Source organism: Panthera onca, chromosome A2, assembly GCF_046562875.1.
Source record: "Panthera onca isolate mPanOnc1 chromosome A2, mPanOnc1 haplotype 2, whole genome shotgun sequence".
Classification (NCBI taxonomy): domain Eukaryota; kingdom Metazoa; phylum Chordata; class Mammalia; order Carnivora; family Felidae; genus Panthera; species Panthera onca.
In genome coordinates, this window is record NC_138340.1 from 68482030 (window position 1) to 68554118 (window position 72089).

The window sequence follows — 72089 nt, forward strand, 5'->3', positions numbered from 1 at the left end:
TAATCAATTGAAATAGAAATCACCAAAGGAGGGGCACTCAGGTGGCTCAGTGGATTTCAAGTCAGACTCTTGATTTTAGCTCAGGTCATGATCCCAGGGTCGTGGGATTGAGCTCTACCTCAGGCTCCACACTAAGCATGGAGCCTGCTTGAGATTCTCTCTCTTCCTCTGCCCCTTCCCAGCTCATGCATGCTCTCTCTCACTCAAAATATAAAATAAAATAAAATAAAATAAAATAAAATAAAATAAAATAAAAATCACCAAAGGAAAGATGTCTGGGAAGTACACTAATATTAGGCAATCAAACACACTTTTGAATCACCAGTGGGTAAAAGAATTAAGAAGGAAATTAAATAGTATTTGAAATAAATGAAAAAAAAATGCAAATATGGTATGTCGTGAAAACAGTTCTTAGAAATAAATAGCTTTAAAAGTCGGTATAAGTTAATACGTAAGGTCACAAATCAGTATCCTAACTTTCTATTTCAAGAAAATAGAACAAGAAAAGCTATTAAACCCCAATTAAATAGTGGAAAGGAAATAAAAATTGGAAAAGAAATCAGAGAAATATATATATAATATGTAATATTATATATAGAACATATTACATATAGAATACATATATAGAACATATATAGAGAGCATATAATATTATATATAGAACATATAATATTTAGAATATAAAAGTGAAAAAATTTCAATAAAACATCACTTGTTGGAAAGATAAACAAAATTTGCAAACGTCTAGCTATGCTGACCAAGAGAAAGGAAAAGGGAATGCATAAATTTAAAAAAATCAGGAGTTGGGGCGCCTGGGTGGCTCAGTCGGTTAAGCGTCCAACTTCGGCTCAGGTCATGATCTCACGGTCCGTGAGTTCGAGCCCCGCGTCGGGCTCTGTGCTGACAGCTCAGAGCCTGGAGCCTGCTTCAGATTCTGTGTCTCCCTCTCTCTCTGACCACCCCCCCATTCATGCTCTGTCTCTCTCTGTCTCAAAAATAAATAAACATTAAAAATATTTAAAAAAAAATAAAAAATAAAAAATAAAAAAATCAGGAGTTAAAAACAGAATATCACAACTGACACTATAAAAATTAAAAGAATTGTAAATTATCCTGAATAATCTCATGCCAACCAATTAAACATTTAGAATAAAATGAATATGGGGCGCCTGGGTGGCTCAGTTGGTTAAGCGTCCGACTTCAGCTCAGGTCATGATCTCATGGTCCGTGAGTTCAAGCCCTGCGTTGGGCTCTGTGCTGACAGCTCAGAGCCTGGAGCCCATTTCGGATTCTGTGTCTCCCTCTCTCTCTGACCCTCCCCCATTCATGCTCTGTCTCTCTCTGTCTCAAAAATAAATAAACATTAAAAAAAATTTAGAATAAAATGAATAAATTACAATGATGACACAAGTTATCAAAATTGACTCACAAACAAAGGATAAAGATTTACCATATCAAGTAAAGATATTTCAATAACAATTAAGATTTTTCTCACAACAAAAGCCCAAGTCTAGATGCCTTCACCACTAAATTTTATCAAATGCTTAAAAACAGGTAATACCCATCTTTTGCAAATTGTGTCAGAAAATAGAGAAGGGAACACCTCCCAACTCATTCAGTAAACATAAACAAAGATTTTACAAGGAAACTACTGACCATTAATTCTAATGAAAATATATACAAAATCCTTAACAAAATATTAGCAAATAAATTCCAGCATTTTTTTTTTTTAAAGTACATTATCTTTTAGGGGAGCCTGGGTAGCTCAGTCGATTAAACGTCCAACTTCAACTCAGGTCACAATTTCACAGTTGATGAGTTCGAGCCCCGAGCCCTGTGTCCGGCTCTGTGCTGACAGCTCAGAGCCTGGAGCCTGCTTCAGATTCTTGGTCTCCCTCTCTCTCTGCCCCTCCCCTGCTTGTGCTTTGTCTCTATCTCTTTTTCTCTCTCTCACAAAATAAATCGTTAAAAACTTTTTTAAAAAGTACATTAACTTTTAATGTAAATCATTAACAAATGTGATCTATCCTAGGAATGCAGGATTGATTTCACACTTGAAAATAACTTACTCAAAAACACAATAGTAACACAGCAAAGGACAAACACGACTTGATCATCTTTATAGATGTAGAATAGCATTTGACTAAATGAAGCACTCATTCATTAAAAAAAAAAAAAAAGAGGGGGTATTCAGCAAACCAGCAATGGGAGAAAAATTCTCAACCTCCTAAAAAGCAGCTACAAGGACATTAGCCATTGAGAGATTTATATGCTTTCAAAGACCTCTCCCTAAGGTACAAAACATGCCAAATATGTCCATTTTCATTCATCAACAGCAACAACAAAACAAAACAAAACAAAAAGATATCCAGATTGGATAGGAAGTAGGAAAGTTGACTTCTTCACAAATGACATAATTCTGAATCCTAAATGCAGAAAACCTTTAGGAATTCACAACACTCACACACATGCACCACCGTTGGAACTTATAAATGAGTTGTTAGCAAAGTCTCAAAAATAATAATACCATAAAATACAATTGTATTATGTATACTACTAATATACAGAAAATAATAGTAAGAAAAATCCATTAAAATAACGTCAAAAAGAACAAAATATGTAAGAATAAAATTGTAAAAAATAGCCTCAGACTTGTACTATAGAGATGAAACACACTGCTCAGAGGAATTAAAGAAATAAATAAATGACAGATATTACATACGAATGTGTTAGATTACTCAGTATTTGTTCTCTAAAATTAACAATAGATGACTGTAATCACACACACACACACACACACACACACACACACACACATCCCAACAGTCTTTTTTGGTAGAAATTGACAAACATTCTAAAATGTATTTGAAAATGAAATGGTTTTAGAATAGCCAAGAATTTTGAAAAGAATAAAGTTGGAACCTTAAACTATATAATTCAAAATGTACTCTAAAACCAATCTATTTAAGTCAATGTGGTACTGGGGCAAGGATAGGCATAGAGATCAATGAGACAGAATTGAGTCCAGAAACAAATCTTCATTGTAATGGTTAATTGAATTTTAACAAAAGTGTGAAGAAAATCCAGTGGAGGAAGGAATAGTGTTTGCACAAACCATCCTGAGATAATTGGAAAGTCGTATAAGAAAGGAAGAAAGAAAGAAAAAAAGAAAGAAAAGAAAAAAAAATGAATATTGACCCTTACCTTACAAAATCAACTCAAATGGAACACAGACCTAGATGTGAAACCTAAATTTTAAGAAACTGTGGAAAAAATATAGAAAATCTTGGTGATCTCGAGCCACAAAGATTTCCTCAATATAACAATAAAATACAACCAGTAAAATAACAAATTAATAAATCTGACTACATTAAAAAGAACTTTTGTGCTCCAAACATAACATTAATAGAAAAAATTAAAAGAGGAAATTGTGAGAAAATGTTTGTGTATTATATACATGATTACTGAACATATCATGAACACATAAGAAACCCTTACAACTCAATTTTAAGACACACTGAACCATGGGTAAATATTTGAATAGGTATTTCACTAAGGAAGATACATGAATGACTAGCAAACATAAAAATATGCTCAACATCATTAGTTATTAGAAAAATGCAAATTAAAACCATAATAAGATACCATTACACACACACACACTCTACAGGATATATTTTATTATTTTATTTTATTTTATTTTATTTTATTTTATTTTATTTTATTTTTTAATGTTTATTTTTGAGAGAGCGAGAAAGAGACAGAGTGTGAGCGGGGAAGAGGGAGAGAGAGGGAGTCACAGAATCCAAAGCAGGCTCCAGGCTCCAGGCTCCAAGCTGCTGGCACAGAGCCTGACGCGGGGCTTGAACTCACGAATTATGAGATCATGACCTGAGCTGAAGCTGGACCCTTAACTGACTGCACCACCCAGGCACCCCTAGGTTAAATTTTAAAAGATAGACAATAATGAGTCTCAGTGAGGATGTAGAAAAATGTAAATCTTACACATTGCTGGTGGGAATGTTAAATGAAACAGACATTTTAGCAAACAGTTTAGCAATTTCTTATAAACTTAAATATAAACTTGCCATATTACTTAGCCATCCTACTCTAGGAATCTTTCAAAAAGAAATAAAAACGTATATCTACACAAAAACTTGTACATGAATCAAATGTTTGTAGCAGCATTGTCCGTAATATCCCCAAATTGGAAATAATTCAACTGTCCATTAATTGGTGAACTGGTAAATAAAAGTAGTCTATTTATAAAATGGAATACTTTTCATCAGCAAAAAGGAAGGAAGTAATGATACCCATTACGATATGGATGAACCTCAGAAACGTTATGGTAAGTGAAAGAAAACAGAGACTACATTTTGAGGATATTTTGCCATTTATATAAAATATGAAAAAAAGATCAATTTATAGAGCTAGATTGACTTCTAAACTTATGGCCTGGGCAGGTGTGGAGATTAACTGAAAATAAGCACGAAGGAACCACTGTGATGATGATAATGTTCCCAAACTGGATTTTAGTGATGGTTGCACAGCTCTATAAATTTACTAAAATGTCACTGAATGCATTTCAAATGGGTGCACTTTATGGTATATGATTTATACTTCAATAATGTTGTTTTTTCTATGTAAAAAATGGCAATTTTGAAATGTCAAGGGTGTACAAAGACCACAAGAAAGAATTGCCACATAAATAACCAAAACAGAACTTCTGCTCAATAGACTTTATTCTGTGTAGAAAGAAATGAAAGTCAATATAAAAAACACCACATAAAACTGTACAAGAGACTTGGACATTTTATAAAAGATGATATCTAATTGTCCAATAACAAACCATACAGACATATCCTGTATGTCATTACTGATCAGAAAAATGAAAATTAAGACCACATTACATTTATACCAGGATGGCTAAAGTTTTAGAGTCGAAACAAATAGTCTTGCTTTTGTGATCAAGCATTTAGAACTTTCATGCACTTAGTTGGTGGGAGTGTAAGTTGTTGCATCCACGTTGGAGATGGTTTGACATCCCTTTTAATGTGGTACATACTTAAGAGATGTGTGCCAAGAGACATCCCCAAAGATTAGCAGAGGGACATAAAAACTGGATACACCTCAGCTTTGCAGCGACATTATAATGGATATATAAGTCCTTGCATTTATACTATCTCCAGAACTCCAACGATTCACAGGCATCACAGCAAGAAGTCAATTCATAGAAACGTAATATCGAGCAAAAGAAGATGTGTATAAAATACGTATTGTATGATTCTACACTGAAAGTTTAACAGTTCAGGAAACCACCCTCAAGGCTCAGGATTACAAGTTTATGTGCTAGAATTATAAAGACGTACAAGTGGGTGATGAATAAAACTCAGAATAGTTGAGGGGTAGAAAGGCTATTCATTGTCAAAAGGATGAGAGGGCTTCAGACAAGTGAAAGTGTTTTAATCTTGGAAGGGGTGGTTACATTGGTGTTAGCTTTGTGTGAAATCATTCAGCTGTACATTGATTTTGTGCCCCTTTTGTGCCCTTTGTCTATATATGTGGTATTTCATGATGTTAAAAAAGATAAAACAACAATTTGGGATAGTCTAAAACTCACAGTGAAGTAGATATCTTTTGTAGAAAATAAATGATTTATTTTAGAAGAGGATATAATTATTCGTGGCCAGAGTGTCACCTGAACACTTTCTAGAAAACTGTAATCACCATCAAACCCATAAACTGTTAATCCAGCTTTCAGAGTTTTCCTAGTTGCAACATTTCTTTCGGGAAAAGTGGGTTATGAAAAAGAACAACAAATCTGCCCGGACAATCATCCCTATGATGCATTAATTTATGCTTTAACTTTTTCAAATGTTGTGATGTTCCTATTGGCAGAGGGATGGGGAATTTATATGGGGAGACAAAATTGCTCTGTTGCTAATATTTATCACGGTTTATTTTCAGTAATTCATGTCATGATGTTACCAATCAATACCTGCTAATCAGCAAAATAAGTTGGAATTTATCTTATCATTTTTTCATGCTTTAGGGAGCAACCCTCCATCTTACAGTTTTAAAAATGAGATTTTGTCCCCAGGTCTTTCTCCATCTCTGGACAAGGCTGGTATCCCCAATAAATATGAATTACTCACTCTAACAGAACGCTGTTCTCATTCTTCAGATAATCTACCAATATTTGGAGTTATTCATGCATATTCACGTTTATTTTATATCTCTCTTCCCTACAAAACTGGAAGCTCCAATAAAGACTATGTATGCATAGGTCACCCCTGCACTAGGCCCAGTGACTGCACTCAAGTGCCTGAGAATGTATGTTGAGTTAGTAATTTAATCTCAGTAAACTTTCTCCAACCATGCTTGGATAAAAATAGCCACAGTAAAATAGATAATCATTGGAAGTTTGTCTATTTGGCATTGACATTGAAAACAAAGAACTACCCTCCAACAGTCTCATGTTGCTTGAGATCTTACAAAACATTTTTGTCTCAGTTTGTGTAGAGTGTGACCTTTACTAGGGAGGTTGCTAAACCAACGGTGTGTAGTCGATATGAATGTGAGCAGATGGAAATTCATTCAGCCATTTTTAACAGCTCACATCTCAGTAGTGTAACCAGTTAGCTATGTTTTATTGGTCCACATAAAACCCTGGTTTGTTTTGAAGATGAAACACATGAAAAAGGAAAAGAGAGAGACACATTTTATCATCACCGTGTCCACATTTCCTAGGTGGAAATATAGACTGTGAGTCAGAAATCATTAATTGTACCCCAGCAGAATAACTAACCATACTGACTCGCAGACACGTCTGAATCACAAAAACTCATGGATGTCAAAATAAAATAAATAGAAGTCTTCTCAAATTTTCTCAAACATTAATAGAGAGACTACAATATCACCAGTGAAAAGAAACTGGTGTGTAGAGTTCTAGAAAAAGCATCCGAATGATTTCCCTAACAATGTAACCACAGGTAACTGATTGGCAACCGATTAAAATGGATAATTTTGAGACACAATTAAATATTTCTCATAACAACTCAACAACAACAAATCCAGTTAAAAAGTTGGCCAAAGGACTCAAATAGACATTTCTCCAAAGAAGAGATACATATGGCCAAAAAGCATATGAAGACACTCGACGTTACTAATCATTAGGGAAATGTAAATCAAAACCACAATGAAGTACCACTTTACTTCCACCGAGATAAATATGATCAAACAAACAAACGAATGGAAAATATCAGATGTTGGCAAGGATATGGAAAAATTGGAACCATTGTCCTTTGCTGGTGACAATGCAAAAATGGGGCAGCCACCTTGGAAAACACTATGACGTTCCCTCAAAAATTAAACACAACTACAATTATGATCCGATATATACATTTCTGACTACATACCCTAAAGAATTGAAAGCAGGGACTTGAACAGGTATTTGTATACCAATGTTCATAGCATCATTATTCAAAATAGCCAAAAGATGGAAACAATAAATGACCATCAAAAGATCAATAGATAAACAAAATATGGTTTGTGTGTGTGTATACATACATACATACATACATACGTTGGAATATTATTTAGCCTCAGTGAAATAAGCCAAACACAAAACAGCAAATACTTAATTCCACTTATTTGAGCTACCTAGTAGTTAAATTCATAGACAGGAAATAGAATATCGTTACTAGTTTCTGGGGAGAGTGTTATTGGTGAATCTTTATTTGATGTGTGCAGAGTTTTAGAAACATATGGAAATGGAAGATGGTAATGGTTGCACCACAATGTGAATGTATTTAGTGCCAATGAACCGCACACCTAATAGGGATAAAAAGGTAAATTTTGTGGATGTTTTTCCACATTAAAACTTCTGATAAGTATGTCTTTTGACCACATCTCACAGGCAATGTGGGCCCATTATGGCATTCCAACTTTGGCTTTTTACATTTCTTATTTCTGAACACCACATACCCATATTGATTTATTTCTTATGCTTGGATTAACATTCCTTAATTTGCTTCTTTCCAGGTACATGCATACCTTCTACTTGTGAATTTCCTTGAATTCAGTTATGGACATGTTACTCACACTGACCACTGGAAAGTGACTGTCGCCTTCAGGAGAAGTATTTGATTTCCAGTGTTTGACTCTCCAGTGCTATCCCTGTGCTATAGCCAATGTGGCAGCCATCACATGGAGAACAGGTGCTCTGCACATCACTCAAAACTTACAGTGAGTCCACATTCAAGAAAGAAACTTGTATAGGTTTAAGTACTTTCCAAAATATACGGCAGATTCAAACACATATCATGTCTACAAAAAGTAAAACATTTGATAGTATCATTTGTGAACAAAACTGGTAGGAAACGAATGACTTCTCTTATAGTCTGTTGGTGGCACTACAAATAAATAGATGCATACATGTTGGAGAATCAACTTGTATTGTGAAATTTACCATGCATATATGTCATCAGTGACTGATTCTGTGTCTCCATATAGAATATGGAGAATCAATCCCAGGTGGGCATAAAGATGGACATACAGGGTTCACCACAGCCTTGTTTTAACGTTGCCATATTGGAAATACATGTCTATCAGTGGGACAATTACAGAAAAAATCAATTTACATATAATGTATAACCTTATGCTGCAATTCAAGAAGTGTAAAATATCCTTTTGCGTGAAACTATGAGTGTAAGACATCGTGTTGATGAGTGTCATAATAATTTGAACTCAATGATACGATTTATGTAAAGCAAGTTCAGATTCTAATACTTAACAAGGATATATACGTCAACTCTTTGGAATGGGTCTACAGAGCTTCCCACCAAGTGCTAATGTCAGGGAAGGGCAGAGAAGTTAGAAGCGCTACAAAGAAAACCTTGGCTTTTCAATAACATTGAAAATTTCAATAACATTGGGTTTATGATGACAGGGACTGATTCACATAGTTCTCATGTATGCACAGAGTCATACTTGTGAGTTCGCTTTTTTGGTAATGGAAGATTAAGTAATTCAAATCAACAACACCTTCAGGAAAAAGCTTAAAAGATCAAAACAAAACAAAACAAAAAAACTGCTCTTGAAATCCTCAGAGAACTAAACGGAAGTGAAAAATCACACAGTTGAGATCCAGGAAAGATGGCGCGCCTCGGTGGCTGCATTGATTAAGCATCTGATTCTTGATTTTGGCTCAGGTCATGACCTCACTGTTCATGAGATCGAGCCCCACATCTGTTGTTAGCGCAGAGCCTGCTTGGGATTCTCTCCCTCCCTCTCTCTGCCCCTCCCCTGTTCACACTCTCTCTCAAAACAAATCAATAAACATTTTTTAAAAGCCCAGGAAACAAAACTACTTAGGTGATCTGGACATTTGGAATCATGTGTCCCATGATAAAATCATTCCTGGTCTTTACGTTTTTTGCTGTGAACATTCGTGTACAATATTTGCCATCCAGTCGGAACAGGCCAGGCACAGGAGGAGTAAGAACTTATAACTGAATAATAGCAAAAACTGAACCAAAACAAAACAAAACAAAAAAACTAGATAATAGACATAGAGCCACAAAAAATCCAGATACTGAAGCTTCTAGATCCAGTTTTTTAAATAACTAAGCTTGAAATGTGAAAGAAAATTAAAGAAAAAAAAAACTTAGAATTTTAGAAGAGAGAGTACTGGGGAAAAAAATCAAAAATAGGAAGTTAAAAGAACAAGTTAAGTAATCAAATGGCAGGGTTCAACAGCTTATTAGACACATACGTAAAGAAAATAGTACACTATCAATGAGTGCAAAGAAGAAAAATATATTAAATATGAGAATAGAAATGAAGAATAGAGGTAATGCTTTACATGAAATATGAGAGAAATACAAGATGTGAAACGTAAAATAGAAAATTAAAAACAGAGTTGATACAAGGAAAACATTTGTGGTAGAATCTCGGCAAGAAAAGAGAGAGGACTGCAGAGATGATATTTGATAATATAGTAGCTGAGGATTTCCCCAAATTTGTGAAAGACATCAGGTCAAGATAAAAGTCCCACTATGAAGCAAATAAAGAATGAACCAAAAAACCCACATCTGACATCATTATAATCATCATCATCATCATCATCATCGAGTTAAAACCCAAATATCATGGGAAAACTATTAACAGCATTCAGAGGTAGACGACAGACTACCGTCAAAGGACAGCCAACTTGCTCAGAGCCTGGAGCCTGCTTCGGATCCTGTGTCTCCCTCTCTCTCTGCCCCTCCCCTGCTCACTCTCTGTCTCACTCTGTCTCTTTCAAAAATAAATAAACTTTAAAAAAATAAAAAAAAAAAAACAAAAGACAGCTAACTTATGGCAAAAAAAACAAACACAACCAGACCAAAACAAAACAAACCCCCAAAAACAAACAACAACAACAACAACCCCAAAACCAAAAAACAGAAGCAGAAGACAGTGGTATGCCATCAACAGATGTGAATGGAAATTCTTGCAAACCTGGTATTCTATATCAGGTACAAATGTATTTGAAAAATTAGGTGGAGAAAAATTTTAAAAGTTAAAAACATTTTGTAATCTGAAAGGAATAAAAATACTGCTAAGTTATGACTGGAAATAGTGTGGTAAGGGAGTATTTAGTGGTTTACTTTAGCAGAAGAAAGATAACCTGTTTTAAAACCAAACAGTCGAGACCTCTAGTTGAGTTCATGTGTAAAAAAACAGTCCAGGATGATTGTAAAAGATAAAATTTAAAACAACAGGGCTTCTAAGAGGTAGTAAAAACAAAAAACTTCTTTGTCATTCAGGGTAAGAAAGGTATTTTAACATAAAGGTGTTAGTTATTCATGAAAATTGATTAAAATAAACTACATTGAAGTTAACAACTTTCATCTGACTAAAGATACCAGCATGAAAAGCTGCCTTCATAGTGAGAGAATACGTCTGCACCCAATAATGGTAAAAAACTGTTTCGAGAATACATAATTCCCATCAATCAGATTTTTTAAAAAAGACAATGCAAAAGAAACATGATATGACACAAGCAAGCACTTCACAAAAAGGAGATGTGCCGCAGGCAGCTAGCAAGATGGCTTCCATGATTCCTGCCTCCTGGTGTTCACACCTGGTGTGATCCCTTCTTCTTGAGTGACGGCTAAACCAAAGCATTTGTTCTAAGAGAACACAGCAAAAGTGATGAGAAATCGTTTCCAAGGCCAGGTTATAAAGGGACTATAGCTTCCATCATGGCTACTGATTCTCCCACTTTCCATTCTCTCTGAGGGAAGCCAACAACCAGGTGTTGCCAACTCAACTGCCCTAAAGAGAGGCACACCTGGTGACCGTGAGGCTTGCCAATAGCAGCATAAATAAGCTCAGAATTGGATCTGGGCCCAGATGGGCCTTTGGAAAACTATAACCCAGTGAACACATTGATTGTGGCCTCTGAGAGATCCAACAGATATATTGGCTAAGCTGCCTCCAGATTGCTGACCCAAAGAAACTGTGAGAAGATAGATACTTGTCATTTTATTTTATTTTTTTTAAACTTTTTTTTTTTTTAATTGACGTTTATTTATTTTTGAGACAGAGAGAGACAGAGCACGGGGGAGGGGCAGAGAGAGAGGGAGACACAGAATCGGAAGCAGGCTCCAGGCTCTGAGCCGTCAGCCCAGAGCCCGACGTGGGGCTTGAACTCACGGACCATGAGATCGTGACCTGAGCCGAAGTCGGCCGCTTAACCAACTGAGCCACCCAGGCGCCCTGATATTTGTCATTTTAAACCATTAAACTTTGGGTCATGTCTTATGTACCAAGAGATAATTCATACATATTCAAGTATCCAATAACTCTTTGAAAAGCAGCTAAGCATCATTGTTTATCAGGAATAACCAAAGTACGGTACCATTACACATCCATCAGAAGACCTAAAATTAGCCATAAACCTTCGGATACTATGACATACGGATAGAGGTTGGGAGCAACAGACATGATCACGCATGGCTGGCTGGAGTGTAAATTTATCTGATTGCTTTGGAAACCAGATTGAATATCTGCATTCTCTGTATTCCAGCAATTCCACCCTAGTTACATACCTCGAAGGACAGAAATGAGCATGAGCAGAAAGATATATCCATTATTGCCTATGTCAGTGTTGTCTTTATTCATAGTATTAAAAAGCCAGAAACGCTAACTACAGAGGAAGGTTAAAAGGAAAAATACATTACGGTTATATAAGTCCAATAAAATACAATAAACCACCAATAAGAAGATATACAGTTATATGCAAGGGCACCGATTAAACTGGTGGAAATAATTCACAGGAAAAATAAATGATTCATGCCAAAGCTGTTTGATAGGATAAAGTTTCAAAAGCAGGCAAATTTGTACCATATTCCTTAAAATCAACATAATGGAGGGGCACCCAGCTGGCTCAGTCAGTCAAGCGTCCGACTCTTGATTTCAGCTCAGGTCTTGATCGCAGGGTCATGAGTTCAGGCCCCCCCTTTGGGCGACACGTTGTGTGTGGAGCCTATTTAAAAAAATCAACATAATGGTTCCTTTGAAGCTTAGTTAATGAGTGTCAGATGCATACGGGGTCTTTCAAGGCCTTTGAAGTAAGGATTTTCCAATTTCTGTCTGAGCTACACAGTGTCCAACCCCCATCAGTTCCTTAATAGGCACATTTTTGCTCTGTGGAGTTTTATGTATGTAACTTATGCTTCCAATAAATGCATAATAAATAGTACTTAACAAGAGGGAACTTTTTTTTTCTCCTGCCTTTCTATTTCAAGGAGAGAAATTTGGTTCACGATGAAGTATATTTCTTTTTTTACTTAAAGTTTATTCATCCATATTGAGAGAGAGAATGGGGGAGGGGCAGAGAGGGAGCGAGAGAGAGCGAGAGCAAGAGAGAGAGAAAATCCCAAGCAGGCTCCCCACAGCCAGTGCAGAGCCCGATGCTGGACTCAATCCCACAACCTGCGAGATCATGACCTGAGCCAAAATCAAGAGTCGGATGTTTAACCTACTGAGCCACCCAGGAGCCCCAAGATGCCACTATTTCTATATATTGGTAAAACCTTTTAAAGTTATAAAATACCTAATTCTATAAGATACAGTAAAACACATAAACTACATATTACATTCATAAGTTACTTGTGGCAATAAAAATTGGTAAAGCTCTTTGTGTCAAAAAATGAAATACACTTTTTTTTTTTAACATTTTGATTTATTTTTGAGAGAGAGAGAGACAGAGCATGAACGAGGGAGGAGCAGAGAGAGAGGGAGACACAGAATCGGAAGCAGGCTCCAGGCTCTGAGCTGTCAGCACAGAGCCTCACGTGGGACGCGAACTCACAAACCATGAGATCATGACCTGAGCGGAAGTTGGATGCTTAACTGACTGAGCCACCCAGGTGCCCCCAAGTGAAATACATTTTAAGGCTTGTAATAAAGTTCATTTCCCTTCACAAAAATGCAGCTTTGAGAAATTTATCATGAGAAAATGTATAAGTAAAATAACAGCAAATTTGGAAACAACTAAATTTTAACTAATTAGTAAGTTGTTCAATTAGCTCCTTTCAAAAATGAAGATGCTCATAGAAGACTAAATGAAAGCCTGGAAGACGCTAAGCAAAATGAATGAGTCCAAATTTAAATGTACAGAATTATTGAGTTTAGTAAAATAGGAAAGAGAAAATTGTTGACAGTCAAAACAACAACAACAAAAAAACAGTGTTGAAATAGATGAGTGAATATGTTTTTGTGGCTTGATACTGTTTCTTCCTGAAATTTCAAATTAAAAGTTTAGATATTACATGTAGAGCGCACACCTAAAAGGTCTACCACGCGTTTTAAATGAACCAGCCGGCAGTTGGGAGCGTTACTGCGCAAGCCCCTTTCCTGATGGGTACATTGAGCTTTGTAAAGAAGGGGTAAGGATGGGGCCCCTGGGTGGCTCAGTGGGTTAAAGTGTTCAACTTTGGCTCCAGTCCAGTCATGATCTCACGGTTCATGAGTTTGAGCCCGGCCTCTGGCTCTCTGCTGACAGCTCCAAGCCTGGAGCCTGCTTCCGATTCTGTCTCCTTCTCTCTCTGCCCCTCCCCCACTTGTGCTCTGTCTCTTTCTATCAAAAATAAATAAATCTTAGGGGCGCCTGGGTGGCTCAGTCGGTTAAGCATCCGACTTCAGCTCAGATCACGATCTCACGGTCCGTGAGTTCGAGCCCCGAGTCGGCTCTGGGCTGATGATGGCCCAGAGCCTGGAGCCTGCTTCCAATTCTGTGTCTCCCTCTCTCTCTGACCCTCCCCCGTTCATGCTCTGCCTCTCTCTGTCTCAAAAATAAATAAACGTTAAAAAAAATATTTAAAAATAAATAAATAAATAAATCTTTAAAAAAAGAAAAATTTAAAAAAAGAAAAAAAAGGAGGGGTGAGGATAGTTTGGACTCAGATTCTGAGGGATCAACCAAAATTCACTTTCATTATTTCTAAGAAATGACTTACTCTTACTTTGCTCTCTGCTTTGATTCCTACATCTACGTGACTCCCGCCAAAGGTCAGATCCAGCTTCCAACTTTTCCCGCTGGTTCAGGGACACACACATACATGCGCTGGAGTACGAAGGAAAGTACACCCTCAGTTTGTTTTCAGCTGATTTTTTTTTTTTTTTTGCTTTTAATTTTTTTTAATGTTTTATTTATTCTTGAAAGAGAGAGAGAGAGAGCATGAGCGAGGAAGGGGCAGAGAGAGAGGGAGACACAGAATCTGAAGCAGGCTCCAGGCTCTGAGCTATCAGCACAGAGCCCGACGCGGGGCTCGAGCCCACCAACCGCGAGATCATGACCTGAGCCAAAGTTGGATACTTAACCAACTGAGCCACCGGCCGTCCCCCAGCAGATTTGTTTTTCAATGAAGGGCAAAGAGACCCATGACTTTGTTCCAGCGCTGCCACATTCTGGCCGTGTGACCTTGAGTATGAATGTCCCACTTTTCCCTTTATTCCTTGAAAAATGAACAGATCAGAATAGTTCATTTCTAAGGAGGCTCCACGCTTAAAATTTGTCTGTACTAGTATAAAACCTCACGGGCCAAATAAACTTCAGTTATATTAAGGTATTACCTTTATAATCCTCTGATTCTGTAAACTTTACTTAAGAGCAAGTGGAAACTTAGTTACAATTATTAGGAAACTTCCTAGAGACAGTAGTTATAATGGTAATCAGCCCCCAAATTTGAATTAACAGGATCATTACATAAAGTTAGCTGGTTTGCTAACATTTTGATGATTGACTGTCTTTCTCAGCTGACACTTACTTAATATTACCTTCATGAATTGTGTAAATTCACCCTCCACTTTAAGATATTTTAGTTTCATTCTGTAGTGGTGCAGGAATTTTTAAAAAAAAATTTTTACAGGTAACCTAGTAAAGCATGTTTTGATTTTAAGCTATAACTAACTGAATGAAGCATTATTACACTTCATGTGCATAGGGCTTCTCTAGAATGAACTTTTCTACCCTGCAGTTTTTAATTCCCTTTATATTTTATTCTCTGCTGCTTAGTTCATACTGAGATGACAATTCATATGTGCATTTATCTTTTTTTTTTTTCATTTCTGCAAAGGACATACAACATGACAACATGTTCCATGAAGTCATTTCTTTCCAGAAATACGCTGTAGTTATAAGACGTAGGCTGAACTTATTTGATGGAGTTTTATAATTAAAATGATAAAAAAGCACATTAGGCTCTAGAAGCATAACCTGTTATTTTAAAAGCTGTGATGTCTGAATGGTTGGATCCTTGTTGGATCACATTGGTATTTTTTTTAATTTTTTTTTTTTAATTTTTTTTAACGTTTGTTTATTTTTTGAGACAGAGAGAGACAGAGCATGAACGGGGGAGGGTCAGAGAGAGAGGGAGACACAGAATCTGAAACAGGCTCCAGGCTCTGAGCTGTCAGCACGGAGCCCGACGCGGGGCTCGAACTCACGGAACGTGAGATCGTGACCTGAGCCGAAGTTGGACACTTAACCAACTGAGCCACCCAGGCGCCCCTTAAATTATTTTTTTAATGTTTACTTATTTGAAAGAGAGAGAGAGATAGAGCATGAGTGGGGGAGGGACAGAGAGAGAGACACACAGAATCTGAAGCAGGCTCCAGGCTCCGAGCTGTCAGCACAGAGCCAAATGCAGGGCTCGAAACCCACAGACTGAGAGATCATGACCTGAGCCAAAGTCAGACGCTCAACAGAGTGAGCCACCCAGGCTCCTGGGGTACCCTTGCGGTTATTAAACATACATGCTTTAACATGTAAATAAATTTCCTGATTACCTAATTTCTTCTACAGTTTGTTCTAAGGGCTTCTGCATTTGTTGTCTTAGTTGGAGTGACTGGAAAAATCCAAGGAAAATAAAACAATTCAGAGATAAAAACACTGAGGCTGTGGGACCTGTAGGGGGCTGAGTAAACTTTACAGTCAGGACCTATGTTGAAGGCAAATGCTGTCTCTACAAGGAAATACATAACTACAGGAAATCACAGGGTCTGGAAAGCAGTCATTAATTTATTCTTTCCAGAAGTGGTATTTCATGGATTTATTCGTCTAGGAGTCTTATGTCTTTTGCCTGGAAGTTCTTTTGTTTACTTATCATTCATTGATTCATTCATAAAGATATCCTCCCTTAGGGTTCCAAGCCCTAGCTGAAAGGCTGGTTATACGCAGATAATGAAGATCCCATTTTATTTCTGATTTCGCTCCCAATGCAGAGAGGAAATAAGACAGGAAACCAACTCAACCCCGTGGCAGTTTTGCTGTAAGCACAGTGGGACGGGAAGTTTCCTCTTGCCTGATGGGTCTGTAGGAGGCTGGTGGCTCTGCACATCGTTCTTCTAAAACTGGCTGCAGTGACACAATTTGCAACCTATCCTTATGTCTAAAAGTGGTGGTGGCGAAAAGCAAGAAATTAGAAGACTATGTGTTTAAAAAGGCATGAGTAAACCATATCACTAAAATATGACCCCTGGTGTCTGACACTAGAAATATGTTTGGAGGAAAATTTTCAAAACTGTGGTTAAACATTTTTCTTTAGAAAAAAAAAAAACATTCTATTGTATCTTTCTTTGTTTTATTATTTTTTAAAATGTTTTTAATTTTTATTTTTGATTTTTTTTCTTAGAAGGAGAAGGAGAGAGCACAAACAGGAGAGGGGCAGAAGGAGAGAGAGAATCTTAAGCAAGTTCCGTGCTCAGCCTGGAGCCTGATTCGGGGCTCGATCACACGACCTTGGGATCACGATCTGAGCCAAGGACATTTAACCAACTGAGCCACCTAGATCTTTTTCTTAAAACAGTAACTATTAAATAAAATAAAGATTCCTTTAAAAGGATTTAAATTATAAATACAATTAGAAATTACTATACAAGTATTAAATCAAAGAAGTTTTCATTGCTCACCAGAATGATGAAAAGACAAAGAAAAAGAAACAAAAATAGCCCAGGTTCCCTCCATGACATTCCACTATTTTTTTTTTTTAAGTTTACTTATTTATTTTGAGAGGAAAAGAGACAAAAAGAATCCCAAGCAGGTTCCAAGGTGTCAGCACAGAGCCCATGTTTAACACACTGAGCCACACAGGTACCCCAATGACATTCCATTATTCGTATTTTTATATATGTTTATCTATTCTTTACATTTTACCTAATTGAGAACCTTACATACAGCTTCAAGTCCTCCTTTTTTTTTTTTTTAGCAATTATAAAATGGAATACTTCTGCTATAAAAATCTTGTGAAATCATGTTAAAAAACATTATTGTCCCTTTGTTAGACATTTAGTACATTGAACATTTTAGAAAACACAGAAAATCAAACACTAGGTTAAAAACAAACACAAAATCGAAATTATGCTAACCCAAATAATCAATTTGTTCCAACCACAAAACCTTCTTTTTTACCTCATAATTCAAGGAAACTTAAAATCACTCAATTACAATCACTGTCCATTTTCACCACCCACCACAATCCCTTTTTATGCACGAAATTATTATATTTTTCTCTTAACAACATTATGATCTCACCATACTGCTTTGTAATCTGAATCTTTTACTTAAAATAAGTGTCATGATTATTTTCTGATTTCTCTAGTCTTTAAAAACTTCATTTTTATTGCTACAGATGGGAAGAAATTTATATGCACATGTATAATTTTATGTGTACTATTCGTACTGTTCCTTACATTATCCATGTATTAAGAGGCTCTCTAGTATGGTTATAAACGTGATATAAAATTGTGGGATACACAATTTTGTGGTGCTTTGGATTTAAGAAACTTAACTCTGATGCTACAACCCGTGGGTCTTAGTCCTATCTCTGCCAACTACCACTATGACCCTGGGAAAACTACACACAAGACCCACCTGTCTGGTGTTAGAGTTTTTCCATTAGTGAGGTGGAAATGATGATTCTAGAATAGGCAGCTTTCACTCAACAGAAACCAGTCGAGGCATGTCGAACGTTGGAAACCTAACATTAAACATTTCTTACATGACAGAGTGCCTGGGTGGCTCAGTCGGTGAAGCGTCTGACTCCAGCTCAGGTCATGATCTCACAGTCTGAGGTCAAGCCCTGCATCGGGCTCTGTGCTGACAGCTCGGAGCCTGGAGCCTGCTTCGGATTCTGTGACTCCTTCTCTCTCTGCCCCTCCCCTACTCATGCTCTGTCTCTCTCTGTCTCAAAAATAAATAAAAACATTAAAAAAATTAAAAAAAAATTCTTACTCGATTATTAGAAGGCTTAAACATCAGTAAGTTCACGCTAAAGTAACCTGGAGATTAATTAGTAACCTCAGGAACCATCTATGTCCTCAGGACCCACATTAGCAGAACCCAGCAAAAAGCCAACAGGCACAGGAGTGGGGGAAATGTAGTTTGCAAAATTCCAGCACCAGCATCAGAGCACAGAATATGGAAAGATGGCCTCAAAACTGAGAGACTCGAGATAAATGAGAAGCACAAGTCGATCTCCTAGGGTTGGTGAGAGAACAAAATGAACTGATGCACAGACATTTGTGGCAAAGCCTGGCACAGAGTGAAAACTAAGCATTGCATCATTTTATTATTATTTATTATTACTTTTTTATTTAGTATTAATTTAATTATTAATTTAAATCCAGATCTCTCATTATTTTTTCCAGATTTTTTTTTCATCTCAACTCCAAAACTTTGTAGTGACTTCACCAAAGAAGAATTACACTTTAAAATCCTAGATGAGCAATCCCTATCAAAATAACACCCGCCTTCTTCCCAGATCTACAACTAACAATCCTAAAGTTTGTATGGAACCACAAAAGACCCCAGATAGCCAGAGCAATCCTGAAAAAAGAAAACCAAAGCTGGAGACATCACAATTCCAGACTTCAAGGTGTATTACAAAGCTCTAATCATCAAGACAGTATGGTATTGGCACAAACACAGACACATAGATCAATGGAACAGAATAGAGAACCCAGAAATGGACCCATAAACATATGGTCAACTAGTCTTTGACAAAGCAAGAAAGAATATCCAGTGGAAAAAAGACAATCTGTTCAGCAAATGGCGTTGGGAAAATTCGACAGCGACATGCAGAAGAATGAACCTGGACCACTTTCTTGCACCATACCCCAAAATAAAGTCAAAATGGATGAAAGACCTAAACATAAGATAGGAAGCCATCAAAATCCTAGAGGAAAAAACAGACAGCAACCTCTTTGACCTTGGAACAGCAACTTCTTACTAGACATGTCTCCAGAGGCAAAGGAAACAAAAACAAAAATGGACTATTGGGATCTCATCAAGATAGACAGCTCTGCATGGTTAAGGAAGCAATCAGAAAAACTAAAAGGCAACTGAAGGAATGGGAGAAGATACTTGCAAATGACATATAAGATAAAGGTTTAGTATCCAAAATCTATCAAGAACTTACCAAACTCAACACTCAAAAAACAAATAATCCCGTGAAGAAACGGACAAAAGACATGAATAGACAGTTTTCCAAAGAAGACATCCAGATGGCCAACAGACACATGAAATAATGCTCAACATCACTCAACCTTCAGGGAAATATGAATCAGAAACACAACGAGATACCACCTCACACCTGTCAGAATGGCTAAAATGAACATCTCAGGAAACAAACAACAGATGTTGGTTACAATGTGAAGAAAGAGGAATACTTTCCACAGCTGGTGGGAATGCAAACTGGTGCAGCCACTCTGGAAAACAGTATGGAGGTTCCTCAAAAACTTGAAATGGAACTACCCTATGACCCAGCAATTGCACTACTAGGTATCTATCCAAGGGATACAAGAGTGCTAATTCAAAGGGGCACGTGCACCCCCATGTTTATAGCAGCACTATCAACAATAGCCAAAGTATGGAAAGAGCCCAAATGTCCATCAACGGATGAATAGATAAAGAAGATGTGGTAGATGTATGTATAATGGAATATTACTTGGTGATCAGAATGATATCATGCCATTTGCAATGATGAGGATGGAACTAGAGTGTGTTATGCTAAGTGAAATAAATCAGTCAGAGAATGACAAATATCTTACGATTTCACTCAGATGTAGAACTTAAGATACAAAACAGATGAACCTGAGGGGAGGGAAGCAAAAATAAGATAAAAACAGAGAGGGAGACAAACCATAAGAGACTCTTAAATACAGAGAACAAACTGAGGGTTGCTGGAGGGGTGCTGGGTAGGGGGATGGGCTAAATGGGCGAGGGGCATTAAGAAGGGCACTTTTTGGGACAAGCACTGGGTGTTCCATGTAAGTGATGAATCGCTAAATTCTATTCTTGAAATAATTCTAAATAAATAAATAAATAAATAAATAAATAAATAAAAATATAAATAGAAGCCTAGTTGACATGTGCAGGAGCTCAGGCAGTGATTTTATTTTCGTTTTGATTACTTTTTTCTCCGTAAGAATATGCTGTCATTTAAAGGGTGTTTTGTTTTGTTTTGTTCTGTTTTTACCAAACCATCTTTTTCATCAACTTTTTCCACTCTCTCTGTGGGTCGCATGTTTTCTTCCTACAAGCGTGCTTATGACTCTGGAATACTATTTTAAAGACAATAAATGTGACTCCTATTTATATTGGCTGCAAAGTAGTAACTGTGTAGAACGAAATCTGCAGGTGAGCACAATAAGTTGATGACAGAGGCAGATATTGGGGCTCCACATGGATGTTGTACAGACCGAAGCAGCCCGGGTCCCTCACAGGTTACATGTTCTAAGCAGATTATGGCTTAATTTGATTTATTTTTTATAAAAATCACCCGGACATCTGTTTGCAGACTGACTGGATGAGGAAGCCAAGGGAAGAATCAGGGTGAAGATTGAGGAAGCTATTGAAGTCATCTAGGTGAGAAATGGCCATGGTCCAGACTCAGGTGTTGTCGATCCAGTCTTGATGGAAGACCAAGATTCGTGATATAGGTTTGAGACAGGAATGACGCATAATAAATAATAATGGTTTCAGAACAGAAAGGAAATTGTCTCATTGGTACCTCCATTTTATATAGTTTCATTGCATATTCACACGGAAGTCTCCAGTTTCTGCCCTGAGATCCTGGTTTTATTTACCATTCTAGCAAAACGCAGACAAATGAATAATCTGATTTTAGAAATAATGGTACGGAATATATGTTACTTCTTTTTGTTAATGTTTACTTATTTATTTTGAGAGGGAGGGACAGAGAGCGTGCGGGGAGGAGGAGACAGAAAGAGAGGGAAATGGAGAATCCCAAGTGGGTTCCATGCTGTCAGCACAGAGTCCGATGTAGTGCTTGACCCACATGCTGTGAGATCATGACCTGAGCCAAAATCAAGAGTCGGATGCTTAACCGACCTAGCCACCCAGGTGCCCTGTTACTTCTTATTTTTCCATATTACCAAGTATTTACAAGCCGTGTGACCGTGCTATTAGAATGTTAGCTACCTGATAGGTTAGATACCAGCTTGGTTGGTTATGACTTTACTTGGCTGAAATAAAAGAAGCATGAAGATGTAATACCAATTTTTTATTAAGTAAGACTAGCATGAATTAGAGATGAATTCTGAATCTTTCATTTAGATCCCACTGCAGCATATAATTTAGATACAAAAACACCAATCTAAACTCATTTCAGTGTATTTCGATATTGATAAATTTAAGAGGAAAAGCATGTCCCAGAGACAGTGACTAACCAGATACTTAGACCTTGAAATAGCGTGAGAAGAAATGCTTGTTTCAGGATAGCAAACAACACTTCCTTTTGGAGGTCTAGAATTGTTTGACATGTAAAATCCACCAGCAAACTAGGCAATAGAATCATTTAAAGAATCACATTGAGGGGTACTGAGGCTCAGTCGGTTGAGCGTCCCACTCTTGATTTTGGCTCAGGTCATTGTCCCAGGGTCATGGGATTAAGCCCCGTGTTGGGGCTTAATGGTGAGCATGGAGGCATCTCCGTCTCCAAAATAAAAAATAAATCAGGGGCGCCTGGGTGGCTTAGGTCATGATCTCACGGTCCATGGGTTCAAGCCCCGCGTCGGGTTCTGTGCTGACAGCTGAGAGCCTGGAGCCTGCTTCGGATTCTGTGTCTCCCTCTCTCTGTCCCTCCCCCGCTCACATGCTCTGTCTCTCTCTCTCTCTCTCTCCCTCTCTCAAAAATAAGTAAACATTAAAAAAAATTAATTAAAAGTTAAAAGAAAAGGAACAGCACCGAAAGCTACTGAGCCGATCATGCTTGGACGATAAATAACTGTTTTTAACTTGTGTGTGTTAGAAGCAAAACAGAAGTGTGCTAAGGTAGCTAGAAATCTAACTCTTCGGCATTTCCTAATAAGCCTGAATATTGGAAAAACAGTGTGATAGACAGCCGCTGGCCTATATAACGCTGTTGCTGCAGCTTGTAACCAGCAAACAGGGAGTAACGTTTAACTTGCCTGAAAAGGATCCACGGTCAGTCAGTGACCTGTCCTGACATCTTCGTAAACAAAAGCAGAAGGAGCAACCAGAGAAGTTTCTGCCCCATCTGAGTTCTGAGAAAAGAAAGAAGATGAAAGTATGCAGCCATCAGTAGCATGAACAGTTTATTTCAAGCGTCTGCCATTCTACGGGGCATTAAACATACTTCATTGTCAAGTGCGGGGGTGGGGGGAGAGGGACCACGGCCTCGGATGGACGCATGACATTCAAGATGAAGATATTATAATTTTCATATCACTAGGAATAATTGCTACAACGTCTTTAAGATTTCTACCTAAAGGAAAAGGCCAACACATTTCTGGACCTCGTGATGGAAACCAATGTGGCTTGGGTTCATAGATTTACTTCCAACAGCAGTAAACTAAGTGGTCTAGTCTTTCAAATGAGATTCCAAATGAGTTTAGAAACACTGTGCAGGGGCGCCTGGGTGGCTCAGTCGGTTGAGCGCCTGACTTCGGCTCAGGTCATGATCTCTAGGTCTGTGAGTTCAAGCCCGGCTTCAGGCTCTGTGCTGACAGCTCAGAGCCTGGAGCCTGCTTTGGATTCTGTGTCTCTCACTCTCACTCCCCCTTCTCCACTCTCACTCTCTCTCTCTCTCAAAAATAAATAAACATTATTATTTTTTTAAAGACAGACAAAAAAATGGAGAAAGTAGAAAAAGCATGAGAGACATAACATAACCAGTGGGAAAGTCTAAGCAGAAGGTGGTGGGCACAATTCACAGGTATGATGGTTACTACAAACCTTTCACTGAATGAAGGAAACAAACACTCCAATTACTGACCTGGAAGTAAAGGGGGAAGGGGACCAAAAGCACAAAAGGAAAGAAAACAAAACAAAACCTTCACACAGGACAGATGACCTCTGAAAGACTATAGACATTGACTACCACCTTCCTTTGTGACAGAACCAAAGAGGATGAGGACTTCAGGGGAAGGCCAGCGTCCTGCAGGGAACAGAAGGGACCTGAGTGCAAGACAGCAATAATGGAAAATACGTTAAAATGGCGTTAAGTGTAGACAAAGTGGTCAAAGGTTCAGGAATTTTCTGGTAACAGGCGAAGCGATAATTCATGTTTAGAATTTGATAAGTCAGGTATTGCTGTTGTATCCCTAGGGCAACTAATAAAATACTTTACATGTGTATAATCAGCAGTATGCCAGAAGTTAAACAGAATAATAAACAATATTCTGGGAATTAAAAAGAAAGTGATACATAACTATATATATAAATATGTATGTGAGAATTTAAAAAGTGAAAAAGAATATTAAAGTCAAAGATATCAATTTTTAAATGAAGTATAAATGGAATGTAAAAACTAAGATTGTCATGATAGATAAAAAAAATCTGGATGCTTCTTGCAAAATACGTTAAAATTTAAGGATGTACAGGATGACAGAGGTAAAAGAATGGAAATTCATATGCCAGAAAAACAAAAACCACTTTTCCCCCCAAAATTCTGGAAGCACTATACTAATACACTATAGTAATATCAAGCAAAAAGATGCTAAGTTAAAAAAAATACATCTATTATAGATAAAGATTAACATTATCATCATAATGAAGGTTCAGAACCCTAGGAAGACGTAACAATTTTAAATTCTGTGTGCACCTGATAACAAGCTTCACAGTATAAAGAAAAATAGACAAAATTAGGAACATTTTTTTAAAAGTGTCTAATTTAATTAGAAGATTTTCACATGTCTCTTTCAATATCAAATAGTTCAATTCAATCGGAATTTCACCCTTACTGAAGATTTTGTACAACTTGATTTAAAAACCAGACGAATTGAGATTAAGGAGAAAGAAAAAAAAAAAAAAAGAAAACAGTTCTTTAGCTCCACTTTCCACTCTACTCTCCAGGAGCCACACTATCCACTGTTTTAATCTTTTTGTTTGTTTTTGTTTTCCTTTTTACTAATTTTTCTATGAATCTATGGCTATGTTTTGTTTTGTTTTGACACACCCTAACAGATCTATACAGCAGCTCTTATTACAATTCTTTCATAGTCAGATTTGTCACCCTCTTCGAGAAATGCCTGATTCTGGCACAGGACAGAGAAAATGAAAGATAAGAAAGGAACCAAAAGTAAGAAAGAAAGTGCTGGAGAGAGAGAGAGAGAGAGAGAGAGAGAGAGAGAGAGAGAGAGAAGAGGGAGAGAGGGAGATATTGAAAGGAAAACAAAACAAAACAAAAACAAAAAACGAAGATTCACACTTGTCCAAAGGACAGAGGACGCACCTGAAAGAGTTCCTAATGGCAGAGGCTGGAAAAATTTTAGAAACAGAATAAATTACGAGACTACAGAATTTTAACACAAAGAATATATAGTAAATGTTTATAAGCCTACACTGATATAAAGAAATGATGGACTGATTTGTAAGTGGAAGAAAAGAGACAAATCTTCCTTATAGTAGAATTTCAGACAATAATTGTAGAAGGAATGGAAATAGGAAATTACCCTTAGTACACCGTAGCAATTACTGTTTCAGGCAAGATCCCTGGAAAAATGGCAAACTTCGCGGTGAAACTGGGAGAAACACAATAATAGCATAGACCCAGATTATCTTCTGTACATGTTTTTTGAATTACCGTGGAAGTTTTAGCATGTGTCCACAAATCCCATGACATCCCTCCCCTCAAGAAAGGGCTGGACAGCAGAATAGGGAAAGTGCAAAGTACAGTAAAACCCTGGATTGCGAGTAACTTGTTCTGCGAGTGTTCTGAAAGACGAGGAAACATTTCTAATAAATTTTAATTTGATAAACAAGTGATGTCTGGCAATACAAATAGTACATGATGCTGAATGTCACATGATCACAACTGAGCCAATGGTTCTTCAAATTCGCTTTTGTTTTTTTTTTTTTTTAAATTTTTTTTTTTTAACGTTTTATTTTATTTTTGAGACAGAGAGAGACAGAGCATGAACGGGGGAGGAGCAGAGAGAGAGGGAAACACAGAATCTGAAACAGGCTCCAGGCTCTGAGCTGTCAGCACAGAGCCCGACGCGGGGCTCGAACTCACAGACCGTGAGATCATGACCTGAGCTGAAGTCGGAAGCTTAACCGACCAAGCCACCCAGGCGCCCCCTTCAAATTCGCTTTTGTATATAAACGTTTTGGATTACAGGCATGTTTCTGGAACGAATTATGCTCACAAACCAAGGTTTCATGTACTAATTTTACAGTGAAAACTTGGAAGACACCACCCTAACCAAGTGATCAGGGTTCACATCTCCAGGAACAAATTGTGTTGCTGCATCTGTGTGTTATTTTCCCCCAATTTGATAACTCATTTCTACCATGAGACGACATCAGGTAAACCCTGATGGTACATTCTACAGAATATCCAACCCTGACTTTTCAGAAGTGTCAAGGTCATGAAAGTCAAGGAAAGACTTAGAGAGCACCCACAAATGGAGGGGACTGGGTTCTGAGGCAATACAACAAAAAGATGCAAAGCACTTTGAATGGATCCCAAACAGAAATATAAGACATCAGTGATAAAAAGCTGATGAAATCCAAGTGATGTGAATAGTTTTAGTTAAAGATACTGTTAACAGAGCAAATTGTGTAGGTTTGATAAATATAACATAGTTATTTAATATGTTAACATTAGCGGAAAGTGGGAGAAGAGCATATAAGGCCCTCTGCACCATAATTGCACATTTTCCCTAAATAAAATTATTTCAGAATTAAAAGTTTAAGAGCAAAAATAAAGCTAATTAAAGGGAACGTCATAAATAAGCATAGAATAGTTCCAACAGATGTCATGTGAAGGAATTGTCATTGAAGTTTCTGATTTACTTTTTCTCCCTCTCGCAGCCTACATTTGTAAATGGAAACCACTCCCCGTACCCCCCAAAACACTGAGCAGAATGTACTTCAAGGGGTGTATATTTAAGTCGCACACATGGAATTAAATATTGGGTAATTTATTTTACGTGCTAATTAGTAAAAATGATACAAATTGATTTATAATATTAAGTGCCTGATTGATGTGAAAGCATAAATGTGCTTGTATTTTCTAGATTATTAAAATCCAAATAAAATAGTATTTCTTAACATTCTCATTTGCAAATGCCAACATTTTATGTATGCATTTATGTTACACAGTGAAATAAACTATTCATCATTTTAAGTGCCTATTTGTGTTATTCATATTTTTATAGATTGTTCTTACTAGGTACTCAGAAAAAATATTTCTAATGTCTTATATTTAGATTAATCACTGTCTTGTCTAGTATTTTTTGCAGGTGAAAATTGAATTAAATATTTTTCTTACATAGATTGCTTTTTGGAGTAAACCTCAGATTACTTTCTTAAATATATTCAGAACAAACTCTTCATTTCTGTTATGATAATATAGGGAATTTTCACATAGGTCTTTTTAATTAATAAAAACCTACTGTCAAGAAGAAATATGTCTTTGGAGATTTATAGAAATAAATGAATTAACTTAGCCTTCAGAAAGAACCATTTAAAAATCCTCCTTTCCTTTTTTTTTTTATTTTTTTTTTAAGAGGTTAGAGAGGGAGGGAGGCAAAACATAAGAGACTCAAAAACTGAGAACAAACTGAGGGTTGATGGGGGTGGGAGGGAGGGGACGGTGGGTGATGGGCACTGAGGAGGGCACCTGTTGGGGTGAGCACTGGGTGTTGTATGGAAACCAATTTGACAATAAATTTCATATTTAAAAATAAATAAATAAATAAATAAATAAATAAATAAATAAATAAAAATCCTCCTTTCCTTTTGGGACACCAAGGTAGCTCGGTTGGTTAAGCGTCCAACTCTTGATGTTGGTCAATATGAGGTCAATATCTCAAGGCTTGTGGGATTGAGCCCCACATTGGGCTCCATGCTGACAGTGTGGAGCCTTCTTGGACTTCCTTGCCTCCCTCTCTCTTTGCCTCTCCCCAACTTGCATTCTCTCTCTCAAAATAAATAAACTTAAAAAAAAATAAAATACTACTTCTCTCTTAGGTCAAAAATCACTTAAAATTCTAAATACTATATAAATTAAGTACATACCACTCTAAACCATTTTTACACATTTTTAGTATCACGTTACTAAGAGCATTATAAGCACGGATGATGCTTATAACGATGCTAGTAATGTAATTATTCTGCAAAGTGTGTCTATGGATTGTAGGCACTTTTGCATATGTAGGATATCTCTCATATTAGGGGAAAAATTCTCAAAACTGTGAAAGGCCATTAAGTAGACATACTTCATTTTATTACATTTTCCTCTGCTGCATGTTCCAGATACTGCTGTTTTGTTTTGTTTTGTTTTGTTTACAAATTGAAGGTTTGTGGCCAACTGCATTGAGAAAGTCTATCGGTGCCGTTTTTCCAACAACATTTGCTCTCTTCACGTCTGTGTGTCGCATTTTAGTAATTCTCACAATATTTCAAATTGTTTCAATCTTCTTATATTTGTGATGGTGATCTGTGGTCTCCACGTTGATATTGTAGTTGCTTGGGGGTGCCACAGACCATGCTTACAGAAGATGGCGAACTTAATGGAGAAATGGTGTGTGTGTTCTTACTCCTCCACTGACTGGTCCTTCCCCATCTCCCTCCCCTTGGCTATCCCTATTTTCTGAGTCATGGGAGCATTGAAATTAAACCAGTTAATAACCCTACAATGGCCTTTTATGTACTCAAGTGAAAGGAGAGTCACAGGTCTCTTACTTTTAATCAAAAGCTAGAAATAACTAAGCTGAGGAAAGGCATGCCAAGAGCCAAGATGGGCTGCAAGTTAGCCCTCTTGCCTGAAACAGAAAACCAAGCCGTGAATGCAAAGGAACAGTTCTTGAAGGAAACTGGAAGGGCTACTGCGGTGAACACATGAATGATAAGAAAGCAAAACAGCCTCACTGGGGATATGGAGGAAATTTTAGAGGTCTGCTTAGAAGATCAAACCAGCCACAACTTTCCCTTAAGTCAAACCTTAATCCAGAGCGAGGCCCCGTCTCTTCAATTCAATGAAGGCTGAGAGGCGAGGAAGCTACAAAAGAAAAAATCTGAAGCTAACAGAGGTTGGTTCCTGAGCCTTAAGGAAACAAGCTGAGTCCACAACATAGAAATGCAAGGTGAAGCATCGAGTGCTGATGTAAAAGCTTCAGAGACACATACTGAGGCTCTAGCTAAGTAATTCATAAAGGTCACTGAACTCAATGTCAGATTTTCAATATAGTTGAAACAGCTTTTTATTCAAAGAGCGTGCCATCCGGGACTTTCATAGAGAGAAGTCAATGCTGCCTTTCAAAACTCCAGAGGACAGGTTGACTCTGCCATGACGGGCTACAGCAGCTCATGACTTGAAGCCAAAGCCAATGTATCATTTACCATTCTGAAAATCCTAGTGCCCTTAAAATTTGTCCTAAATTTACTCTGTCTGTGTTCTGTAAATGGGTGGCAGTACGTCTATTTACAACATGATTTTACTGAATATTTCAAGCCCACTGTTGAGACTTACTACTCAAATAAAAAACCAAAAAAAAAGATTCCTTTCAAAATACGACTACTGCTCACAAAATGCACTTGGTCGCCCAAGAGCTCTGGTGAAGATACACAAGATTCATGTTGTTTTTGTGCACGCTCATTTTTATATGCACTGGAAAACCAAAAAAAAAAAAAATTCATTTCACTTGCTTTACTGCAATATTTGCTTTATTGCAGTGGTCTGGGAACTGCAATATTCCCAAGGTATGTCTTTAGATTGATAGTGTGTTAAGACTATTTTAAAAATCAGTTAATGACATCAGTAATGTAATATCAAGAATCATTAAATCTTTTTAAATTAGTCCAGGGGCACCTGGATGGCTCAGTTGGTTAAGTGTCTTCCTCTTGGTTTTGTTTCAGGCCATGATCTCATGATTTGTGAGTTCGAGCCCCAAATCGGGCTCTGCACTGACATTGTGGAGCCTGCTTGGGATTGTCTCTCCCTCTCTCTCAATCCCTCCCATGCTCTCTTTCTCTTTCTTGGAATAAATAAATACATGTTAAAAAATTATTTAAATTAGTCCAAAGTTTTAAAAGCAACGTGTTGTAAGGAACCATATTTTTGTCATATTTTCCAGAATACACACCAAGATCAATGATATTTCAACTGCATATTTATATTATTTTAAAATAACCCCTAATATAAGTAACATCTTGACAACCTGGGGGCCACCCACCTCCGATTAAAATTTTTGCAAAACCTAAGAATGTGACAGTAAGTAATTACTTGGGAAGGTTTCAATACAGGCATTCAAATATTAAAAGACTGCTTTTTTTTTTTTCAAGTTTTGCATTCTGTGGACAATGTCCCGTAAACACAGATGTGAATCACAAATGGCTCTTTTTTTGCCCATTTCTGGTTGAAAGTTTCCAAAACCATTTCTGTATTTGGGACACGATGTTGCCTCACACCAAGTTGGCTTTCCTGTAGGTTCCTGGGCAGGATCGCTGATTTTTTTTCTTTTTTTTCTTCTTTTAACTGCTTTGGAACTGATCATTAGGAGGGCTTCTGTCCCTGTGATCTCAGGATTTCATACTTGGATGGACTCTTTGTTGGGGCCCTTGGCAGTAACTGCCCTTTGCATGTCCAGATAGAAACTGTTCAGTCAGTAGGAGGCATGGCAGGAGTTGAAGGTTCTGTATGTTCTCTGCTCTCATTCTCTTTCTTGGATTCAGTTTCAGGAAGGGCCTTGGGCAGCAGAAGTCTGAGAACATCAACAGGCCGCAGCCCCCCCACCCCACCCCCCAACCCCTCCCGGAGGCTCTAGGAGAGAATGTTCCTTGTCTCTTCTAGCTTGGGGGATACCCAGAAATTTCGGCCTCCTTTGACTTGTGTTTGTACCACTGAAGTCTCTGCCTCCACCCTTCCATTGCTTTCCCTTCTCTTTGTGTGTCTACCGTGGGTGTCTCTGGTAAGGAGGCTTGCCGTGGATTTAGGGCCCTCCTGGGTAACCTACGACCACCTTTCTAAATTCAAAACGGGACTAAGGTATTAATTCCACACTTTATTTCTCCATCCGAAAAGCTTTCCTATTCATTTTAAAACGAGTTCACAACACTTACTAACATAATCTAACTATTGGGGCACATGGGTGGCTCAGTCAGTTAAGCGGCCGACTCTTGATTTCAGCTCAGGTCATGATCTCACAATTAGTGAGTTCAAGCCCTGCATCGTCAGGAGTTGTACTGTCAGTGCTGAGTCTGCTTGGGATTCTCTCTCTCTCTCCCTCTCTCTCTGCTCCCCCTCTGTTCATGCTCTCTCTCTCTCAAAAATAAATAAGTAAACATTTTTTTAAAAAGGTAACCTTATTATCCCAATGCTGTAAACACATTTAAAGTAAACACATTATGCCCTATGATGACACATATGTAAATATAAATTGTTTACAAAAGCTTGAATGATATATTATTATTATTATTATTATTATTATTATTTTTGCCACATCATTTTTCTCCTAACAAAAATTTAGATCTAAGAAGACCATGGCTTTTGGAAATTCTACTTCCAACCCATTTCACATTCATGTAATTATTAACTATTTTAGAATCTTTTAAAAAAAATGTTTAACATTTATTTATTTTTGAGAGACAGAGAGACAGAGCACAAGCTGGGGAGGGGCAGAGAGAGGGAGACACAGATTCCAACGCAAGCTCCAGGCTCTGAGCTGTCAGCACAGAGACTGATGCAGGGCTCAAACCCAGGAATCGTGAGATCAAGACCTGAGACCAAGTCGGACACTGACTTGAGGGAGCCACCCAGGAGCCCCTAAGAATCTTTTTGTTTTAAAATCAGATATGCAATGTGATAAGAAATGGCAGTCATGGCACAAACTGGAATGTGATTAAGTCCTTTTCATTGAGTCAAATGACCCAGTTACAGGGAAGTTTGACCTGGAATTTTCCAAGATAAAGAAATTGTTCAAATACTTGAAATTATAATTACAGTTAAACGCACGCTTGGAGCTCTTATTTCCTCTGTCTTCTCAGTTCCTTTTTTTTTTTTTTTTTGTTCTTTCTTTCTTTCCATCTAGCTGTGAGGGGAACTTAAAATTCTTAATTTTAAGAAGGAAAAGGAAGTGAACGCATAAGGGAATCACGGATGTTGTCTGCGGGAACAGGCACCATGTCGGCCTTTTGGATCAGGTCCCAATCCTCTGTTTCCCACTGAGCTTTCTTAGACCCATCTGTGAATCTCTCTGTGGGCATGATATTTCCAGCCTTACCTAAGTGTAAATAGTTGACGAGATGTCTTTAAAAAGAAAAAAAAAATTATGCCACAAACAACTATTATGCACCAGAATGCAGATCTCACTATGATATGTACTTCAGTAAAAAAATAAGTAAAATATGATATTGACTAGTATGATATTTACTTCAAAATAATCCAAGGGAAGTGGAAAAGTTTGTAGGAGTACAGCTGAAACAAGATTTTTTGAGAATTGATAACTGTTGAAACTGGGTAAAGAACAGTTTATTATGTTATAGTTCTACCTCGATCCAGAACCTGATGAGCCTTTTGAATTAACTTGAGTGAAGAATTTAAGTTTTTACATTATTTTATTTTATTTTATTTTATTTTAATGTTTATTTTTTAGAGAGAGAGACAGAAGACGATCAGGGGAAGGGCAGAGAGAGAGGGAGACACAGAATCCAAAGCAGGCTCCAAGCTCTGAGCTGTCAGCACAGAAACCGACGTGGGGCTCAAACCCAGGAACGGTGAGGTCATGATCTGAGCTGAAGTGGGTTGCTCAACCCACTGAGCCACCCAGGCATCCCAAAGTTTTTACATTTTTAATTGATTTTTTTTTATAGTTCAAAACTCACAATTCGACTATTTTTTGGTAAGTCATGTTTATCAAGTGTTTCCAAATTATTCACATTCGTCCTCAAGAAAATAACTGTTTATTTTCTTACTGTCATTTAGCAGCTTAATTAAATTATACGACTCTCATAAAAAGTACACGTGGCACCAGTTTTAGGAATAAATAGAGCTGAGTTTTAGGAAGCAAGGAGATGAGTTGCTAGAAAAGTACATGGTAAATTTACAAACTATCTTTTTCCTTTTTGAAGTTGATTTATTTATTTTGAGAGAAGGAGAGAGAGAATCCCAAGCAGGTTCCACACTATAAGCACAGAGCCTGACGTGGGGCTCAGCCTCACAAACCGTGAGATCATGACCTGAGCCGAAATCAAGGGTCTGATGCTTAAACGACTAAGTCACCCAAGTGCGCCACAAACTATCTTATGCGTCATTCATTGTTGGGCAGTAGTCAGTATAATTTCCAGAAGAAATATTGTTAATCTGGCAAATTGATTGCTTAATCAATCTTAATCAACTGCTACTATTTCTTCTTCCTGATGTACCCACAAATATTATTTTCCTGCTGCAAATAAGAACTTACATGAAAATACAGAGACTTTTGAAGCCCCAAGAGTCCAGTTAAGTGACATTTTGAGTCCTCCCTCCCCCTTATTTTCATCAATTAAAGGAGCAATTAATGACCAATTCTCATATTTGGAGTGCACATCCATTGGATTTACATTTGATGCCTGTCTTCCCTCTGGACCATAACTGACAGATACTCAGCTAATCAATTAGGAGCCAATTTGTTACTCTTTCTGGCCCGGCAATTCATCTGGAATAAATTAGAGTTGAGGTTATTTGTAAAACAAAAACAAAAAAACAAACAAAACGGTTGAAGGGCAGGAACTTTACAATGAGCCTTCCAAGGAGATAGGTTGTAAAACACCATGAAGCACTTTCACATCCCAGAAGTATAGCTTTAGACCTAGCCACCCTGATGTACCCCCACTCCAAAACCAGACTTGACAAGGGAAAACATTTACTCCACTATGCATAATGGATGTTGCCCACTGGGCCCATAGCCAGCTGGCCAAACCAGTCTGCTTCGTATGTGGTGAGGTCAGCATTCTTAACCCTGGTGGCAGGAGAGGAGTTTGAAGTCTTTCAAACGACATGGCGGAAGAACCCACATCTTCTTCCGGGTACCGTAAATACTAGAGGTGCATTTTCGTTTCTCCCGGCACCACATAGGAGGTAACCTGCTTCTACAGTCCATGACATCAAAGAGAATCTCTATAGAAAACTCCAGTCACTTCGCTTCTGGATTTCCTACAGAAAATAATATGTATTGTTTTCGGTCATCAAGAGTACATTATTTTGCTGTTCGCAGTGACTTGTATTTCTATCAACTGTACAACTTGAGATCCTATAAGCGAAATTAGTAATTAATTCTGGATTAGTAATATTTTGTAAATATAAGCAGCTATTAAAAATAATAAACTGAAGGGGAGCCTGGGTGGCTTGGTCGGTTAAGCGTCCGACTTCAGCTCAGGTCATGATCTCATGGTCCGTGAGTTCGAGCCCCTTGTCGGGCTCTGTGCTGACAGCTCAGAGCCTGGAGCCTGTTTCAGATTCTGTGTCTCCCTCTCTCTCTGTTCCTCACCTGTTCATGCTCTGTCTCTCTCTGTCTCAAAAATAAATAAACGTTAAAAAAAAAATTAAAAAAAAATAATAAACTGAATATAAAACTAGTTGGTCTTATATATTTATGGGAAAAAGCGTGTTGTAGAAACCGAATTTCATAAAAACATTTTTGCAGCTATGTCTCTTATATATTTGCTTGCTATAGCATGATATATATACCACATCTTATGAAATTGTATATATTTGAAATAAATAAAAATATCATGCTGTTGTACAGGCAAAGCTAATTAACTCTGGATAGATGGAATTGTGAAGTGAGGGTATATTTATCATTTTTACTCTATTTACAAGTATATTGTTGATTTTAATTGAAGATGCATTATTAATGTGATATTTAAAAACAAAAGGGAAAGGAAGGGTTTAAAATCATTCCACCTCATTAATTATGAAATACATGTAAGTTCAAATAAAAATTTAACATTTTTACATCTACTACTAGGAAAAAACATTAAATACATATTACTATTATTTTTTGGTTGTTGAAAAATCAAATATTCAACCATAACTGTTTTCTTACAGAAAACAATTTGCCAATAAACATTTTTAAATGTATTTTCTCAAGAAAATTTCTTTCTTTTTCAAGAAAATGAGAAAACTAAAATATCACTATTTACAATTATGCTAATTGTAAAATGTAAGTACAAAATTAATAAAATGAAAAACAAATCATGTACTCTTTTGTGAAGAAAGGGTTATATAAATTAAGTTTTATAATGTGATGAACAGTTTTTCATTTTAAAACAATGGCTTAGAGGCGCCTGGGTGGCTCAGTCGGTTGGGCGACCGACTTCGGCTCAGGTCATGATCTCACCGTCAGTGAGTTTGAGCCCCGCATCGGGCTCTGTGCTGACAGCTCAGAGCCTGGAGCCTGTTTCAGATTCTGTGTCTCCCTCTCTCTCTCTCTGACCTTCCCCCATTCATGCTCTGTCTCTCTCTCTCTAAAATGAATAAACGTTAAAAAAAAAAAAAAAAAAAAAAAAAAACAATGGCTTAGGTGGACAAATAAAACTAACAGTTTTTTTTTTTTTTTAATTTTTTTAAACGTTTATTCATTTTTGAGAGACAGAGAGAGACAGAGCATGAGCAGGGAAGGGGCAGAGAGAGAGAGGGAGACACAGAATAGGAAGCAGGGTCCAGGCTCTGAGCTGTCAGCACGGAGCCTGATGTGGGGCTCGAACTCACTCACCATGAGGAACTCACTCACTGCGAGGAACTTACTCACCGCGAGATCATGACCTGAGCTGAAGTCAGACGCTCAACCCACTGAGCCACCCAGGCACCCCAAAACTAACAGTTAACAAACCCTTACAACTGTGTCATTTACTTCTTAAGGCTGTTTGATGGTTTTTTTGTTTTGTTTTGTTTTGTTTTTGTTTTATTTATTTATTTTTTCCCCCTTATTTTGCAGAGAAAATGTCTGGAATTTAGAGAGGTAAACTCATCACCTGCCCAAAGACACAGAGGTGATCAGAAGTAGGTGGTTTTTCAATGCCACCTACTGAATCCAGGTTATTTTTTATAATATGTTTATAATAAGCTAGAGAAATAATTTACAAAATTAGTTACTGGAAGAACTATTTAATTTTTGCACTTTAAATGCTTTCTTTTTTTAAAGCATTTTTAAAGGTTATTATTATTATTATTTTGGAGAGAGAGAGAGAGGAGAGGGACAGAGAGAGAGAGGGAGAGAGAGAGAATCCCAAGCAAGTTCTACACTGTCAGCACAGAGCCCGACATGGGATCATGACCTGAGCCGAAATCAAGAGCCAGATACTTAACAGAACCACTCAGACACCTCTGTATTTCCATACTTACATAATTAAAATTGGCCCACTAGTGTCATATATCAAAAAAGAATAAAAGGATATAATTACAAATTAAAACTTTTAATCTGTCTGTTCCTAACATACCCTCACATGGAAGGCTGAATCTTGAAATTAATCTGTGTTCTTTCATTAAATAAAAAATGTACACAGTATATTTAAGGTGCACAATGAATGCTTTAACGTGCATAGAGAAATGATGACTATAGTCAGTCTAATGAACATAGCCTCCTCACATAGTTACCATGTGTGTGTGTGTGTGCGCGCGCACGTGTGTGGTGAGAGCACCTGAAATCTACTCTTTTAACAAATTACCATCATTCAATACAATATTATTGACTATAGTCCTCACGTTATACATTAGATCTCTAGACTGATTCATCCTACGTAACTGCAACGTCTTTGTTTTTAATTTTTTTTTAATTTTTTTTGAACGTTTATTTATTTTTGAGACAGAGACAGAGCATGAACGGGGGAGGGCCAGAGAGAGAGGGAGATACAGAATCGGAAGCAGGCTCCAGGCTCTGAGCCATCAACCCAGAGCCCGACGCGGGGCTCGAACTCACGGACTGCAAGATCGTGACCTGAGCTGAAGTTGGACGCTTAACCGACTGAGCCACCCAGGCGCCCCTAAATTTTTTTTAATGTTTACTCATTTTTGAGAGAGAGAGACAGAGCCTGAGCAGAGGAGGGGCTGAGAGAGCGGGGACACAGAAACCAAAGCAGGCTCCAAGCTTTGAGCTGTCAGTACAGAGCCTAACGCAGGGCTTGAACTCATGAACCGTGAGATCATGACCTGAGCCGAAGTCGCTCGATTAACCGACTGACCCATCCAGGCGCCCCCATAACTGCAACTTGTACGTTGTGACAAACATCTCCCCATTTTCCCCCCACCCCAGCCCCTTGTACCCATCATGCTATCTCTGCTTCTTGGTATTCAACTTTTTTGGATTCCACATATATGTGACATATGCACGATTTTTCCTTCTGTGTCTGGCTTATTTCACTTAGTATAAGGTCTTCCAGAGTCATGCATTTTGTTGCAAATGGCAGGATCTCCTTCTTAATTTTTTTTTATGTTTATTTATCTTTGAGAGAGAGACAGAATGTGAGTGGGGCAGGGGCAGAGAGAGAGGGAGACGCAGAATCCGAAGCAGCCTCCAGGCTCTGAGCTGTCAGCACAGACACGGGAATCTCCTTTTTAAAAGCTGAATAAGATTCATGTGATACATCACTATTCCTTTATCCATTCATCCATCAATGGACCTTTAGGTTGTCTCCTTATCTTGGCTATCATGAATAATGCCGCAATAAACACGGGAACACGGGTATCTCTTCAAGGCACTGATTCCATTTCCTTTGGACATGCACCCAGAAGTGAGATTGCTGGGTTTTATGGCAGTCTTATTTTTAATTTTTTGAGAAACTGCATAAGGTTCCCCATAGTGGCTGCACCAGTTAACATGTCTGCCAACAACATACAGGATCTGCTTTCCTCTTTATCCTCACCAATACTTGTCATCTCTTATTTATTTATTTTTTTGATAGAAGCTGCCCTATCAGGTGTGAGATGATACGGAGGTTTGCATTTACACTGAAATAAATCTCTGGAGCTTAGAACAAATCCAGGGCATTTAAGGCAATTAATCTCCACGTACGATTCCACCCTATTTTATGCTCCCTGCACAGGCTCCTGTGGGCATGCCATTGACATACACAACATTGGAGACTTTGCTTAAAGACTTGAAAGTGTGTCTTTAATGTGAAATACGTGCCTGAAGTTTTATAGCATGAATGACAGTTTAGTGACAATATTTCTCTAGATATTGTCAATAATCACATTTGGGACCTTGTGATGGTAGAATAACATTTCCTTGTGAAATATAATAATTTATAGCTTGCAATGTACCCAACCAACAGGCGCATGACAAAGATTTTTTATTTTCTTTTCCCCTGCTTTTGTAAAGAGTCTTTAACTAAGAAACTCCGGCCTTTAATCAATTTCTCAAATCTGTGTAGACAGAATATTGTTCTTTTGGCCTTACTCACTAAGGAATTGAGATATAATTCTACTGAATTATAGAAACTTTCTTTTGTCTTGGTTAATTTTCCTGCAGTCTCCTCTTCACTTCTTGACTGTTGCCATTTTATTCTTGAGTTTATTGTTTCTAATTATATTAAATAGTTTACTGATCTCAAATCACCTTGGCTCATTTGGGAAGTCTGTATAGTAGGTTTTTAAATTTTATCTATTTTCTGAGGAATATTAGGATGACTAACATAGTAAATTACAAGTACTAGGCTTTAAAGAGTAATTTTTTTTATTATTATTATTTGAGAAGGGAGAATATGTCTTATGGTTGAATACCACTTTAAATATACAGATTTCAGAGACGCACCTCGGTGGCTCAGTTGGTTAAGCTTTCCAGCTCTTGATTTTGGCTCAGGTCATGATCTCACAGTTTGAGGGTTTAAGCCCCATGTCGGGCTCTGCGTGACAGCACGAAGCCTGCTTGGGATTCTCTCTCTTCCTCTCTCTCTGCCCCTCCCCCACTCTCTCTCTCTCAAAATAAATAAATAAGTAAAACTTTAAAAAATAGATAAACATTGTGCATATTTGAAGCAAATTATAAGTAACAAGACTTTAACAATAAAAAGCATCTGGACACTGCACACACACACACAGAAACCCACATATTGCCTCATTTACACGTATAAAGTGACGTGTCTCACTTATTCAGAGTAGTCTTGCAACCTCCATAGACTACTTGAAAGGATAGGAGATTATAAAGGATGTGAATATAAAACCATGTTACTCTTCGAAGTTCGGTTCCTTGAGGCAGCATGGTCTGTGAGAAGCGCAGACACACGTGAGTGTTCACCATATTCTGTTCAGTCAGGCACAACATTTCCAAAGACTGACTCTGCTGGTCACTTTAGGTAAGTTGACTTCCAAAATCCTATTTTGCTCATTTGTAAAACAGAAGAGGCAATAATTGAAATTGAAGATAATTGTGAGGACTCCATTTTTCCATTTAAGTAATGTCTAGAGGTGGCTTTCCACACGGCAGGAGCTGAATTAATGGTATTTCCCTGTTGTATTTTTTTTACCCTTTTTTAGTGTGCTTTGTGTGGGTATATGCATGGAAAGATGACACACGAGTTACTGAGTGGTTGAGTTTCCAACTCAAATGAGTAGAAGCCTTTCTAAAGGATATCAAGCTCCTGTGGTAAGAAAGAAGAGTGCAGGGGCGCCTGGGTGGCTCAGTCGGTTAATCGTCCGACTTCAGCTCGGGTCATGATCTCACGGTCTGTGAGTTCGAGCCCCGTGTCGGGCTGTGTGCTGCCAGCTCAGAGCCTGGAGTCTGCTTTGGATTCTGTGTCTCCCTCTCTTTCTGCCCCTCCCCTGCTCATGCTCTCTCTCCATCTCAAAGACAAATAAAAACATTAACAAAAGTTAAAAAAAAAAAAGAAGAAGAAAGAAGAGTGCATACATTTGCCAACAGAAATAGAGGAAGGGGCCTGTCATCATCCAGCTATGTCCTGAGAGGGATTCTGTCATGAAAGAGGTGTCTGGGATGTGCTGAAAGAAATTCTGTCATGAAAAGGGGCCTGGGATGTCCTGAGAGGGATTCTGTCATGAAAGAGGTGCCTGGGTAAGCATTATACCCAAGGGCACTGTCGGAATACCTAGCCATTCTCAGAAATACCCAAGACATTAGGCCATATGGGTCCTCTGTGTCCAGGGGGGCATGAAGAGAGGACATGCAATCATACTGTAAGGTTTAATTAAGCATGGAAAAAAATGTCCCAAGCTGGGATAGGAGGAGAAGACACTAGAAGAATTTAACCAAATAGATATTAATCATATATAAAGTTAATAGAGATAATTTAAATCATTGTTTCATTTATCTTTTATTATGCATTTTATTAAAAATATGAATAATATATATTAGTACATATATGATACAAACTTCTTCTATTTCCTCCTGCTCCTATAGACTTGTCATTATGCCCCATGCTTCCTTTTGTTGCCTCTGCCAAAGACGGATATATATATTCATCCCACATTCTTTGTTGCTATGGCTTTGCTTCTCTGCTTAAATGATAATTTACAATAAAAATTCTGCTATCTCAGCAGGAAGATTCTGTTTCGATGGCTCTTGGGGACTTAACAGATTTCAAATTATTTATCCTATAACTTCTTCAGAAGATATTATTTCCTTTAATTTTGTTTATGAGCTCACATGTACCTATATCTATGTTAAGATGTATCAGTCACTGAGCGTTTTTTTTTTATTCAGTGTACATAGTTTTCATTTTAATTTTAAACTTGTCAACAACTCACACTGTTAAACTATTTTATCACTATCCACTGCTTCCAGCCTAATATGGACTGTTTCCAGAAGAGAGTAAACAACCATTATCGTCTCATCTGGTCCAATCTTCTATTCTTGTCAGTTACCTTTTCTTGGCCAGCCACGGAAATTCCTACACATCGAGGTTGGCTCATTAGCATTCCTGTTTCCAAACATCAAATATAGTCATCCATAAATTAATTTTATGAGCAATTAAGTTCTTCCAAGTCAATACTTTCTAAATTGATTTCTCTTTTACAATCAAGACACAGTTTAGCTCCATTTTACAACATTAGGCACCGCTCTGAGATACTTTGCTATTTCTGGTTTCCCCTTTCATTCTTTCTTCTTCTTCTTCTTCTTCTTCTTCTTCTTCTTCTTCTTCTTCTTCTTCTTGTTTTAATAAAAATAAAGCTGGTGAGAGAGGGGGGACTTTAGCACTGTTTGTGAAGAGGCGGCTGAGGCCAAGACTCAAGGAAGTGAATTGTTCAGAAAAGGGCTCGTGGTCATGGCAGTAGAGTTACCACCATGATCCCATCGGGTGTGAACTCAGAAACTCAAACAAAGAGAGAATTCCAATCAGCAATGGCATAGCAATTAGATAAGAGACAGACAGTATCCAGTATGTTTTAAGGATGTGAGTAAATGTAATTTGCGGGGTAAAAATTTGGCCTCTCCTTATGGTCATTGAGAAGAAATTTACACAGAGGATAGACAATTTTGATTCTAAGAGCTTTCAAAACAATACGAGAAGGAAGGAAGGGAAAATGAGTAGGTTCCCTCAAACTGTATGTGTGTTCTCGGAAAAGAAAACAAGGTGGACCCAAGGAGAAGTAGAAAGTCAAGTATTACTTCAAATGGTTACTACAGAGATTAAAAAAAATGATACAAGGGTTAGCAAAGTGTTATATAGTAAACATCCAATGGTTTGTAGATATTATGTTTATGACTATGATTATCATTGCTATGTGTATCGAGATTTGTAACTGTGATAGCCTTTTCTTGAGTTTTAGTTCCATTCTTGTTTTATTTTATCCCTGCATCTCATTTCTCCATTTTTCGGGAAATTGGTCAAGATTACTAAAACCCTTTGCCCAATCCCTGGGGCGAGGGGGTTGGGGGCAGATGTGAACTTCCAAGGAATAGCTCAGCTGTTGGAATGCTGGCTGTGTTGCAATATAGAGTCCCGCATAGTTGATGACTAAAATCAAGCAAACATACAGAGCCAAGAGAAGAGTATGTCAAAAGCTTTAGATCAATTTATGGAAGAAGAAAAGTGAAATTCATTGCTAAAACAGTGTCTCAAGGCCACATAATAAAGCTGAGAGAGGAACAAATCAGATACATGAAAAAAACAAAAACAAAAACAAAAACAAAAAACAACACTTAAAGATGAGTCCCCAGGTATCATTGAAGTGAAAGCATGAATAATGCATGAAAGGGCTCGTGGTATCCAGCAGCCAAGGAATGAGGGTAATGAGAAACGAGACCCATTTACTCCCTGGAAACTGCTATTATGTGCACACTATGGCATGGTATTTGCACGAAGCAGAGAGCACCCCATTTCTCTTATGCCCTTGATCCTAGATGGGACCAGGTTAGCGACTCCCTGGGTTCATCCTCTAGAGTTGTGCTATGTACCTCAGTAAGCCCTGGTCACGTGTGGCTCACAAACATTTGAAATGCCGGGAGTGGGAATAAGAATGTGCAGTGAAGGGGCCCCTGGGTGGCTCAGTCAGTGAAACGTCTGACTTCAGCTCAGGTCATGATCTCACAGTTCGTGAGATCGAGCCCCGTGTAGGGCTCTGTGCTGACAGCTCAGAGCCTGGAGCCTGTTTCAGATTCTGTGTCTCCCTCTCACTCTGTCCCTCCCCACTCGCACTCTGTCTCTCTCGCAAAAATAAATAAACCTTAAAAAAAAGAAAAGAAAAGAAAAGAAAGAAAGTGTAGTGAGTATGGAACACACCCAGTAGTTGGAAGACTTAACATACAAAAAAGAATGTAAAATATCTTATGAAAAATTTTTAATATTACTCACATATTGACATGATAACATATTAAATGTTTTGGGCCTAAACACATCCACTATTAAAATTAATTTCACCTGTTTCTCTTTACTGTTTTAAGTATGCGACTAAGAAAGGAAATTTTACCCATGGCTCACATCACATTTCTGTTTTGTAGAACAGCTCTACAGATCTCGTTATACTCGGGGATGGTCTCATTCAACCCCCTTCCACACCCAGACTCTTTAATTTAATACTCAAAGCACTGCTATGAGGGCAACACGATTATTTTCATTTTGCATGTGACCAAACTAACCCTACCAGGAGGTGAATAATTTGCCTTGCCTAAATTCAGGTACTGGAACTGGGATTTGAGCAGAATTCTGACCTCCAAGCTGTCCGTCTTACCACGTGCTCACCTCCCCTCACTCAAAAGTGAATAAGCTGGAATTTCTCCTCAAAAGGATTACTTATGAAAGGGCTCAATGGGTCTTCAACTCCATGTGAACCTTTATTTGGATTTCAGACTGCCTCCTGATACTAAATTTGTTTAGGATGTACTATTAAATGGGAGGACGGAGAATGTCTGGTCGTAAAGGAAACAATTCTACACATTCCATCAAACTAAATGTTCAGCTGGAATCAGTCCAGGTAAGACTTAATACCTAGCTGGTTTTGAATAAACAATCAGTGTGAACAGTCAGACACAAATTATGATGGCCCCAGTCCTTCAGCAAACAGTAACTAATCGGTTAAGCAGGGGATACAAGAAACAACTGTAATGGATTTTGGTCAATACCATATGATGAGTAAAAATTGAAACAATAAAAGTTTGAAGAATCAACGTCCATTTGAGGACAGGAAATGCTTCCTGGGAGAGTATTTTCCTAGGCCTCAAAACAAGAGGCAATCCTTTTAACAAGAAACAGAAATGTGAAACGGCCAAGCACAGTCAGAAACTGTCAGTCTTGGGGCACCTGGGTAGCTCAGTGAGTGACCAACTCTTGATTTCAGCTCAGGTCATGATCTCACGGTTTGTGGGGTTGCGTTCCGCGTGGGGCTCTATGCTGACAGCACAGAGCCTCCTTGTAATTCTCTCTCTCTGCCCCCCCCCCACCAAAATAAATAAATAAACTTTAAAAAAAGAAAAAAAAAATGGGTCTTGATAGCTTTTTTCCTGACAGTGATGTCTTGGGTTTATATTATATTGCAGGAGTCAAGAATGTGGAATGTGTCTAATCGTAACTGAGGATGGGGGCTGATGATGACACCACGGGTAATTGAATTGCTGGGCATGTTAGCCTCTCTGATCATCTTGGCTGTGGGTTTCTCTTTGCTCACACTCAGCACCTAAGTTATAACGGGTAAAACAAGGCAGATGGCTCATCAACCCTGCAATGTCATTTTATATCATGAGATCAAGACAAACATCCAAAGGCCAGATGGTTACTATTTTTTTGGGGAGAGAAGTGATCATATTGACTTTGCAAGGGGTTTACAACTTGAAAAAGAGCAAAGCTAGGAAAAAAAATTGAAGAAATACATAATAGGTGAGGTCAAGGGCACAAGGATCTGTATGTCCTCACTGCACAAGCAGAATGTATGAAATGCAGGACAGAGTGGGAGGAATGGGCGGAGGTTGAAAATCTGTCGAAATTAATATGTTATCAGCATATTGGTTTTTAATTTTTATCCCAAAGCATCCATAAAATGGCATTGCATAAGTAGTGCAATACTTAGAATTAAAAAAGTTACACTGGTAGTTTTTTACTGTATATTTGTCTGGGAAAAAATATATATACAAATAATAATGTCCTGCATTGTGATATATTTGTACAGAGTATAAAGTGCCAATATACTATTAGTTGACAACAATAGAATAAAAAAAGGTCATAGGTGATTTTAAGAATGTTGCCCAAATTTAATGTATATATTCCAAGAAAACATCCTGAAAGTTTCAGTTTGTTTAGTTTTATTTCTCAAACTGTTCATATGTAATCAAATAATCTATGTGTTAACAAATTTAATTACTTGATTTTTTTTAGATTAGCATAAAGTCAGTGCAGAATTGTTTGTGCAAATGCACGGGACATCTGCATTGTTGGGGAATGGATAGCATCGGTCTTCTTTCCCACCCCTTGGAGAGAAGGACCCAGAGTTTTCTGCAGGAGATTCTTGAAGATGACTTCTCCCATGTCAGAAGCACAGCAACGCCAAGGCCCAGATCCTATTTGAAGAACAAAGCGTTTTGAAGAGTTGTACAACCCCCAGAATCCCAATGATGGGTCCCCACGGGGCCTCTTCCTCCTGTCAGCTCTCCAGACCTGGCCCTGCTCCCACCAGTCATCCGGAGAAGAGCTGACATTTACATGGACATGTTGATGCCTGACTCTCCACTCACTTCTCCCCACCACAGCTTAAACTGCCTGCCCGAAAATTTATACAATTATATCAATTCTACCTATGACCAAGGGAAGAGTGTGAAATTCGAGGTCATGCCAGAGTGGTTCTGCTGAGCGAGAACCTTGGGCTGGAGTGCTGAGAGATAAGGAATCCTGGTTTAGGTGAGAGCCCCTGGACTGAACAGGAGCTTTGATCTTGTTTATGAATCCTGCCACCTGATGAGTTCTGCCCTGGATATTTTCCAATTCCTCTTAGCCATCTGTTAACAAAAGGGCATCATTTCAGAAAAAGAAGGAGGAGAAAGTCACCATAAGGAGAAGTGGAGTAATTCATTGACATGCTGGAAGTAAAGGCATAGAGTCTGGGGAGGGTGATCACAAGTCCAAATGGAAACCAAGAAAATTCTCGACTGAGGGGAGAATCTGGCACTCAGTCTCCAGAAAAGGTTGGGCACTGATTGGAGTGTTGTGGTCCGTGCCTATAACTGATAAAATATGATATCCCAAAATCAAAATAGATGCATCTCTCTCCATCTGCATGAATACACCTATGAGTATAAAGATGAATTTGTGAAGAACATTATTAAGTCGTGTATTGGCACATTTTATTTGTTGACACAATATCAAAGCATGCTTTCAACTGTGAGTAAAATTGATTTTTGAGATCTATGTTCATGGAATAGAGAAGAAAATCTTTTTCAAGAACCATTTAAATTTTAAAGACAATGAACTTCTCAGAGCAAAGGTAGATTGTTATCACCGTCCCTGAAATCAAAGCTCCTTATTGGGTAAGTGTATTGGATTTTATAAAACTGGATAAAATAGGACTTGTAACAGTAAGCATTTTGACAAACCAATTGGTATGTCAAGTAAAATCAGTTTAAAGTTCTATCAATAGCCACATTTTGTTACTTACTGTAACGCTGGCTACAATGTTAGATGTTTTCAATGTATTAGGTCATTTATCATGCCAGTCATATAAAAGAGGTAATATTACCCCCATTATAGAGACAAAGAAACAAGTTTTAAGATATTGAATAACTTGTCCCACGTCACTCTTGGGGCCATCAGAGTTGGAATCCCAGCCAAGGTATTTTGACTCCAAAGTCCTTGCTAGGGACCTCTAAGTTATTGTTCACCCCACCCCGCCTAAAAAGGCAGGGAGAAGGGAACTTCAGAATATTGTCTGCATATGTACTAAATTAAGTAATGGGTATAGTTTTGCATTGATGTCTCTTGGTGGAATCATTAGTCCATTAAACCTTTGTAACAAAGATTTGAATCATAAAATGTTATGGACGCTTGTAAAGACACCCACAGTCACTGTCTCAAATACATGCATGCAAGAGCATGCATACATGACACTTCTTTTTACATGAGCTCAGATGATGAGAAATTTACTGCTCACCAGAGGTTTTAGTTTGGCTTGATGGGAAGTGAGAGGCCATTTTTTTTTTTTTTTTTAATATAGAAGTATAATGGGATTTCCCAGAGCAATCACTTTCAAGTGTTTTTCATATGCCTTCTAGGAGTTTGCCAAAAACTTTTTCTGGTGGTGTATTTTTCCTAACAGATCTTCCTTTGCTTGCCAGATTTGAGGGCCTATTAGACAACGTTGCTAGCCAATTATCCATGCCCATCAGGAATTGCTCTCCTCTGGGAATCAGGATTTACAGCAACTACCTTTTTTTCCTTCTTCCTTTCCTTCCTCCCTCCTTCTCTTCTTCCCTACCTTCCTTCCTTCCTTCTTCCCCCCTCTCTTTTTCTTCCCCTCTCTCTTTCTTTTGGCCTTCTTCAAAGAACCATAGTTAAATAATTGGTTCTAGTGAAATCATATGCTTTTAGGTTTTCACGTTGCAGGAGTGTAAATTTACACTTGCCTTTTATGCAGTCCCTTTCAGGTTTTTTGTTTTCCTTTGATGGGCAAATAATAATGTTAACAATAAAAGATAAAAAGTCCATTTTTATGTCACCATTTCAGTGGTCATTCCAAGCATAACGTAAATTGTCAAGTGTTAAAGTCACCATTGCCTTCCAGCCTCCCAGATCTCTTAGCTGGTCTTCCTCTGCCATGGGCTCCAAGCTCTGTGCTGTTTGTTTCAACTCTTGTAGCAACTATGACTGGTATCACGGATTGGACTCTAAGAGTTTACAAGGTCTGTATGTGTCCCTTCTTCCCCAATAAAGTTGTATGGTTTTCAGGCCAACAAATGCCAGGGGATAGAAGGTGTAAAGGAAGGGGGTGGGGAACTTTTTTCTTAATCCTTCTAGCCTCTCACACTGGCCTCTGAGTCTCATTGTCACAATCTGTTGCTGCAGATTATCCAGAGAATCTTGGATAATATGTGAGGGGCAATATCAGTGCTGCTAGCTTTTATAATAAGTTTTACGGTTTTCATTGGAAAATCATGTGGAATAGATTTAGAATGCATAAAAAAATATGGAGACTGAGAGGGGAGGGGAGGGGGAAGAGTAATTCATAATCCTATCTACCAGAAGCATTCATTCTAATTATCCTATTGTTCATGCTGTAAGTATCATCCGAGGGACAATTTTCCACGCTTTTTAAATGGCTCTCTTTTCTATCAAAGTTATATGTTATTATAGAAACTTTAAAAATAGAGAAATTAAGAGGCAATTAAGTTAAAGACTCATTAAAAATAACCCCTTAGAGATAAATACAATTCATATTTGTGTGTGGATGTGTTAATCTTTTCTTTGTGAATAAGTATATACTTGAGAACATTGATTTCTAAGTGTATTTAATATAGAAATATTCAGAAAGAACAAATAGAATAAAATAAGCAGGATGGATTAGTAGTGGCTTTTTATCCATCACCAATTTGGGTGCAAAGTGTGTTGACTTTCTTCAGTTTTGTCCAGGAATTATCTGCATATATCGAGGGAAGCCTTCCTGCCCCTTCTCAGCTAACTTGTACCTTAATCTCAGGCCTCACTGACTCAGAGAAGAACACAAATTGTTTCTGTCTGCTTCAAGGGACACACCAAGGGAAATGAGGTCACTATTGCATTGGTCGTATGGATCAAAAGGATAATGTATTATGTTAGAGGGGAAACGTTGGTGTTAATTAGTAGACATGAAATATGTCAAGTCAATCTATTTAGATGAATGGCCATGGGAAATGAAATGATGTGACAGTGATGAGGGAGCATAAGTCAACCTGACCCCCCATACCAACCACTTCCCAAGGTGGGATATGTGTGATATTCCTCAGGTACTCCTGGCTGCCCAAAGACAAAGGAAAGGACAGAAAGCAAATGGTTGAACTGATAGAGTCCCCATCAGTTTACAGATATCTTAGTAAATTACGAGAAAAGGCAATCTTATGAATAGCCTAACTCCTTACTGTCTTAATGATAATGATTTGATTGAGGAAAAGACAACCTTATCTTGACAATAGTTAAGCCTCCAGTAATCTGTGAGTCTTCTTTAGCAGGTGGAAATCCCTTTAAGAAACTTTCTCTTGACTTTATCTCCCCCAACTCCATAGTATATAACCAGTCACTCCTCACAACCCCAGTGCAACTCTTTCTGCCCATGGGTCATATCTCCATGTTTTAATAAAATCGCTTTTTTTTTTTTTTTTTTTTGCATCAAAGATGTCTTAAAGAATTCTTTCTTGGCCATTGGCTCTAGAACCCTGTCACTCCAAAACACCATCAACAGGAACAAACAGGACAGCTCCAAATGCCCACAGGCATTCCTGTTCCAGTGTGGGGGAAGCCCAGAAATGTTGGTCTTATGGTGTCAAAACAAAGGTCCCAAATGAGGAACCTATAATGTCCCACACCAGTTACTTCAGAAACATGCTTACTCTGTGAAAATGATAACATAAAATATTCTTCTTTATGAACCTTAGGACCCTTTTCTGATAGAAGGTCTTGATCAACGGCCACCCCAAGCGTCTTCCAAAAGGTTTATTCTCAGGAATAAGTGTTGGATTCTTAGCGGGGACCTCATGTAAGTGGATCCAATTATGTCAAGGTAGTCTTTTTCAAATCAAGGAATATTTCAAAAAGTGAGGAATGTAGGGACGTTTTAAATTCCTCTATTTGCATAAACAAAATAGCAACCGAGTGACCCCGCACAGCACCTTGTTAACCTGTTTCAAAAAGACACGACAACTTGAAGAAGACAGAGAAGCTGAGGTGGGATTTGAGAGGTCAACCACTGGCTTTTCTCCTAGAAGTTTGTTTAAAGTGTCTTTTTTTTTGAAGATACATTTGCCTGTTTTAAAAAAGGACAAACTTTATTATTCAAGAGCCTTGACAATGGCAGACCCACTTGAGACTTCAGAGTTGGTGTGAAAGTTATTTTAAGCCATTTGAGATTTGAGACATTTGAGACATTTGAGATTCAACAGATGCATAAAAAGTATTCCCTTCTCTAACTAACACCATTGACTTCTGGGAAATGAGATGCCATAAATTCCCTCGTGGGGCAGGTCCACTCCTGGGGAGAAGACTGAGATTAAAATTACATAAATCCCCTCTCTGGGGGAATTTTGTGGCCAGGAAGGAGAACTAAAGGATACTCCACTTCCATAAATAAACTTTATCACCAACTTTATCTTCTCCTGTTTGTTCTTTAGAATTCATTTGTCTTTCCTCAAGACACCTCTTTGTTCTTCCCACAGAAGCCTGTCCTGACCCCTACCTTTTGTCTATCGTGTTTGGTATAGAAACCTTAAACTTGACTCTTTTGTGTAGCTACTTCTCTGTGGGTTGCCACAACCCAGTGAAAGAACCTTTTTTCTCTTTGGTGAACCTGTCTTTCCTCAGTGTAATTTGCAGGCTTTCCACCACGAGCCTCGCAGGATAGAGGGAAAGCCTTCCTTCCAGAAAATAACAAGGGCCGTTCTGTTATTCCAAGTAAGTACTTTTCTGTGTCAACTACACTGGCCTAAAAGATGCCCAAAGAGCCATCTAAACTTTATCTTTCGGTAGGTCTGTGAGGGTGGTTCTGGAAGAGATTAGCAGTGGGATTGGTGAATTAAGTAAAGAAGGTCCGTTCACCAAGGCAGGTAGGCAGCGTTCCATCCTGATGGCCTGACTAGAACCAAAAGGTGGGAAAATGACGAATTTACTCTGCTTGAGCTGACATCTACCTTCTTCTTCCTGGTTCTTGGGCTTTGCAGCTCCTGGATCTTGGGCACAAGGCCTGTCAATTCTCAGGCCTTCAGACTCAGGCTGAATTATACCACCTGCTCTCCCATTCTCCAGTTTGCAAATGGCAGATCATGGGACTTCTAGGCCTTCATAACCATGTGAGACAATTCTCAAAATAAATCCCACATCTGTCTGTCTATCATCTGTCTATCTATCTATCTATCTATCTATCTATCATCTGTCTATCATCTATCTATCTATTTATCTATCATCTATCAATCATCTATCAACTATCCATCTATCAGCTATCTAATAGCTATCTGTCACATCGGCTCTGTTTCTCTGGAAAACTCTAATTTAGTTTGAGAGGAGGACTTTTCATATCCCATGTGCATGTGTTCTATGGTGAAACATTTACTTTATAACCTATAATGAGTCGTATAATAGAACAAAAAATCCATGACAAGATTTTTGATCTGAACTGTTGGGAGAAGGATAATCCAAACTAGAAATGAAACTGCAGAAAAAATTTTTTCAAGATCATGTTTCACTCCAATGTATAGACTCTGCACAATAGGGTAGCCTCCTACAAAATTCCTGAATTGTTGTCCAAGTTGAATAAAAACTGATGTTTAAGTCTTGCAAATATCATCCTTCTATTTTGAACTCTTACATTTGATCCATTTCTCAATAAGTTAGAGGTTTCAAGTCAAATTTTCAATAATAATGCAAAGATTGCCATCAGTTAGGATTAAATTCAGCTATGAGTAACAGGGACTTTAAAATTTTTAGCAAAAGCAGGGGCTCCTGGGTGGCTCAGTTGGTTGAGCGTCTGACTCATGGTTTTGGCTCAGGTCATGATCTGACAGTTCATGGGATCGGGCCCCACATTGGGCTCTACACTGACAATGCTGAACCTGCTTGGGATTCTTTCTCCCTCTCTCTCTGCCTCTCTCTGTCTCAAAATAAATAAATAAACATTTATAAAATGTGGTAAAAGCAAGATAGATGTCTGGTGCAGGGCAATACAGGGTGGATTTCCTCTTGCCATCTGCTCCTTTATCTCTAGGGTATGACCTGTATATATTAAGTCCAAAAATACATCATTAACAAACTCAGGATATCTGTATTTCTTGATATCCAGAAAAAGAACTTTATTTGAAAGACTGTTGTACCACCTCGCGCTATGAGTTACACAGTGGTATTTGTTTTAAGGACCAAGAAACTTTCTTTATGTTGCTTGTCATGACCAAATGGTGAATACGTTACAAACTTAAAATGTCCACCAGTAACTTTTATATAAGACCTACACCATTCCGCCACCATCATCCCCCCATTTATGAAAATGGCATCCATTGTTCAATCATTAAACCTGGAAGATATTCCTTAATCCTTGCTCTAACCCATGTATAATCTATCACCAATTCCTGTTGATTTTTTGTCATCACTTTAGATCAAAGTGGCCGTTTTTTATCTCCTTACTGGCTTCCCAATCTCCACCCTAGATTACAAACATCAACCAAAGTGATAACTCACATAGAGATCATATCACTCTTCTGATTAAAACCATTCTCCTTCAGAGGAGTCCTTTCATGCCAGACTCAGGTTTCATGTGAAAGACCTTCCTAAATATTCTCATATCTGGCCAATGTTTCCCTCCTCAGCATGGTATTTTCGAGGAACGAGCTTTTGGTTTTGTAAGCTTCTTTATTCTTTCTGTTCTCTATTTTATTAATTTGTATTCTTGTAACTACTATTTCGATCCTTCTACATTTTTGCATGTATTTTATTGCGTATTTCTGTCCTTTTAGTATTTCCTCATTTCTAACATCTGAGTTTAAACTTGAAAATTATCTTCTAAGTTACATCAGCTGCACTGCACAGTTTTATTAAAAATTACTTTCATTTTCAATCATGTCCTCATAATTTCTAGTCATCATAGGGATTTCTTTTTTAGCCACGTTATTTGAATCTATATTTTTATTTCATCATGATTTTTTGTTCATTTTTGTGAATAGATTGATTTATAATTTTAAGACATGATGTTCAAAAACCTTTGCATGGTATTGTTTATTATAAATTATTCCCTGAGTGCATATCAATTTTACAACTATTTCAATGTGCTTTTTCAAATTTATATCTTCAGTCCCTCTGAAAATTCAACTCAGTGTCATGTGATGGAAATACCTAATAAAAGGTTTTATATTGATAACCATTTGCCTCAGATTGTTCATAAACTCCTATTCATGGAAGAGACCATGTTTTCCCTATGGACTTTTAATAACACCTCATCTTACATATACATGTTCTGAATATTCACAATCTTTTTTGTGGGATCTCTATCCAGCCTCTCTAGTCAATTTGTCTAGCTCTATACAAACACTATATTGTCTTAAATAATATTACTTTGAAATGTGTGTTTTATCTTATTGTTTAAAGTTTATTTATTTTGAGAGAGAGAGAGAGAATGCATGCATGAGTGGGGGAAGGGCAGAGATAGAGGGAGAGAGAGAATCCCAAGCAGGCTCCACACTGTCAGTACAGAGCCAGATGTGGAACTGGAACCCATGAACTGTGAGATCATGACCTGAGCCAAAATCAGAAGTCAGAGCAACTGACTGGGCCACCCAAGCGCCCCCCTCCTTTATTTATTTATTTATTTATTTATTTATTTATTTATGAGAGAGAGAGAGAGAGAGAGAGAGACAGACAGACAGACAGAGAGAGAGAGAGAGAGCACATGCAAGGGAGATAGGCAGAGGGAAAAGAGAGAGAATCCTATTCAGGCTCCACACTCAGCACAGATCTGCATTCCCCTAATGCTAACGATGTTGAACATCTTTTCATGTGCTTTTTGGCATTTGTATATCTTTTTTTTGGAGAAATGTCTGTTCAAGTTCTTTGCCTATTTTTCAAAAATCAAATTACTTGTCCTTTTGTAGTTCAGCTGTAGAAGTTCTTTCTGTATCCTTTATATTAAAACTGTATCAATTAGTTTATACAATTTCAATCTTTGCAAATTCATTAAGATTGTTTTGTGGCCTAACAGGTGATCTTTCCTGGACAATGTTCCATGTGGACTTGGGAAGTATGTTTATTCTGTTGCTGTTCAGTGGAATCTTCCATACATGTTATGTAAAGTCTAGTTGGTCTGCAGAGTTGTTCAAACCCTGTATTTCCTTATTAATCTTTCTGAATGGTCTCTCGATTATTGAAATCGAGTGTTGAAGTCTCTAGGTATTATTGAGAAACTGTTTCTCCAATTCTTTCAATGTTTTCTCATATATTTTGGGGCTCTGTTGTTTGATGTGTACATGTTTACAATCGACCCTTTCATTGTTTTATTTTTAATTATTTTTTATTTTTTTTGTTTCTTTCTTGTTTTTTTCAATTGACCCTCTTAAAAATACATCACATGCAGGGCACCTGGCTGACTCAGAGGAGCATACAGCTACTGCTCTCAGGGTTGTGAGTTCAAGCCCTACATTGGGTGTAGAGATCACTTAAAAATAAAATCTTTAAAAAAAATGAAAATTCATCATGTTCCTCTTTGTATCATGTAAGAGTTTTGACTCAAAGTATATGTTTTCTAATATTAGTATATTCACTCTTCTCTTTTGTTTATCATTTGCATAGAATATGTTGTTATTGTTGTTCCTGTTGTTTCCGTCTTTTTACTTCCAAATTATTTGTGTCTTTGGATATAAGGTACTCTTATAGGTAGACAGAATATACATTTTTAGCCCTTCTGGCAATTTCTGTCTTTTGATTAGAGAATTTACTTTGTTATAAGTAATAAAGGTACTCTTTATAAGGTACTCTTATAAGGTACTCTTATAGGTAGACAGAATATACATTTTTAGCCCTTCTGGCAATTTCTGTCTTTTGATTAGAGAATTTACTGTATTCATATTGAAAACAATTACTGATAAGGAAGAATTTAATTTGCTCATATTTCTTTTTGTACGTGCATGTCTTTTTTGTTTTTTATATTCTCTATAACTACATTCATTTATATTTAATTGACTTTTGTAGTATACCATTTTGATTCCCTCCATTTCCTTTTCCCATGTATGTGTGTGTGTGTGTGTGTGTGTGCATAAAATTTTAGATGTTGTCTGGTTACCATGGAGATTTCAACCTAGCTTCAATAGCTTACAAAAATCTCTGTTGCTGTATTGCTTGTTTCCCACTCTTTATGTTGTTGTTGTTAAAAATGATATCTTTGTATATTATGTGCTCATTAATGTAGATTATATTATTTTCATACATTTGACTTTTAAATCATGAAGAAAATAAGAGAAAGTGATTATAATGAGAAATTGAATGCTAATCTTCTTGAGATTAGCTTTTATGTGATAAATCATTTCTCTCTTGTGGCTTTCAAGATTCTCTCCTTTTGTCTTTCAACCATTTGATTATAATGTGCCTCAGTATTTATTCTTAGTATTTATCCTCCTTGAATTTATTTAGTTTCCTAGAGAAGATTTCATGTCTCTCATCAGTGTTGGAAAGTTTTCAGCCATTGTTCTTCAAATATTCTTTTTTTTCTCTCCTTTCCTTCCAGAATTTCAATAATACATATGTGGGTACAACTATTGGTATCCCACAGGTCCCTCAGGCTCTGTTTACATGTTCTCATTCACTTTTTTCTTTGCTCCTCAGAATAAAGATAATTGTCCAATTTTCAATTTTACTGATTCTTTCTTCTGGTATTAAATTCCTGTAGAGAGGTTTGTTTTGTTTTGTTTTGTTTTGCTTTGTTTTGAATTCAGTTTATCGTACTTTTAGATCCATGATGCCTATTTGGTTCCTTATAAGCATTTTTATCTCCTTGTTGATATTCTTATTGTGTTCCGACAAAATTTTACTGGCTTTCTTTAGTTCTTTGTTCATAGTTTTCTTCAGCTTTTTGAACAGATTAAGACAATTGATTTAAAGATTTTGTCTAATAAATCTAGTACATGGTCTTTTGTAGGGATACTGTCTATCAACTTTGTTCTCCTCTGAGTTGGCCGTACTTTATTGTTCCTTGTGCAACTTGTATTTTTGCTGTGTTGTTAAAAAAGTGTATATTTGAGGGGCGCCTGGGTGGCGCAGTCAGTTGAGCATCCGACTTCGGCTCAGGTCATGATCTCGCCTTCCATGGGTTTGAGCCCTGTGTCGGGCTCTGTAATGACAGCTCCGAGCCTGGAGCCAGCTTCAGATTCTGTGTCTCCCTCTCTCTCTCTCTCTCTGCACCTCCCACTCTGCCTCTCTCAGAAATAAACATTAAAAACAATTTAAACAAATAAATAAACAAATAAATGTATATTTGAACATAATAATGCGGTCCCTGTGAAAATCAGAGATTCTTTCCCAGGATTTCCTGTGTGTTGTTGAAGTCTGAAGTTGTCTGTTTGTTTTGAATTTTTTTTTCTTTTTATCTTCTTTTTTTTTTTTTTTTTTCTTCAAAGACTGTATTCCTTCCATACCCTCCTGTGTGGTTACTGCACTCTTTTTCATCATGCCAGTGGTCAGCCTGTGACCTGAGACAGATTCTCCCGAGTATCTGGGGCCCAGAAGAGAAAAAGAAAACGTTACCATCCTGGTCTTTGCAGCTTGTTCTGGCGCTGCTCAGCTGGGACCGTGCTTCAATCCTATGCTGCCTACAACTCTTCTTGTGTCTTCACCTCCTACTTGCCCAGAGCCCACAGAGCCACCACAGATGCACGTCTAGGGTCATCTACCATATGTTTAAGCAGGTTTTTCGTCCTGAGTATATGCACTGTACTTTCTCTTCCCGAGCCCTCATTCCGTAAGAGACTCGTTCTTTTGCGTTCTCCTGCCCAGGCCTTGACCTAGTTGAGAAAAAAAAAAAAAATGTGAATGCCTTTAAGACTTTTGTGACAGATAACACCTGTTCTAGCCCAAGGTGGGTGGGGACAGGTAGCAAAACAAAGCTGAAGCTCTGTGCCAGTCAGACTATCCATATTAGTGTGCTGACATCAACAATCTGCCCCCGAAACACAAGCCGCCACTGCATAGTTGCTTCGACTAAATTGGAAAATAGGGATCGCAGGCAGGTGGACAAAAGTGCCAGAACATTCTTGGGCCAAAATTCAACCATCCTTTGATCCAATAAGCAGTTCTCCGGTGAATTTTTTTTTTTTCTTTCTTATTTTGTAGTTCTTTACTCTGGCGTAGTATTCAGTGACGTGTTTTTATATGTATGGTTATGGGATCCTATACAGCCGCACTTTGGGAGTTTTTCCAGCTTTACCATTGCCAGGCTTGAAGTTTTATGTAAATTCCCTAACTTCTAAATTTTCTCTCCAGATAGGAAATACGAATTCAGACTTCACACCAATTTAATGTATGAGATTGGAGTGTAGATTTTCCCATGTGAAACTTTATTACTTTTTAACTTGGGAGAATCAAGACTCTTCATTGTGTTTTTGAATCCACAGGCAGACCTTTTTCTAGATTCCTTTAATGGTTCTATCTTTTATACAGACGTCTCAGTTCTAACTTCAAGCCACATATTTTCTTTTATGGGTATTTAAAGCCATTTCTTTATATGTTACAGTGCACTCCTTCCTTTGTAGCTTTAAATTATCTCTTTGTTTCTGATACTAGAAATGTTCTGTTCTTTTTTATAAGCTCCAAAGTCCGTTTTCAAATACGTATAGTTGAATAGCACTTCAAAGATTGCTGCAGCAACAATTCGGCATAACCTTGCCCCATTTTGCCTGAACTTAAAATTTCTTCATTGATTCTTCAACTCACTTTAATCTGCATCCATCCATATCACTTCACTGGAGCTGCCATAGTCATCTGTGACCTGCAAATTGTCAAGTTCAATATCTTTTATACTTTCATTTCACTTGATCACTAGGCAGCAACTGGTACGATAAAATATTTTCTTCTTTTTGATCACATTTGTATTTATCTTCCGTGCGTATATCTCCTATGTTTCTTTTCTTTTCTATTCAGTACTTTCTCCAGCTTACCCATGACAATCTTTGTTATTAAATTTTGTACAGTTTATTACTGAATTATCTTTATTGCTTAATCTGCAGTATATTCTTAGGTATCATTAAGCATTCTTGTAGCTTCAATCACCTAATGTATGCACATAATTCTTTATTTCTTAGTAAAAATGGCTACATTATATTTATACTAAACACCTTAAGGAATGTTGAACCAAATATTCCCAAATCTGAACACTTCTTTACTCTCCCTGAAACTATTATTTTCTGTGATTCATTTTAGTAAGTATCTAATTTTTCTACTCAGTTGCTCGACTCAGGATCCTGGGAATAAGCATTTACACTTCTCTCTCCTTCAACTTTTCACTTTAGGTGATCAGAAAGCCTTACCTTTTCTGCAATCAATATATAACTTGATTCTATGACTGTTTCCCATCTTTATTGTCACCATCCATATGCAACTTTTCTTGCTTTTCAGCTTTTCTCGCTGAAGTACTACAGTATCTTCTTAATGGCCTTTATGATTTCACTCTTCCCTAAGTCACAAAATGTCTCCTAGGATGAGCCAGAAATGCTTCCCTAAAATGAAAACAGGATCCTGCCACTTGCCTGATAAATTTCAACAGTGACTTTCAATTGTACATAATAAAAAAAAAAAAAGAAAGAAAAAATGGAAAACGAGAGAGAGAGAACAAACTGAAAAAGAAATGACAAAATGGTTGAATTAAATCTTGGAAAAAATTGGTTTAATGTTTATTTATTTTTGAAAGAGAGAGACAGACAGAGCGTGAGCCAGGGGAGGGCAGAGAGATAAGGAGACACAGAATCTGAAGCAGGTTCCAGGCTCTGGGCTGTCAACACAGAGCCTGACATGGGGCTCAAACTCACAGACCGAAAGATCATGACCTGAGGTGAAGCTGGCCACTTAAATGACTGAGCCACCCAGGTGCCCCTGAATCTTTTTTTTTTTTTTTTTAAGTTTTCTTTATTTTTGAGAGAGAGAAAGAAAGAAACAGAGCACAAGCAGGGGAGAGCCAGAGAGAGAGACACACATAGAATCTGAAGAGACTCTAGGCTCCCAGCTATCAGCACAGAGCCTGATGCGGGGCTGGGACCCACAAACTGTGAGATCACGACCTGAGTCAAAGTGGACACTTAACCGAGCCACCCAGGTGTCCCTATATCTTAATATATCAATAGTTACATTAAATGTAAAAGGTCTAAACACACCAAATAAAGACAAAGAATGGCAGAAATAATTTAAAAATTAACCAACTACATGTTGTCTACATGGAACTTACTTCTACTCTAACAAATAATCCTCAAACTGCCAGATACAGATATATTAAAAAGTACACATTGACTACTTTCTCCTGCCACACTCAAAATTTAGTTAAAGATGTTCCATAGTTCTAAGCATGAATAGTTAAAACTATGAAGTTTCTACAAGACAACATGGAAAATATGATCACAATTTTAACAAATGCAACGTTTCCTTTGAGAAAAGAGAAAAAGCATTAACATCATGCTTAAAAAATGGTGAATTTAACTTAATCAAACATAAAACACGTTTATTAAAAATAATCTTTAAAAATTAAAAATGGAAACATATACTCAGAGTCTATACCCACCCCACACAGATATTTAAATTGAATATATAGATACTTGATCAAAAACATTTGTCCACAATATGCGAAGAATTCTTAACAACTCAATAATAAAAAGTCAAGGAATCTACTAAAAATGGGCAAGAAACTTAACACACATGTCACAAAGAAAGATATCAATGATCAATAAACACATGAGAAGATGCTCAACATCTTGGTTCACTAGGAAAATACAGATTAATATCAGAAGGCTATACTACCACAACCCCACTAAGATGGCTTATTACAAATTCTTAGAATTCCAAATGTTGATGGGGGTATGGAATGAACTGAAATTCTCGTGCCTTATTGGTGGGCCCATACAACGAAATGAATAATTAGTAGATATGTTTGACAGTTTCTCCTATTGACAAATATGTGCTAATCATATGGCTCAGTCATTCTTTTTTTTAAGTATCCCATGCCTAGAAACCTAAGAAAAATAAAATCATATGTCCACTCAAGGATTTGCAAACAAATGCTCATAGAAGTTTTATTCATTATAATCATAATACACAAACAGCACAAATACACTAAATATTAACTAAGAAGAAATAGATACACAAATTGTGGTATGTTCATACAATGGAATACAGTTCAGTAATAAGTATAAAATAAGCTACTGATAGACACAATAACATCAATCATTTTTTAAAATTTTTTTGTTTAAAATTCTAGTTAATGAAAATATAGTATAATATCAGTTTCAAGTGTACAATTTAGTGATTCAACACTTCCATACAGCACCTGGTGCTGATCACAATAAGCATACTCCTTAATTACCATCATATATTTAACCCAATCCCCCCACCCACCTCCCCTCTGATAACCATCAGTTTGTTTTTTTTATGGTAAAGAGTCTGCTTCTTGGTTTGCCTCTCTGTCTCTGTTTTTCCCCCTATGCTCATTTGTTTTGTTTCTTAAATCCCACAGATAAGTGCAATCATATGGTACTTTTATATATATATATATGAATATATATGAATTATATATATATGAATATATATAATTATATATACATAATTATATAGCTATATATCAATATAGATATGTATCAATATATATCTATAGATATATCTATATAGATATAGATCTATAGATCTATAGATATATATCGATACATATCTATATTGATATATACAGAGAGACATAATGTATATATAATTTTTAGATCTTCTCTATCCACTCATCAATTGATGGGCACTCAGGATGTTTCCATAGTTTGGCTATTATAGATAATGCTGCTAACATAGATCAATCTTTATAAAGAACATTGTGGTATTTGGAAAAAGCAAAGTGGAAAATTTTGTACTTTATGATTTCAGTTACAATAAGTAGAAAAGTTCAATAAGTAGAAAGTTCAATGAGTAGAAAAAACCATCTAGAAATCAAGTGTTAAAAATCAAAACAGTGAACAAGCAGGATTAACTGGAAAAGGACATGAGTATATTTCTGGGTGGTGGAAATATTTTCTATTTTGACTATGGTACAATGGGTACATGAGTGTACATATTTATCAAAACTCATCAAATGGTTCATTTATTTGTATGCAAATTTCAGCTAAAATACATAAATGCTAAGGTGATTTACAGTCAAATATTTTGAAGTTTGAAGGTAGGTAGTACATGCTATTTTCTGTAGCCCAGAGACCTCTCTCTCCTTAGCATCCTTACATGGACTTCCACTATTAAGAGCTCCTAATGTTCACTTGATGGCTTCTGGGACATCAGTCCTCACAGTTAATTTACAGTGAGGACTACAGAGTAAATGGGCAGGTCAAAGTGATGACTTCTTGTATATCAGCACACTTTTCCTGGACATTTCGCCCCAAATGATCACTTATATATCATTGGACATGCTTATCTTCAAGAGAGCCAAACATATATAATTTTTATAAAGTTGAACACAATGCCACTTCAAAGAAGATGATAGTTCTATTATTAAGTAAGAAGGGGTAAATAGATATTGGGAAGTGAATGCTAGACTCTATTGGTTCTTCTCCCCTCCACACTGAAGTTTCCAAATTTTCATGCACAGCGTTTTCACAGATGTGTATAAAATGCAACTTCCCCGTCCTCTAAAGGTAATAGCCCTAAAGTCTCATTTGGTTATTGCTTTCATTTTTGAGGAACAGTCCAGGATTTCTGGGTGATAGAAAAATGTCTTCACTATGTACAGTTGTTGATCCTCACTTTTTAGTAGCCAGCAAGTTTACAATTTATCTGCTCCAAACACATCTAATATCAAATGGTTGAGAAGAAACATCATAAACACTATAATAGCTTCATTGGGAAAATGGAAGGGTAAAAACCTCTCAGCCATCACTAGCTCACAGCAAGTAACATCCTTTGAGGGGGAAAAAAAGGCAGACAATTCCTTGTTTTGTACTTTTTTTAATTGTGATTTACATTTACACAGAACCAACCACTTGTTGAAAAATACTGTGGACAACATAGATTGTGACCAGGGGCAATGTGAATTTAGCTAAGCTTCTAACCATTTTCTTTGTCCTCTTCTCTAGTAACACTTTTTATTATTGTGTCTCTTTTTCTTCTTTCTTTCTTTCTTTCTTTCCTTTCTTTTCTTTCTTTCCTTCATTTTCTTTCTTTCTTCCTTTCTTTCTTTCTTTCATTTTTTCTTTCCTTCTCTTCTTTCCTTCTTTCTTTCATTTTCTTTGTTTCTTTCCTTTTCTTTCTTCCTTCCTTTCTTTTATTTTCTTTCTTTCTTTTCACTTTTCTTTCTTTCTTTCTTTCTTTTTTTCTTTCCCTTCCTTCCTCTCTTCCATCTACTCTATCTTTCTTTCATTTCTTCCTTTCTTTTTCAGATTTTGTCATTCTTTTTCTCCACTAGGGCCCATGAAGTCATTTGCTTTGTGTATGCAGATATGGTGATTGTTACCATTCTGCCTCCTGTTACCTCTTCTCTGCCCCTTGGTGCTGATAACCAATAAGAAAAGGGTATTGAATTTCTTTCTCAGTTCCAAAGAAATGATCTGCTTTGCATTTTGTAGGACCATATATTTATTTCATTGTTCCAATGAACTAATTGTCGGATAGATCTTTTAAAGCAATGGCACTCATCTTAAGATGGTATTTTACCTGAGGTTCAAGATAGCATGTACCAGCTTAAGTTTCTTCTGGATTCAGGTCCGACTTAATCGGTATTTAATTGACTTCGCTTCACTCTTTTTGACATAGAATTTTGTTTCCTAATTTTACGTGCCAATTATTTATTTCTACTCTTTTTGGTATTTTGGGTTAGATTTAAAGGAAAGAGGAAAAAACTGTTTCATTGTGTCACTTTTAAATAGAAGACATGAAGGCACTACTTAAACTTTTGGATGGACACGCTTTCTACCCTAACAGCAGATCACTCTGTGATCTGAGGCATGTCCACAGATTTCTGACAGGTTAAAAATGTCCCAATTGTGCTATGCTTGTGGTAGCAGCAGCATGTCAAGGAGGCCACAGAAAAACTATTCAGAAATATATTCAGTTAAATATTTTAAAGCACTTTACGTCTTCAAGAAATACCGAGTAAAACAAATCCCACTGGGAGTCTCTTGGCTTACCTATTAAGGCTATTAATAAATATAGATTCCAGGACAGAATTTCCTTGTGGCTACAAGAAGAGCGACTTTGGAAGCACAGATTCCCATTGACATTTGGTTGACCTAATTCTCCTAGTTTATAAAACGTGATAACTGAAGGGAGTTTCCAAGAGCTGAATGTCTCTTCAGAGTACAGCTTCTAACTATTTCTCTGAACTTCATCTCCCTAATGATTTTCCATTGGGTACAATGATTTATTGGAGACAATTTCACTACACTGCCACTTGTTTAATCTTTTTCCCCACAAAAGTGTGCCCTTTCTTCTGCTAAATGATTCTTTTTAATTACTTATTAGATTCACTTTTCTCCAAAAACATACAACATTTTTTTATTTTCTTAGAATCGAATATTTACCAGATTTCTTTTTTCGGTTGAATCTAGACCTTATGAATTTCACATTTGTGTTTCTAGACTAAGCACAATTTGAAGACATAACAAGAAAAGATCTGATAGAAAGAATGTTGAACTTGGAGAACCGTAAGAAGTATGTGACCAGGAGAGGGATGGCCAGAACCACCTTCTCTGGCCCTGAGGAAGAGGTCAGCTGTCAAATCACAGTGGATTTGAGGCATGGAGTGAGTTCTCATTGTATAAAAGCATGAAGAATATGGCTTAAAGATTCTCTTGACAGAGTCAAGAACAAAGACATTATTATTCCAGGGACCTCTAAATATTGAGGTGGTACAAATCTCATCTGATAAAGGAACTGCGGTAGGCTATACTATATTGCAGATTTGTGAAAAGGTCTGCAGTTCTGCGCTCAAGGGGACCATCCAGGGAGACCTCAGATCAGCCTGCTCCGCATTTTAGGGTCTTTACCCATAATACCTCACACCTGGCTCAACATTTTGTGTAACTCAGAATGCTTTAAGTTACAGATGTTAGAAATCCATACTGAACTGCCTAAAATTTCTAAATAGAATGGGCCAAGTGACCGATCAGAATTATTATTAAAACTTCCAGGAAACTCAAAAGAAAAAAATTCAAGGTAAAATCAGCTGACATCAAAACTACGAGGATGCGACTGCCAAAAAGGCTAATTTCCGAAGTGAAGAGAAATATAAATCTTTCCATAAGCCGTGGAGCTGGTGACCAGATACCAAAGAGGTGTTCACATCCCCATCGCCAATATTGAACTCTCACCAAAAATTATGTCAACATCAATTATGTTAAGCTTTAAATAGTAAAACATCTCTAAGTATATCACACCCTTCTTGCTTGCTAAGAAATTACAATAAACTTAATAATCAGCATGTGGTATAGCAGTTGATGCTGACATTGATGGTAATTGAACTGAATAACTGTTTCCTTGACTGAAGATTTCTTTTAGAAGATATTAGAAACATTGCTTTTAGGGATTGAAAATCGGTAAGATGACAGAATAAAATTATTTTGACTATGTTTATGAACTACCCAACAATGAAGCAAGTTCCTTCGTGTGTTTATGGCAAGATCACTCTGACATGCCCGAAAGCATAATGATAGACATGTTGCTGCAAATCCACAGCTGATCCTCACGACAGATCGACAATAGTTAATGTCAGTTTTTAAGTTGATTGTGAATGAGTTTCGGGTGGCAATAAATGCTGTAGGGTCACAATACAAGATTCTCTGTTGGGAGTGGGATCACTCATGGTTGAAAGTTTCATGAAGTGAAGACGATATGGAAACAGGAAGTAATCTGGCAATAAAAATCAGTACTAAAATAAATTATTTCTACATTACTTCTGATACCTTATCCAGGAATTTTGTTTTTCTGGGGCCAGGAAGGTAAAGATTAAGAAATGCTTGGATTTAATCTTACTTGCCTACTTACAGCTTTGTAATTATAGGCAAACTACTTCATCTGCTTTTTTATTGTGAGGAACTCCTTTAATATCCTAAACTAATCCTTCAAGATTTAGGAGAAAAGCAAACTGCAACTCAGAAGGAGACACTCTCTAATTTCCTTCTCTCCAACCTATAAGATTGAAGGATGCCTTTGGGAGACACAATCTGCCATCAGCCCTGAGCATTCTGCACATTCTTGATTACTATTCCGAGAAAGCAGATTACTATTCCAGATCACTTTTGATCTGGGCCAACTCTCAAGATCCTGTTTCCAGTGAGCAACTTGAGAGGTTAGGTAACAAGAGCAGGCTTGTTTTCCCTCACAGTGAAAGCAGAGTCGGGGCACCTGAGTGGCTCGGTCAGTTAAGCGTCCAACATCGGATCGATCACGATCTCACGGTTTGTGAGTTCGAGCTCCACGTCAGGCTCTGTGCTGACAGCTCGGAGCCTGGAGCCTGCTTCCGATTCTGTGTCTCCTTCTCTCTCTGCCCCTCCCCCACTAGTGCTCTGTCCCTCTCAGTCTACCAAAAATAAATAACTGTAAAAATTAAAAAAAAAAAAAAATGAAAAAAGAAAGTAGAGTTAATTCCCCAGCTCAGGGTTCCTATCCAAAAACACTGTCCACTGTGTATGCGGGATCCAAGATAGCTCTTTGTGTTAAACATGAGGAATGAAGAAGCATGAGCATCAAGCTGACCATCCAGCTACTGCCTCTGTCTTGAGTAATAAAGTGTCTCTGACTCAGGAGTCTTGTGTCCTTATGAAACTGTGTGTGGCAGGCTAGCTTGTTAGCTGTAGGGTAGAATTTCACTTTTTCACACCCTTCACAATTACTGACAGACACACCTCCTTAGGGTGGTAATTATATATTCAGGACGATTTCTGAAGAGCACATAGCATGACCCGAAAAAAAAAAAAAAATATATATGACAGAACAAAATGAAGACTTTAGGATGAGATGATGTGTTTATAAGAGAAAAGAAAAAAAAAAAAAGAAGTTAACATTTGGAAAGAAGGGATCTTAATGTGGAAAAATCTAGAGATACAGCTTGTTAGTTTGCTACTTGGTTTCAGTGGGGCAAACAGTTAAACTGCATGTACAAAATGATTTTCAGCTCCATATAGTGAAAAACAGATCACAGCCTCTAGGATGACCCCAGCGTATGCTATTTTTGACCCATGCAAATCGCTTTGAAGTCAGGTGAGAACAGTGGTGAGCAGTCCTTAACCAGCACCAAGTACAAGTAAAAATGTAGGGAAAACATTCGATCAATGGTTCATACCTATGATGAAATAAGATCCTTTCTTGCAAATTGATTTCTTTTAGAGATAGGAACTTAGCACTTTAAAATGATTGCTAGGGAGAAAAAGGTAAACACAGTCCATAAATCCATTTAGTATCCTTAATATAAGCTATTTATAAGTTGATGAATTTAACCTATGGTCATGAAAGGAATAAATATGGTGAGATTAGTTCAAGAACTGTATCGCAGAAAAGATAAATCATGCCATGGTAGCATATCTTATAAAATTAGAAATCAGACACCATTTTCAAATTAGCCTGAGTAGCATAAAAGCATTGATTATATCGCCACACAGAAGCAGAATGAAATTGTCATAGTAGGTCAATTAAGTTAATGATATTAGTGACTGTACAAAACGAAAAGAAATACACAGAGAAAAATGCCAGTGTCTAGACATACCATAAGAGATTACTAAATACACTATAGTCTAAACAAGAAATCATGATACAAATGTAATCTATTTTTAATTGAATGATAATGCCTTCAAATATGTCAAAACACATGGGAACCAGTAAAAATAATTAGAGTAGAAATTAATAAAAGACTTTACAACAATAAATAAATCAATGACCTAAACTTCCAGTTTAAGAAACTGGAAAAAAACAAATCAAAACGTAAATATTAAGTGGATAAAGGAAATTATAGATATACAAATAAATGAATTGCATAAAAATAAGTGTGAAACAGAAAATTAGTAATTTAAAAGCTGTCTCTTTGAAACAATTGATAAAATTGATAGATGCCTAGCAAAACTGCTTAAGAAAAAATTTGGAAAATGCCTGAATACAAATATTATGAATACAAAAAATGTCATCACATTAAAAAGGTAATAAGAGCAAACAATGAACATCTTTACAACAATTGATATAGCAAAGTGAACGACATACGAAGTTTTCAAAAGCAAATGTGACCTACTAAACATAAAAATACATGAAAAATTTTATAAAGTCCAGTATCAATTAAAGATCTCAATTTCATTATTAAACGACTTCCTATAAATAAACTACAGTGTCAGATTATTTGACTGATCAAATTATTATTCCAATGATACGTAAAGGAAACATCTTCAATTTTACATTAACTCTTACCGAGACTAGAAACAGAGAACATTTCCTAAATCTATGAGATCACTGTAATCTTGATACCAAAACCTGACAAGAATATTTTAAAGAAAAGTGTATTAGAGACAAAATCTTTTTCATGTAAATTTAGCAAATTGAATCTATAAAAGATTCATAAAAGAGATAAAAATAATTAGTTTCTCTGAAGGAAGGTTAGTTTAGCAGTTCAATTCATATAACTCACCAAAATCATAGAAAACATTTCTACAAAAGATTTTAGAAAAAGAGGTTTGGAAAAAAAGTCAGTGAAATTAACACATTGCATTTTTATTAAAAAAATATACACTCATTTGCCTTTTTTTTTAAATCTTGTGTTTTGGTGTTGAGTTCTATAAGTTCTTTATATATTTTTAATATTAACCCCACTATCAGATAAGAATTTATACAACTCAACACTAAATGTCAAACAATCTGATTAAAAATTGGACATAGGACTTGAATAGACTTTTTTTTTTTTTTTTTCTGAACAGGAAATTCAGATGGCCAACAAACACATTAAAAGATAGTCAACAACATGGGGCACCCAGGTGGCCCAGTTGGTTATGCATCCGACTTCAGTTCAGGTCATGATCTCGCAGTCTCTGGGTTCCAGCCCCACATCCGGCTCTGTGCTGACAGCTGGGAGCCTGGGACCTGCTTCGATTCTGTGTCTTTCTCTCTCTGCCCCTCCCCATGCTCACGCTGTCTTTGTCTCTCAAAAAAGAATAAACATTAAAAAAAAAAAAGAAAGAAAAAGAAAAAAGAGAGTCAACATCGCTAATTATCAGGGAAATGCAAATAAAAACCACGATGAGATATAACCTTACACCTATCAGAATGGCTACAGTTTTAAAAAGACAGGAAATAGCAAGTGTTGGCGAGGACGTAGGGAAAAAGGACCACTTGGACGCCATTGATGGGAATGTAAATTGGTGCAGCCACAATGGAAAACACTACGGAGTTTCCTCAAAACATTAAAAATAGAGCTACCATATGACCTAATAATTCTGCTAGTGGCTATTTACCTGACAAAAGTAAAAACCTAATTCAAAGAGAAATACTCACCCTTATGCTTATTGCAGCATATTTGCAATAGCCAAGATATGGAAGCCACCCAGGGGTCCATTTGTAGATGAATGGAGAAAGAGATGGTATATATCAGTCCTAAAGAAGAATGAGATTTTGCCATTTGTAACAACATAAATTAACCCAGAAATAAGTTAGAAAGTGAAATAAGTTAGAAAGACACATACAAGATGATCTCGCTTCTATGAAATCTAAAAACCAAAGCAAAATGAACAAACACACTAAAACAGAACAGACCCATAAATATAAAGGACAAACTGGCGGTTGCCAGAGGGGATTAAGACATACAAATTTCCAGCTAGGAAATAACATGGAAATAAAAGCACAGCGTATGGGATATAATCAGCAACATTGTAATCATGTTTGGTGACTACACTTTGGTGAGCACTGAATAATGTATAGACTTGTCAAAACGATACTTTGTATACCCGAAACTAACATAACACTCTATGTCAATTTTACCTTGATCATAATTTAAAAATCTTAGAGAAATAGGAGTTGAGATAAATGTAAACAGCTAATAAGTGTATGAAAATATTAAGATAGGTATTTTGGTGAAATATTAATGGCGAAATATTGGCTGTCAGAAATGATACAATGGAGGCTATTGTCACCACGTCAATATATAATTTTACCGATGGTCTTATTCGGTATGAAAAAGAACTAAAAACCATTATGATATGGATTTATAAAAGAAAACTTACCTTACTTTCAGATCTTATAACTGGATGTGCGGAAATTCGGGAAGAATCTACAAACCGTTAGTGACTTTAGTGAAGACTTGAATACAATGTCAATACACAAGAATAGATGGTACTTCAACATTACAGAATAAATGATTTTAAAAGATTCCATGAAATATATTGCAGATACTCTTGAGACAGATATTTCTATGATTGTAGTTTGGGAGACTCAGTATCCTAGAGGTCAGTGCTTCCCAAATGATGGTAGTGACAGAGCAATCCCAATCAAAAATCCCTACAAGAATGAGTGTGGGCTTGTGTGGTGGGTATGACGTTGTGTGAGCTCTGTGTGCCCGGGCAGTTTTTCTAAAATACATGAAAACGCAATAAGTGAAAAAGAACACGATTTTGAAAATCTATGTTCTCATAATGGCCTCTTTACAAACGTTTATCTAGCTTTGTTCATAATTGTCTAAACCTGGGTTAACCGAAATGTCCTTCAATACCTGAACGGATAAACAAAGTATGGTAAATGCAAACTATCGACTATTATACAGTGATGGAAAGGAATAAGCAATCCAGTCACGAGAACACATGGAAGAACCTTAAACCCATATTGTTACATTTGCTGAATCAAAGAAGCCAGTGTGGGGGAAAAAAAACAAAACAAAACAAAACTGCTTTTGCGTGTTTCCGTTTATATGAGGTGATGGTGTGATTCCTGTTGTCTCGCATGATAGTAAATGCAAAACTATAGAGACTGAAAAGATCAGTGATCACTAGGGGCTTAAGGGAGGCAGGGATGGATATGTGAAGCCCAGGGGATTGTTAGGGCACCGAAATTATTCTGTAGGCTACCGTACTGACGGATACAAGATGTTATGCATTTTTCAAACCCCTAGAACGGTCCAGCACAAATCATTAGCCTTAATGTAGGCAACTTTTAAAAGCTGGGGGAAATCCCTGGCAAGAATTCAGACTGTGACAAGAGAATTGGACTCCACAAAATGTATGAAGAAACCACACTGAAAGAGATGTGGAGAAAATGCTGACCTAACTGTCTTTGGAAGCGAGTGTAAGATTTAAGGCAAAATAAATTGCACATTTACCTTGTACTCTGGTTGCTGAAGATGTTTCCCACAGAGGTATGTGTTAACGATTCTGATACTGCTAGAGATATATACCAGAACAGAAGAATTAAGTATATGGACGGCAGGTTTCACACCACTGGAGTTTACGGCAAGAGGAGAAACCTACAATGATCCATAAGGTGGATAGGAGTTGGGCACATCAGAATGAACTCAGGTTTAGGTTCATATAGCTATAAATGGTTGCATATAGAAGCATATATGCATATATGTGTTTATTGTGCTCTGTCGGTTGAGAGTGCCTAAAAGAAATGACACCCTAAAAGCAATGAGCATGTCTCACACACAGATCTCAGTTTCTGATACTAATCTCCGATAAAAAGAACCATGGATCATTGGACGAATGGCTGATTTTAGAATGGGGTTGATAAATATACAAGATGAGTCTAGGTCACATTAGTATAATATTCATGAGCCCATACAGATATAAATAGGTGATTGGATAAATAAATGATTCCATAAGTGATCAAATAAATCAGTACATAGGGGAAAAAAGACAATGCTCTCATGGAGAATAATCCCAAATAAAACATGTCAACACTCTGCCCTCAGGAGGGGTGCATGGCTGTACAGCGACTTCCTTCCAAAGTGTCCAGGAGGGAAGGAGGAGAAAAAGAGTCACTTTCCAGTTAGAGGAACCTGACACGCACTACCTCAGCCAGGGGACCAAGGCCAGCACCAACACTTGCAAATCATGTTAATAATATCTGCTTTTGAAACAATGCCATTGAAAATGGCCATTTACCTCCGTGATTTTCCACCCACCAACCCATAGCTCCCAATCTTAACGCGAGAATTACATTAGACAATTCCAATAGTGGGCGTCCTAAAAAAATACCTGACCGACCCTCTCCAACACTGTCAAGGCCATAAAAATAACGAGGTGAGTCTGAGAAGCTACCACAGCCAAAACAAAACAAACAAACAAGCAAACAAACAAACAAACAAAAAAAACACCTAGAAAAATATAACAACTAAAAGTAATAGTTGGATAGGATCCTAGAATAAAAAGGACACTAGGTAAAACTACGGTTATGCAAATAAACTCTGGACTTTTTTTTTTTTTTTATTCTTATTCATGTTTATTTTTGAGAGAGAGAGAGAGACAATGTGAACAGGGGAGGGGCAGACAGAGAGGGAGGGAGACACAGATTCCAAAGCAGGCTCCAGACTCTGAGCTGTCAGCACAGAGCCTGAAGTGGGGCTCGAACCAGCAAACCACAAGATTATGACCTGAACCGAAGTCAGACGCTTAACTGACTGAGCCACCCAGGCGTCCCTAGACTTATGTTAATAATGACATATCAATATTGGTTCCTCAATCATAACAGATGTACCACACTTACATAAGACATTGTAACAGCAGAAACCGCGAGCAATGTACACTATTAAAAAGGAAAAAAGAAAAAAAAAACCTTTTGCATTCTTAATCCTTTTTATCTATTTTGCTTTATATTAACATAACCGTGCTTAGCTTCTAGGAATCTGACGAAATTCTGTTAACAAGTGGATTGAGTTGACAGATACTCTAAGTACACGAGTTTCCCTCTTGATGGTTTGATGCATCCTGAGGAATAATCCTAAGCATGTCGGTTGTTTCTTTGATGGTTTTTTGACATATGCTTTCAGGGAGGGGACAGAATTAACAATTCTTGTCACTGCAAGTAGACCCCTTTAACAGGAATTTTTATTTTTAATTTTATTTATAATATTAAACAAATTATTTTTATTTTTTATTTTTATTTATTATTTTTTTAAATTTACATCCAAGTTAGTCAGCATAGAGCACAACAATGATTTCAGGAGTAGATTCCTTAGTGCCCCTTCCCCATTTAGCCCATCCCCCCCACAACCCCCTCCAGTAACCTCTGTTTGTTCTCCATATTGAAGAGTCTCTTATGTTTTTGTCCCCCTCCCTGTTTTTATATTATTTTGCTTCCCTGACCTTCTGTTCATCTGTTTTGAAGAAATTATTTTTAAAAGTATCACGTATGAATGTTAATCAGTTACAATCATTTATATTATCTCTGTGAGGTACGTTAATTGTATGGATTGTCTCTTTTGTATGGAGATATCATGAAGAGTGTCACAGAAGGCTAAAATAGTCAAGGTTATCCATCTATCTATTATGGATGTATACATGTATGTACGTATCTATTTATTTATCTACAGATCTATCCATTCCCTCCCTACATATCTGTTTTAGCTTTCTATCAACCTCTGTATATGTGTCGATAATTGACAATCATCTAATATAACACTTAAAACACTAACAAAACAATTGATTGAAAATAAATAAACCCAAATTGTTAGGTTTTTATAATAAATACAAATTAATATATTAAACAAAGTGAATAAAACAAAGACCTTAAATATTTCTGGCACTGTATGGATGAAATTAAATTTCTAGGATAGCTCATGTGCCTGATGGGAAATATTCCATTC